General features: G+C 46.4%; 1 protein-coding gene across 1 annotated transcript; it reads left to right on the top strand.

The window, feature by feature from the left end:
- The first annotated feature begins 38,827 nt into the window (after positions 1-38,827).
- On the top strand, positions 38,828-48,678 carry LOC148443273 (alpha/beta hydrolase domain-containing protein 17C-like). Its single transcript, XM_088463041.1, has 3 exons — positions 38,828-39,318; positions 47,005-47,184; positions 48,459-48,678. Exons 1-3 carry the CDS (start codon positions 38,828-38,830, stop codon positions 48,676-48,678), a joined length of 891 nt encoding a protein of 296 aa, XP_088319167.1.
- Positions 48,679-72,089: the final 23,411 nt, after the last annotated feature.

Here is a 72,089-nt window from a genome sequence, read left to right as displayed (position 1 = left end):
GGGACTTAAATGGCGATGGGCGTGTTGGTGTCGAACGCAGTTCCACTGGCACCGCCGCAGACATTCTGAGCAACCATAAGGTTGCTCTAATGTCTGATGGTGCAGTTGATGTTCGATTGATGGTGCGTCTTCATGTGCGCATCGGCGTTTTGTGGCCGGTGGGTGTCTCAATAAGATGCCTACTGACCGCGGCATTAGCATCAAGATGCTGTAGTGGCTGCTACTGTAGATCCATCCACCTCTGAATCAGGCCAAGTATTGCTACACCCCCACCCCATCACCCAGATGGCAATAATATACCATAAATAATATTACTGCACCCCCACTACCCAGAAGGCAGTAATATCCCCCCATAATATTACTGCACCACCACCCAGATGCCAGTAATATACCCCCCATAATATATCTGCACTCCCGCCCCACCACCCAGATGGTAGTAATATACTCCCCATAATATTAATACACCCCCCATCCCCTTAACAGTACCCCCACAGATAACATTAATGCACCCCACCCCAAGACTGTATTAACATACATGATACAACTTCTCATCCACTGTACTTACCTCAGCAAGAAGATCATGTGTCCTTGTCTCAGCAGACTGTCACTGCAGAGCTCAGAGGAGGAGAGAGACAGGCTGCCCTACACAGACAGGAGACTCGAGGGAGAGAAGAGGACTGGGTGGTGGGTGGAGACGAAGGCTAAACACAGGGTAGAGTGGGGGAAAAGGGCGGGGCTTACCGGAGGCAAAGGGGCGGAGTCTCAGCCATGAGGCCTCAGAGGAGAAAGAGGCTTGCTTACTTCAGCGCACTCACAGCCCTGCAGTGCACATTGCATAGTTTACTGTATACAGGGGATAGAGTACTGCTCAACACAGAGCAGCAGCAGTGCTGGACCCGACCACAAAGTTTTCTACAGGTCCAGGAGGCCCCTTCTGAGAGGGGGGCCCGGGGCTACTTGCCCCCTTTGCCCCCCCCCATAATCCGGCTCTGTTGGTGGTGAAGTGTAGAAGCTGGATTATTGGCTGAGACAAGATCAGTTTAAAATTGAATCGCAGCGACACCATCTTGCGACTGGCCGCAAGACGCCATTTTGCGAATGGCCGCCTAAGCGCCATTTTTGATGAACTCACACTTTAGTACATGTGGCGATACTACTATTAGCATCATGCGATTGCATCTGTGACCATCGCCATAACTTACGGCGATTCACCAAAAGCCCATTTCATGACTTTACATAGTTTGGGTGCTCTGGATAAAGTGTATATTATTTATAATTCCCCATAAGGATATATTTCAGAAATGGCTTTACAGTATGTCAAAATTGGATTGCATTAGCAACAACAGAGCAAATGGCCACGTGACAACTAGCCTGTGTAGACAAGCTTCCTGGATATAAAGTGTGCTCTCACTCCAGGTGGTCCTGCTCGAATACACACCTTACTTTAGAAGGCTTCCTGCAATAAAATACCTTCAAAGCCAAGAGTGTTATCTTAGGTTTGGGTCTTGTAGCTGTGCTAATTTGCATTTACACAAGAGCCTGGGAGAACAAAGGACTTTACTTTTGAGCCTGGGAAGGGTGGCCGCTGCTGAGAGAGGGGGGTGTGTGGAACTATAAGGCTCAGCATTCCACACTGCTAGGTGTTCACTTAGTTTAAGTGAGATTTAAGTGCACCATTTCTCATACACACATTAATACGCACAATTGCGCTGGTAACTAATCGCATATTAGCGAATGCATAAGATCCTGTATGAAAACGCTGTTTGTTAGCTTCATGCGCACGCATCTGCCCCAAGTTAACTAGCGTCTTTACATCACACCCCGCATACTTACACATTACATATTCACATAAGAGGTTTAATAAGCTTTAAGGTATAAGATTTAAGTTTGTTCAGTTAGTATAAATGCTGTGAAATAAAGATTATTTGGTAATTAAGGTTTTATACATGATAAGTAAGCAGTTTTTGGTATTGTGCTGATGCGTACTCTTTCAACAGAATTCCGGTATTATCGGTGTGGAGATCGCATCATGCATTCCCAACTTATGGACCGCAGAGACTTCAAGCAACAAAATGTATATTATATGAACAACTGTTAGGATGTTGCATGGGGCGGGAAACCAGAGACCCTCAGTTGTTGGAGGCTGGGTTGTGTCTATTTGAATCAGCCTGTTAAATGCTCTGTAACAGATGCATCCCCCTTGAGGACCAATGGTATCAGCAACAAACTTCTCTATTGTGTTGTCTATTTCTGGGGGGTATAAATATGTGTGCTCCAACACTGGGTCTTAGTCTTCTTGCTGAATGCTGACTGACTAGGGGTTTCTTGCTGATGCCTAACATCTGGACCAGAGAGCGCTGCGTATGTATAATTGTACTTGGGTCTGTATAATCTCTTTGCGCTTAGATTATATGAGGATCATAGCGTGTAACTGCTGTACTTTACTTGAATAATACTTTGTGCTTTGGAACCACAGATTCTAGGTCTGAAGTCTTTATTTACTGTATGACTGCGTACGCAAAATAGCGTCATCCTTAGAGGTTTATAGGTAGGATATTAGAAGGTATAGGCAGGGGTATATAGAGGTTCTAATTCAGTATCGTTAGTTGGGGGCTCATAGTGAAGTCACTTACATACTCACACGGCACATACTGTTATCGATATCTCAGCAAAGGGTGGAGTGGCCACATGCAGGGTTTACCTGCAACCGCTTTGTGCTGAAAGATCGCTATCCGTTTTCGTGTGAGCCATGGAAGCTGACTTGAATCCAGGGACAAGAGAGGAAAAAGTTTGTTTTCCTTTGTTGATAGAACCTAACGCTTAAAGGGGTGCCGCAGTATTGAACACACGGCTGATTCGCAGTTTTGCGCACAGTAAAGATGCACTTTTGCATACGCAGCTAAAAAGTTGTCATACGGTTGTGTGATAGTTGCATTATTGTGTATGCGACTGGTCGCACCATAGCGTGTACGTACTTCCGGTTGTGCTTCCACGGTGTTTAAACAAAGCCGCTGAGGTTTACATTTTTCAATTGTTATCAATATCTGGGTTAACGTGTATTTTTCTGCGCAGGAAAAAGTGTGTAACAGTGAGTATTTGTTGGTAGGGGTAACTTGTTCCCTACAGTTAGAGGTACCATATGACCTTTAAGGGCTAAGTGCTAGTCGCTCGGTAAGCAGCTTACCGTTCTATACACAGTAGCAGGTGTACATGTTGTCTTAGTTGCAGAGAAGGTGTGGAAGTTGCCTATTTAAATCTTATCCAGGTGTGGAAGTTGCCTTTCTAAATCTTATCCGGGTGTGGAAGTTGCCTTTTTCAAATCTTATCCAGGTGTGTGGGCGCATCCTGTTAATATCGTCCACAGGTAAGTGAAAGTATCTTGATTGTCTTTCACCAGTTTAAATCTTTATTGAAAAGTGTAGGATTTGTCTCAAAATGGGAGCCGCGCAAACAATAGAGATGTTAGACAATGATGTGCTGCTAATGGAGGCGCTGATCGGATCGGCTCGTCGTATTATGCATACTAAGTACGGTACTTATGCAATAAGGTATTGTGATGTATGGTTTAAAATGACTAAGAGTGTTAGACCGTTTCCCAGAATTGGTAGTTTTGATAAGGATGTATTAGATAATGTCCGGGATCACATCAGTTTGATGCGCTCCCGAGAGAAAAAGGGAAAATATTATGAATGTTTAAAATTGTGGCAGCATGAAGGGAATGCGTGGCTCAAAAATGTGCAAGCGACGCAAACTAGCGTTGCGAGCGCATTGCCAGAGAATTAGGGGTGAGCGGGTTCGGATTTCTGAAATCCGAACCCCCCCGAGCCCCCCCGATCCGAGTCCGATCCGAGTCAGGCTCGACTTTTCCCGCCTGACTCGGATCTGAAATCGAGGCAAAACGTCATCATCCCGCCTTCCGAGTCTCGCGGGTTTTGGATCCTATATAAGGTACCCGCGTCGGCGCCATTTTCTCACTCGGCTGTGGACAGTGAAGAGGGAGGGTGGGAGTTAGGGCTGTGTAGTGTAGTGTAGTGCTGCTGTTGTCCACTACTTCAAAGTCCATAGGGGCTGGCTGTGTTGTGCTGTGCTGCTGTTGTTAATAGGGGCTGTGTCCACTACTTCAAAGTCCATAGGGGCTGGCTGGACTGTGTTGTGCAGTCAGTTCTCCATAGGGGCTGTGTCCACTCCAAAGTCCTGTGCAGTGTCCCAGTCCTAAAGGAGTGCTGTAGTGTTGTCCAGGGGGTGCTCTGTCCATCAGGGGTGCTCCCCCCAAGTGCTAAAAAAATAATATATTTTCTGTGTTTGTGAATTGTGTGCGCAGTAGCCGCACGTGCATCAACAAAGTAGTGCCAAGGGTGCGCCTGTGTCATAAGTAAAGGGCCGGCTGGCTTGACCGTTAAGGGTGCTGTAACCCCCGAAAGTACACTCCAGTCCAAACCAAAAAAAAAATTATTTTCTGTGTTTGTGAATTGTGTGCGCAGTAGCCGCACGTGCATCAACAAAGTAGTGCCAAGCGTGCGCCTGTGTCATAAGTAAAGGGCCGGCTGGCTTGACCGTTAAGGGTGCTGTAACCCCCGAAAGTACACTCCAGTCCAAACCTAAAAAAAAATTATTTTCTGTGTTTGTGAATTGTGTGCGCAGTAGCCGCACGTGCATCAACAAAGTAGTGCCAAGCGTGCGCCTGTGTCATAAGTAAAGGGCCGGCTGGCTTGACCGTTAAAGGGTGCTGTAACCCCCAAAGTACACTCCAGTCCAAACCAAAAAAAAAATTATTTTCTGTGTTTGTGAATTGTGTGCGCAGTAGCCGCACGTGCATCAACAAAGTAGTGCCAAACGTGCGCCTGTGTCATAAGTAAAGGGCCGGCTGGCTTGACCGTTAAGGGTGCTGTAACCCCCGAAAGTACACTCCAGTCCAAACCTAAAAAAAAATTATTTTCTGTGTTTGTGAATTGTGTGCGCAGTAGCCGCACGTGCATCAACAAAGTAGTGCCAAGCGTGCGCCTGTGTCATAAGTAAAGGGCCGGCTGGCTTGACCGTTAAGGGTGCTGTAACCCCCGAAAGTACACTCCAGTCCAAACCAAAAAAAAAATTATTTTCTGTGTTTGTGAATTGTGTGCGCAGTAGCCGCACGTGCATCAACAAAGTAGTGCCAAGCGTGCGCCTGTGTCATAAGTAAAGGGCCGGCTGGCTTGACCGTTAAAGGGTGCTGTAACCCCCAAAGTACACTCCAGTCCAAACCAAAAAAAAAATTATTTTCTGTGTTTGTGAATTGTGTGCGCAGTAGCCGCACGTGCATCAACAAAGTAGTGCCAAACGTGCGCCTGTGTCATAAGTAAAGGGCCGGCTGGCTTGACCGTTAAGGGTGCTGTAACCCCCGAAAGTACACTCCAGTCCAAACCAAAAAAAAAATTATTTTCTGTGTTTGTGAATTGTGTGCGCAGTAGCCGCACGTGCATCAACAAAGTAGTGCCAAGCGTGCGCCTGTGTCATAAGTAAAGGGCCGGCTGGCTTGACCGTTAAGGGTGCTGTAACCCCCGAAAGTACACTCCAGTCCAAACCAAAAAAAAAATTATTTTCTGTGTTTGTGAATTGTGTGCGCAGTAGCCGCACGTGCATCAACAAAGTAGTGCCAAGCGTGCGCCTGTGTCATAAGTAAAGGGCCGGCTGGCTTGACCGTTAAGGGTGCTGTAACCCCCGAAAGTACACTCCAGTCCAAACCTAAAAAAAAATTATTTTCTGTGTTTGTGAATTGTGTGCGCAGTAGCCGCACGTGCATCAACAAAGTAGTGCCAAGCGTGCGCCTGTGTCATAAGTAAAGGGCCGGCTGGCTTGACCGTTAAAGGGTGCTGTAACCCCCAAAGTACACTCCAGTCCAAACCAAAAAAAATAATTATTTTCTGTGTTTGTGAATTGTGTGCGCAGTAGCCGCACGTGCATCAACAAAGTAGTGCCAAACGTGCGCCTGTGTCATAAGTAAAGGGCCGGCTGGCTTGACCGTTAAGGGTGCTGTAACCCCCGAAAGTACACTCCAGTCCAAACCTAAAAAAAAATTATTTTCTGTGTTTGTGAATTGTGTGCGCAGTAGCCGCACGTGCATCAACAAAGTAGTGCCAAGCGTGCGCCTGTGTCATAAGTAAAGGGCCGGCTGGCTTGACCGTTAAGGGTGCTGTAACCCCCGAAAGTACACTCCAGTCCAAACCAAAAAAAAAATTATTTTCTGTGTTTGTGAATTGTGTGCACTGTGGCTGCACGTGCATCAACAAAGGAGCAGCGCCAAGCGTGCGCCTGTGTCCCATAAGTAAAGAGCCGGCTGGCTCATTTCTTAAAGGGTGGTGTAACCCACAAAGTGCACTACTCTCCAGCAAAAATAAAATAATATTTTCTGTGTTTGTGTGCGCTTTAGCCGCACGTATATATATCAATATAACATAAATGGAGGACCAAACTTTCTCCGATAAAAATAAAATAGGGAAAGATCAAGAACCTCTTCCTCCTAGTGCTGTTGCTGCTGCTGGGAGTTGTTCATCATCCCAGAGAGGAAGTAGGAACATCACTACTTTTACTAAACAATTGACCCTCCAACAGTCCCTAGCGATGAGGATGAAGTACGACAGCAGTCATCCTGAAGCAAAACGTATAACTGAGGCCTTGACTGCTATGTTGGTGTTAGACGTGCGTCCGGTATCCGACATTAGTGCAGTGGGATTTAGACAATTGATGGAGGTAGTGTGTCCTCGGTTCCAAATCCCGTCTAGATTCCACCTGCATCCTCAAAGCAGCAGCGACAAGCGTGCGTCTGTCTGTTAAAGGGTGGTGACACCCTCAAAGTGTGCTACACAAACAATTAAAATATTGTTCTTTTTTTTTCTGTCTTTGTGAATTGTGTGGGCTGTAGCCGCACCTGCATCCTTAAAGCAGCAGCGACAAGCGTGCGTCTGTCTGTTAAAGGGTGGTGACACCCTCAAAGTGTGCTACACAAACAATTAAAATATTGTTCTTTTTTCTGTCTTTGTGAATTGTGTGGGCTGTAGCCGCACCTGCATCCTTAAAGCAGCAGCAACAAGCGTGCGTCTGTCTGTTAAAGGGTGGTGACACCCTCAAAGTGTTCTACACAAACAATTAAAATATTGTTCTTTTTTTTTCGGTCTTTGTGAAATGTGTGGGCTGTAGCCGCACCTGCATCCTTAAAGCAGCAGCGACAAGCGTGCGTCTGTCTGTTAAAGGGTGGTGTAACTCTCAAAGTGTTCCAAAAAATAAAAAACTATTTTTTTAATGTGTTTGTGACTTGTGTGCGATGTAGCCACACTTGCATCCTCAAAGCAGCAGCGACAAGCGTGCGTCTGTCTGTTAAAGGGTGGTGACACCCTCAAAGTGTGCTACAGAAACAATTAAAATATTGTTCTTTTTTTTTCTGTCTATGTGAATTGTGTGGGCTGTAGCCGCACCTGCATCCTTAAAGCAGCAGCGACAAGCGTGCGTCTGTCTGTTAAAGGGTGGTGACACCTCAAAGTGTTCTACACAAACAATTAAAATATTGTTCTTTTTTTTCGGTCTTTGTGAAATGTGTGGGCTGTAGCCGCACCTGCATCCTTAAAGCAGCAGCGACAAGCGTGCGTCTGTCTGTTAAAGGGTGGTGACACCTCAAAGTGTTCTACACAAACAATTAAAATATTCTTCTTCTTTTTTCTGTCTTTGTGAATTGTGTGGGCTGTAGCCGCACTTGCATCCTCAAAGCAGCAGCGACAAGCGTGCGTCTGTCTGTTAAAGGGTGGTGTAACCCTCAAAGTGTGCTCCACAAACAATAAAAATATTCTTTTTTTTTTTCTGTCTTTGTGAATTGTGTGGGCTGTAGCCGCACTTGAATCCTCAAAGCAGCAGCGACAAGCGTGCGTCTGTCTGTTAAAGGATTACATCGGTGACAGCATCCAAGTAGGCATGTCAGACAGTCCGTACCTGTACTGGCAGGAAAAAGAAGCAATTTGGAGGTCCCTGTACAAACTGGCTCTATTTTACCTGAGTTGCCCCCCCTCCAGTGTGTACTCCGAAAGAGTGTTTAGTGCAGCCGGGAACCTTGTCAGCGAAAGGCGTAGGAGGTTGCTTCCACAAAATGTGGAGAAGATGATGTTCATAAAATGAATTATCAACTCTTCCAGGGAGACCAGCCTCCAGAACGTACAGAGGGACCTGTGGTTCCAGCAGGGACGAATTAATACTCTGTGAGGATGAGGATGTACACACTGAAGAGGGTGAGGAATCGGTGGATGAGGAGGATGAGGATGACATCTTGCCTCCGTAGAGCCAGTTTGTGCAGGGACACATTAATTGCCAGCTTGTTTTGTGGGGGCCCAAACGAACCAATCATTTCAGCCACAGTTGTGTGGCAGACCCTGGCGCTGAAATGATTGATTTGTTAAAGTGTGCATGTCCTGTTTATACAACATAAGGGTGGGTGGGAGGGCCCAAGGACAATTCCATCTTGCACTTCTTTTTTTTCTTTGCATTATGTACAGTTTGGGGCCTAGTTTTTCTAACTGCCATCCTGTCTGCCACTGCAGTGTCACTCCTAGATGGGTCACGTGTTTGTGCCGCCCACTCGTGTCGCTTAGCATAGTCATCCAGCTACCTCGGTGCAACCTTTTGGACATGAAAACACTATTGTGAGGTGTGAGGTGTTCAGAATAGACTGGAAATGAGTGGAAATTAAGGTTATTGAGGTTAATAATAGCATAGGAGCAGAGAAACCAACAAATTCTGTGATTTTAGCTGTTTTTATGCTTTTTAAAAAAAAAATACAGATCCAAAACACAAAACCCAGAACCCAAAACACGGAAGGGTGGTTTTGGCAAAACCAATCCAGATCCAAAACACGAAGAAAGATCCAGATCCAAAACCAAAACACAAAACACGAAAAGTGGCCGGTGCACACCCCTATATATAACACATTACTTGACAGCAGACTCTGCTGTACCTGTGATATAACAGGGCACTGTAACTCTTGCCACCATTATTTATATAACAGGACAGCATGATAATATGGCACATCAGTCTGCTCCTCCTGTAGCACAACAATAATATCATTAGCTGCTGCTGCCACATAGCATTGTCTCCTCTGCTTCTTCCTCGCAAGAGACTCAGGCCCCCATTTACTAACGAGTTTTATCACCAAAACGAGTGATACATTTCACTGTGTATGATAAATGGGGCTCCAGCCAATCAGCTCCCAACTGTCATTTTTGTAACAGTTGACAGTTGGGAGCTGATTGGCTGGAGCTCCATTTATCATACACAGTGACATTTATCACTCGTTTTGGTGATAAAACTCGTTAGTAAATGAGGCCCTCAGGATGGCCATTTCTTGAAGCTAATCTACCTGATAGGAGCACATAGCTCAGTAACCATGCCTGCTGACTTCACTTACTAGGTCAGGTGACTGCTGCAGTTAAATGTTGCTGTGCAGGAGGGGTAGGGATGGCCATCGGTGTGGTTCCCATCGATTGCAAAATATCAAGTAGTCATCGATGGTTACCAACAATGCAATAGATGACCAACGATAGTTTCACCAACCAATGGTTATCCCTGTTTTTTGACTGACTGGCTCATGGGCCAATCAGAACCTGGGAGCGGGGCTTTGCAGGTGTCGGGGGTGGAGCTATGCTCCATATCCCAGCACTTTGTAAATAATAAAACCCAGAAACCATTTGGTTATGCTTAGATGGAGGGAAACAATCTGGTTCTCCCTTATCGATGGCAAAAGCATTTGACATCTGCCATAAATTATCGATCGCCATCCCTAAGGAGGGGAATGGGTATGTGACAGCTGTTGTGCAGGGGGGTTTGTGAGAGGTTTATAATATACAGGGCTGGACATGTGTAACAGCTGCTCTGCATGGGGGATGTGTGTGACAGGCTGATGTGCATGGCAGGATGTGTGACAGCTGTTGAGCATTGGGGGATGTGAATTACAGGCTGATGTGCATGGGGGGATGTGTGTGACGGGATGGGTACGAAATGCCAGTGCTAGTGATCCTAACGGTCAAAATCCCGATGCAGACATCCTGACAGGGTTAGGATATAGACACCTTTTGCTCAGTATCCTAACCCACCCCCTCTCCCTACCCTAATCCTCCCCTCTGCCTAACCCTTATCTTCCCCCAGTGCCTAACCCTAACCTCTCCTCACCCTAACACTCCCCCCCCAGTGCCTAACCCTCCGCCTAGTGCCTAATCCTAACCCTCTCCCCAACACCGCTACTTACCTTCTGTATCCTGGCGGTCGGGATTCCGTCGCTGGGATTCTGACAGGTGGTAGGATACATACAGTATCCAGTGTGTGAAAGGCTGATGGCGGGGATGTGTGCGACAGGCTGATATGCAGGGGAGTGGGATTTGTGTGACAGGCTGTTGCGCATGGGGGGATATTTGTAACAGGCTGATATGCGGGGGGCCATGTGTGTGACAGGCTGATGTGCAGAGCCGCTGTGAGGGTGTAGGTGACAGCTGATATGCAGGGAGTGGGATGACAGGTAATTTATTACATCTCTTAAGCTGCGTACACACTAGGGGTATGCACCGGCCACTTTTCGTGTTTTGGTTTTGGATCTGGATCTTTCTTCGTGTTTTGGATCTGGATTGGTTTTGCCAAAACCACCCTTCCGTGTTTTGGGTTCTGGATTTTGTGTTTTGGATCTGTATTTTTTTTAAAAAAAGCATAAAAACAGCTAAAATCACAGAATTTGTGGGTTTTTCTGCTCCTATGCTATTATTAACCTCAATAACCTTAATTTCCACTCATTTCCAGTCTATTCTGAACACCTCACAATATTGTTTTTAGTCCAAAAGGTTGCACCGAGGTAGCTGGATGACTATGCTAAGCGACACGAGTGGGCGGCACAAACACGTGGCCCATCTAGGAGTGATACTGCAGTGGCAGACAGGATGGCAGTTTGAAAAACTAGGCCCCAAACAGTACATAATGCAAAGAAAAAAAAGAGGCGCAAGATGGAATTGTCCTTGGGCCCTCCCAAACAGGACATGAACACTTTAACAAACCAATCATTTCAGCACCAGGGTCTGCCACACCTGAATGATTGGTTCATTTGGGCCCCCACAAAAACAAACTGGCAATTAATCTGGCCCTGCACATACTGGCTCTACGGAGGCAAGATGTCGTCCTCATCCTCCTCATTCACCGATTCCTCACCCTCTTCAGTGTTGTGTACATCCTCATCCTCACAGAGTATTAATTCATCCCCGCTGGAATCCACCACCACAGGTCCCTCTGTACGTTCTTGAGGCTGGTCTCCCTGGAAGAGTTGATAATTAATTTTGATGAACATCATCTTCTCCACATTTTGTGGAAGCAACCTACGCCTTTTGCTGACAAGGTTCCCGGCTGCACTAAACACTCTTTCGGAGTGCACACTGGAGGGGGGGCAACTCAGGTAAAATAGAGCCAGTTTGTACAGGGGCCTCCAAATTGCCTCTTTTTCCTGCCAGTACAGGTACGGACTGTCTGACATCCCTACTTGGATGCTGTCACCAATGTAATCCTCCACCATTCTGTCAGTGGTGACAGTATCATATGCAGTGACAGTAGACATGTCAGAAATTGTTGGCACGTCCTTCAGTCCGGACCGGATGTCCAAACCGGCCCTTGACTTATGACATGGGCGCACGCTTGGCGCTGCTACTTTGTTGATGCACGTGTGGCTACAGCGCACACAAGTCACAAACACAGAAAAAAAATTGTTTTTGATTTTTTGGAGCACTTATTGGACACAGGGGCATGCTTGGCGCTGCTCCTTTGTTGATGCACGTGCAGCCACAGTGCACACAATTCACAAACACAGAAAATATTTTTTTATTTTGTTTGGAGTGCACTTTGGGGGTTACAGCACCCTTTAACGGTCAAGCCAGCCAGCCCTTTACTTATGACACAGGCGCACGCTTGGCGCTACTTTGTTGATGCACGTGCGGCTACTGCGCACACAATTCGCAAACACAGAAAAAATATTTATTTTTTTGCACTTGGGGGGAGCACCCCTGATGGACAGAGCACCCCCTGGACAACACTGCAGCACCCCTTTAGGATTGGGACACTGCACAGGACTTTGGAGTGGACACAGCCCATATGGACACCTGACTTCACAACACAGTCCAGCCAGCCCTTGTGGACTTTGGAGGAGTGGACACAGCCCCTATGGACAACAGCAGCACAGCACAACACAGCCAGCCCCTATGGACTTTGGAGGAGTGGACACAGCCCCTATGGACAACAGCAGCGCAGCACTGCACTACACTACACTACACAGCCCAGCCAGCCCTAACTCCCACCCTCCCTCTTCACTGTCCACAGCCGAGTGAGAAAATGGCGCCGACGCGGGTACCTTATATAGAATCCAAAACCCGCGAGACCCGGAAGGCGGGAAAAGTCGAGCCTGACTCGGATCGGCCTCGGATCGGGGGGGGGGTTCGGATTTCAGAAATCTGAACCCGCTCACCCCTAATATATATATATACAGTATATCTATATTATACACATACACATACAATTTCATTTGTTTTAACAAAGAGATAGCTCTTCTGCACATTTAATTTGGACTCCTAATAAAATAAATTTTTAGGACAGTCATTTGTTAGACAAATTTAAAGAGAAAATTTTCAAATTTTTTTTTATAAAGATTATTTTAAAAGAAATTGCTTTGTAATACTGTTCAATTAAAAAAAAAAAATAAAAGATTTTATGTAAGGTGTATATCTTTCTGTGGTTCTAACTTTTCTACATACAAGTATGAAAACATTAATTCACTAATCCACCAGATAGATACCAACAGCTCTATGGAGGTGTGCTACGCTAAATTTTATGATGCTCCCCTCCCCAAGAGGTAAATTGATAATCAGTCAGAGCTGGCTAGCTCTACAGTGGGTAATGTAATTTGTAAGTGGGTCATGCTTCCTATTTTTAAAATAATTTTTCTTATTGACAGCACTGATCCTGTGTCAAAGAGAATAGTGGTGCTTCTACATCAACGTCCTTCTATTGATGTACGTCACAGTTTCTCAAACTTGGTCCTCAGGACCCCAAACAGTGCATGTTTTCCAGGTATCCTCACAGAATCAAAAGTGAAATAATTAGCTCCACCTGTGGATCTTTTAAAATGTGTTAGTGAGTAATGAATACACCTGTGCACCTGCTGCCTGACCTGGAAAACATGACCTGTGTGGGGTCCGTGTTTGAGAACCACTGATGTAGGTAATAGAAGAGCACAGAGCCGGATTATGGGGGGGGCAAAGGGGGCAAGTAACCCCGGGCCCCCCTCTCAGAAGGGGCCTCCTGGACCTGTAGAAAACTTTGTGGTCGGGTCCAGTACTGCTGCTGCTCTGTGTTGAGCAGTACTCTATCCCCTGTATGCAGTAAACTATGCAGTGTGCACTGCAGGGCTGTGAGTGCGCTGCAGTAAGCAAGCCTCTTCTCTGAGGCCTCCCGGCTGAGACTCCGCCCCTTTGCCTCCGGTAAGCCCCGCCCTTTCCCCCCACTCTACCCTGTGTTTAGCCTTCGTCTCAACCCACCACCCAGTCCTCTTCTCTCCCTCGAGTCCCCTGTCTGTGTAGGGCAGCCTGTCTCTCTCCTCCTCCGTGCTCTGCAGTATCAGTCTGCTGAGACCAGGACACATGATCTTCTTGCTGAGGTAAGTACAGTGGATGAGAAGTTGTATCATGTATGTTAATACAGTCTAGGGGTTGGGTGCATTAATGTTATCTGTGGGGGTACTGTTAAGGGGATGGGGGGTGTATTAATATTATGGGGAGTATATTACTACCATCTGGGTGGTGGGGTGGGAGTGCAGATATATTATGGGGGGTATATTACTGGCATCTGGGTGGTGGAGCAGTAATATTATGGGAGGATATTCCTGCCTTCTGGGTGGTGGGGGTGCAGTAATATTATTTATGGTATATTATTGCCATCTGGGTGATGGGGTGGGGGTGTAGCAATACTTGGCCTGATTCAGAGGTGGATGGATCTGCAGTAGCAGCTGCGACGAAGTCGCAGCCACTACAGCATCTTGATGCTAATGCCGCGGTCGGTAGGCATCTTATTGAGACACCCACCGGCCACAAAACAAATCCGCCGATGCGCACATGAAGACGCACCATCAATCGAACATCAACTGCACCATCAGACATTAGAGCAACCTTATGGTTGCTCAGAATGTCTGCGGCGGTGCCAGTGGAACTGCATCTGACACCAACACGCCCATCGCCATTTAAGTCCCCATCCAGGAACACCTATTGAAATTGCATAGATCTCCGTGCAATTCCAATATGCGTCCCCCGTCGGTAACCATAGCTGCACCCACCTCAGAATCAGGCTCACTATGTGGGGTGAGGGGTATAGTAATACCATCTGGGAGCATCTGCGGCAGAACATACACACACACACACACACACACACATTATATGGTAACAAAATACATATTTTATATAGGGAGAGAGGGGCCTATTCATCAACACTAAAATAACGTTTTTAAGGACATTTTCCTTAAATAACGTTATTTTGGTATTCATGAACAGACTTAGCACAGGAGATATCACAGATTTCTACTTCAGGGTCCATAGGGTATCCACAGGATACCTTGGGTATAGGCGATGGCGGCAGACATCCAGGCACCACAGAGTTAAATTTTCAGCCTCCCAGGATGCACTGGGGTCCCTCTCCTATACCCCGCCCCCGAGCCTCAGGCCACTCAGTTTTCGTAGGTGCCTGGCCGGACCAGTCGCACCGTACAGAGGGGGGTCTTTTTAAGGCCCCTGAAGATTTCTTCGCAGCTGTGGCTGCACAACTAGATTGCTCCAGCATAGGACAGTCAGTATTGACGTCCATGCTGTCACTCCTACACCCCGCCGGTACCAGAACGCCGGTACCGATCCGGGGATGCTGGTAGGTAGCTGGGGTCACAGCTAGCGGTGATCCCTGGCTACCTGGACTGTGGCCGGATGCACGGGGGACAAGGTAAGCGGCGGGGTCCCGCGGTGGGCACCCGCTGGTAACACAGTCCTGTTTGGTCCCCAGGCAGGGGGCTCCCTGGGGACCGGCTGCGTGTGGGGCCAGGTACTGATCCTGCGCCTTCCACTAGACCACCAGGGACAGCGGGCCGCAGCATGTGCGGTACAGCGCGGCGTCCCAGGGGTTGATAGCACGCCAGGGGAGAACGCCTTCCCTGTCTCACAGCCGGCGTCTCCCCGCTGCACAGTGCCATTCCACAGCGGTCTGAGCGGGCTGTGTCAGCGCTCCTCCCCCGGGCCGGCCTCCTCTCTGCTCCTCGGCAGCCATTTTCTCACTACATGTGCTGGGGATGGCAAACGCTGCTGGAAGCTGATACAGATGCCATTGCGGTCCGGGTCCCCCGCATACCTCTCCTTCAATTAAGGTCAGTGTATGCAGCACTGTTTCCTACCAGGCTCTGGTCTGTGTAGTTGATCGCAGTGCTTGTAATGCAGGATGTTATCTGTGCATTGTATGTGACTTAAATGCTAGCGCTGTTGTACTTTCATTTCTGACTGTCAGCCTTTTCCTATCCCTGTTCTTCTGCTACAGCCCTTGCGGTGCGATGTCGCAGGGTGTTTATTACCTCACAGTAAACGTGGTTTTTCTGTGTGGGAGGTCACATATGCTCCGTTCACACTCCTCATGTCGGAAAGTGAACGAGGATATCCTCTTCCAGCTATAATGTACTGATATCATGTGCAGTTAGCGGAGGGATATGTAGACGCTGAGGGTTTATGGAGGGCATGTTGTATTATATATCACGCCCCATTTCTGTCACTGTGCCTGCACAAAAAAAGGGGACCGCCCTCGGCTGGCTAAGATGCTTACAGCTTTTGTGGGCAACGCCCCCTGCGTTTCCCCATAGGGGTTATCGCAGCCTGTGGTGGTCTCATCACATGCAGGGGTCCCTGGACAGTTGATGGTACCCCAGTGTATCCTGTTTTTCGCCCCCCCAGGTCTCGCAGGAGCCTGTGTGGGTGAATTTATTGTCCAAATGGTATAGCACCTGATGGACGTTTTACTGGGGGAGTCACCATTTCGGCCTTTTAAACGGCCTTTCGGGTCTCAGAAGGGTAAAGACATGACGTCTGATGACGGTGACATTATTGACTTTTTCAGACACGAGCCCCTTAGTGCAAAGAAGGCGTAGTCTGGGTCTAAAGTCTATATACCTGGCCTTCTACGGGCAGTCCGTGCGGCTTTGGTTATTACATATCCCCCGTGGCTAAATCCAAATATGCCTTCTTTAAGGATAAGGGTGTTGCCACTGTAATTCCTCTATCTGGTCAGGTGGATCATTTAGAGGAGGCGTGGAAAATCCGGGTAAGCGGTTCCAGCCTCAAAAACGGTTGACCTTTTGCATATCCCTTTTGCGGATAATTACATTTCCGAATGGGAGTTACCTTTACGGGTAGATTGTCATGTTACACGCCTAGTGAGGAGTGCTACGTTGCCCATGCCCTCCAGGTCCTCTTTGAAGGAGGTTCCAGATTGCAAGGTGCAAATATATCTAAAATCCAATATTCCCTTGCTGGAGGGGCTTCCAGGCCGGCTATGGCCGTGTGCTGGGGGGCCAGAGCCATGGAACACGGAGTAGGTAACTGGATCTTTGCACACTGACTCTCCAGCAGAGCAGGTGGATAGTGGCAAATTCTCAGAGACTTTGCCACGTTCATAATGAGACGGTCTTACATATAGCCTACTCCTTTCCAGAATCTCCTCGGCAGCAGTAGCGGCTTGCCGCTCTCTGTGGTTGCGCTCTTGGAACGCGGACGCAGATTTCATTTGGAATGCTTTGCCTTTTACGGGACAAGTCATGTTTGGCCCTCGTCTTGACGCAATTGTGGCCCTGCAGGCAGCAGCTACGTCTGCATGTCTGCCATCGGCTACAGTCCCATCAGGGTCTGGAACTTTGTCTTTTCAGCCCTGTGAGGCCAGGGTAAGTCTAAAATACAGCTTTCCAAGACAGTCAGTAGCCAGGAAATCTGCTCAGCCATAAGAACAGGCTTGGAGTACAAGACGTCCTACTCCCAAGTTGGACTATAAGCCTTCAGCCTCACGGGACGGGCCTCCTCTCGGGAGCTCCTCTCGGGAGCTTCTCCAGTTCGCCCAGTGCTGGTGTCTGACGCCACGGACACTGGGGTAAGAGAAGTATTTTCTTGAAGGTATGTCCTTTCCTCCCGGTAAAAGCCTCCCAGACGGTTTTTCGTTACAGGTCTTCTGTCAATTCAGGACAAGGCCCTGTAATTTTTGAGGGTGTTACACTCTATGCTCCAGGCAGGAGTTATAGTACCTATTCCGTTGCCCCAAAGGGGAACGAGGTATTACTCCATCCTCTTTCTGGTACAGACACCCAGGGTCTTACCAGGACATTCTCAACCTCGAATCCTTCAACAAATTCTTAAGGGTTCCTCGGTTCGGGAGGGGGACCCTGCATTCCATCATTCAATGGAGCCTGGGAATTTTGTGGTGTCGTTGGATATATTCAGGGTGACTACCTGAGTATCCCTCTTTTCTTAGCACACCAGTGTTTTCCTCAGGTTTGCAGTGGTCGATAAGCATTTCCAGTTTCTGGCATTGCCCCTTGGTCTGGCCTCCGCGCCTCACGGTTTACCAGGGTCATGGTAGTTATGGCAGCCCACCTGCGGATGCAGGGGGTCCGCTTGTTACCCTATCTGAGTGACCTCCTGTTGTTACCACGGTCTCCAGAGATACTTCAATGCCATATGCAACGGACAATATCTGTGTTGCTACGTTAGGGCTGACTGATAAACTGGAAATGGTCCTCTCTGATTCTTCACAGAGGATGCTCCATATCCCAACATCTGAGGATCTTTGTGATTGAGGAAAAGATCTCTGCATTACAGGCAAAGGTACGCAGTTGCCTGCAGAGTCGCCGAGTGTCTATTCACTTGGCAATGTGGTTCCTGGGTTCCAGGATGTCGCTGTTCGACATGGTGGAGAGTACCCAGCTTCACTCTAAAGAACTTGATCCTCTCCGGATGGGATGGGTTGCCCCATAGGATAAAGTCAATAGGCTTTCCCCGGAGGTTTGTCTCTCTCTGGCCTGGTGGCTGCAGAAAGCTCACCTAAACAAGGGGCACCCCCTTTGGGATTGCGGACAGGGTCCTTCTGACGACGGACGCCAGTATCCGTGGCTGGGAAGCAGTGACGGGTCCACACTTGTTCCAGGGCAGGTGGACACCAGTAGTTTTTGCGCTTCCCATAAACATCTGAGAACTCTGAGCAGTATTCAGGGTTCTCCAGCATGCAGGACAGGTCCTTCACGGAAATACCGTGCAGGTACAGTCTGACAACGCCATCATGATGGCTTATGTAAACCACCTAGGAGGTTCCCGAAGTCAGGCGACACTAACAGTGGTGTCCCGAATTCTGGCTTGGGTGGAAGGCTATATCCCTGCCGTCATCGGCAGTGTTCATTCAGGAATCCTCAGATGGAAAGCAGGCTTTCTCAGCTGTCAAGACGTGCATTCAGGGAAATGTCCTCTTTATCAGGAGGTGTTCAATCTTCTGGTGAACAAGTGGAGCCTTTCAGAGATGAGACTCTTCTGATAGACGTAGGTTGGTCCAGTGGACCTTCCAAGTTGTGTACCTCATCCCTCCGTTATCCCTTCTTCCTCCAGTAATAGCAAGAAGGAGGCACGCTCCTGCTGATAGCTCCAGCGTAGGCCAGATGGCACTATTACTCAGATCTTCGGAGCCTCTCAGTTAACACTCCGAAGCTGTTGCCTCTACGCCCGGACCTGTTGTCTCAGGATCCTGGCTGATACCCAGACCTGGGTTGTCTGTCCTTGACGGTGTGGCGGTGGAGACTGCCCTCTTAAGGTCTAGGAGTTTTTCCAGCTCTATAGTTAGCAGGGGCTCTGTCCATGCTAAGAGCTCGGAAGTTTTTATCTGCAAGAATTTACCATTAGGTATGGTATACTTTCTTTCAGGTGTCGCCCTAGAGGCTAGGCTCCTCGGGTATTCCGGATATCCAGAGGTTGGCTTTCCTACAGGTGGGCTTAGATAACGGTCTTCACCTTGCTTACCTCAAGGTGCAGGTTTCTGCCTTGTTAGTATGGTTTCAGTGTAGGATTGCTACTCTTCCTGATGTCCGCACCTTTGTGCAGGGTGTACGTTATATTCAGCATCCCTTTGTTCCACCTGTGGCTCCTTGGGATTTGGCTGTGGTCCTTAGGGCTCTCTGAGGACCGCCTTTTGATTCACTGGGCTCAGTGGATTTCAAATGGCTTACGGCTAGGACTGTATTCCTTCTGGCTCTTAATTTGGCCAGTAGGATCTCAGAATGGGAGGCTCTGTCATGTAGACCTCCCTTTTTCTCATCTTTCCTAGGAACAGGGCAGTGCTTGCCTTTACTTCCCCAGTCCTGTCTGCTGGTGAGGCCTATTTGGCTGTGGTACGGGCGCTAAGAATTTAAGTTGACCGTACCAGTCCATTTGGGAAATCAGACTCTCGGTTTTGTCCTTTCTGGTTTCCATAAAAAGGGTTGGTCTGCCACTGCGCTAACTTTGGCAGGATGGATTCACAGGTCTTCCTGTTCCATCCTCTATTAAAACTCTTCCACTAGCTCTGTGGGTCCTTCGCGGGCAGCTCGACGTGGCGCCTCAGCGGTGATTGGCAGCCACGTGGTCATCTGTCCATATTTTTGTAAGGTATTATGCTTTTGATACCTTCGCCTCTCAGGATGCTTCCTTTCGGCGGCGGATTCTCCTTACAGCACAGGAGCGTCCCCACCCTTAAAGGATACTGCTTTGGGACATCCCCAAGGTATCCTGTGGATACCCTATGGACCCTGAAGTAGAAAATATGAGATATGGTAAGAACTTACCCTTGTTATCTCTATTTCTACGAAGTCCATAGGGTTCCACAAGACTCCCGCCCTGTTGCACCTGTACTGCAGATGGGCTTTGATCTGGTCACCGGTTTCTCCATCTCCTTCTGGTGAGAATGTGATTCTTGTGTGTTCCAGACTGTCTTCTCTCTCTTTTTTGCTCCTGCTCCGGCCTATGGCTTGTTATGAAACTGAGTGGCCTGAGGCTCGGGGGCGGGGTATAGGAGAGGGACCCCAGTGCATCCTGGGAGGCTGAAAATTTAACTCTGTGGTGCCTGGATGTCTGCCGCCATCGCCTTTACCCAAGGTATCCTGTGGAACCCTATGGACTTCGTAGAAATAGAGATAACAAGGGTAAGTTCTTACCATATCTCATATTATCTCCTTGCTAAGTTCCCCTGCGTTAATTTCCACACAAATTGTGGTATTCATGAAATTCCGAAAATTATGAATTTTCGCAATTTGATGCTATTACTATTCGCCACTGTGAGGTGGTGAATAGCAGAATCGACTTACCTGTATCCGCGTGTGCAGGTCCCCCGACGAGTCCCTCCGGCGCTCTGCTCCGTCCTCAGGCTCTGGAGGTTTTTTTTTTTTTCTAATCTGTCATGTGGTCTGCTGGGAAACCACATGACAGACCAGCAGGACGGAGCCGGAGGCTGCTGCGCAGACAGATAAGTCAGGGTGGGGGGGGGTCGGGGGGTACACAAACTTAACGCATCTGTAGGCAGTGCTGCGCATGCGCTGGTTTTACAGATGTAACAGCGCATGCGCAGCACTGTTTCCAGATGCGATAAGGTAGTGTAGGCAGGGAAAAGTATCTATTTCCCGAAAAGCTGTCATCGCAAAAATGACAGCTTTTCGGAATAGATACTTATGGAGAGGTGGAATGATGAATTCCACCTATAATTTGGTAGAACTCCATGCGAGTTCTAAACCTAATTATCTCTAGAGAATTTTTAGGTTTAATGAATAGGCCCCAGAGTGAGAGAGAGAGAATTCATCTGCCTACCTCTGTAATAGGGCCCCCTGTCTGATGTGCCCTGGGCCCCCCATAGCCTTAATCCAGCCCTGGAAGAGCATAGTTGCTGACTTTCTGGTAGGTAGGCGATGCAGGGGGCGTAGCGTGTCCAAATAGGTCTTGGTTGGGGCAGCCTTCAAATCTATCTAGATTAAAGGTTGGTGTTGCTGTAGTTGAACAGACATTGAAAACTGTGTGGCCTAATGTGTAAGGGGCATTACTACTGTGTGTGGCCTAATGTGTAAGGGGCATTACTACTGTGTGTTACCTAATGTGAAAGAGGCATTACTACTGTGTGTGGCCTAATGTGAAAGAGGCATTACTACTGTGTGTGGCCTAATGTGTAAGGGGCATTACTACTGTGTGTGGCCTAATGTGTAAGGGGCATTACTACTGTGTGTGGCCTAATGTGTAAGGGGCATTACTACTGTGTGTGGCTAATGTGAAAAAAGGCATTACTACTGTGTGTGGCTAATGTGTAAGGGGCATTACTACTGTGTGTGGCCTAATGTGAAAGAGGCATTACTACTGTGTGTGGCCTAATGTGTAAGAGGCATTACTACTGTGTGTGGTCTAATGTGTAAGGGGCATTACTACTGTGTGTGGCCTAATGTGTAAGGGGCATTACTACTGTGTGTGGTCTAATGTGTAAGGGGCATTACTACTGTGTGTGGTCTAATGTGTAAGAGGCATTACTACTGTGTGTGGCCTAATGTGTAAGGGGCATTACTACTGTGTGTGGCCTAATGTGAAAGAGGCATTACTACTGTGTGTGCCCTAATGTGAAAGAGGCATTACTACTGTGTGTGCCCTAATGTGAAAGAGGCATTATTACTGTGCGTGGCCTAATGTGAGAGGCATTACTACTGTGCGTGGCCTAATGTGAAAGAGGCATTACTACTGTGCGTGGCCTAATGTGAAAGAGGCATTACTACTGTGTGTGGCCTAATGTGAAAGCGGCATACTGTGTGTGGCCTAATGTGTAAGAGGCATTACTACTGTGTGTGGCATAATGTGTAAGGGGCATTACTACTGTGTGTGGCCTAATGTGAAAAAGGCATTACTACTGTGTGTGGCATAATGTGTAAGGGGCGTTACTACTGTGTGTGGCATAATGAGTGTGCAGCATAATGAGTAAGGGGCATTATTGTTTGTGGCAAAATGTTTTATAATGCACTACTACTGCATGGCATAATGGGGTCTATTCACTAAGCCTTGGCGAGAGACAATATAAAGAGAATTCCCAGACAATCAACTCCTGTCATTTTTTAAACATAGCCTGTAAACTGACAGGAGCTAATTGGCTGGGACTTATCTTTCTCCATTTTATCTCTCTCCAAGGCTTTGTGAATAGACTCTAATGTGTGATAAGGAACTACTACTGTGTGGTGTAACGTGAATAAGGGGCACTACTTTGCTATGTAATGTGACTGAGGTTGAACTGGCGGTACTATTGAGTGGTCACGTCCCTACGTCTCTTTGGCACGTACTCTCTACTTTACAATGTGTAGGGGAACACCAATGCTCATTATATACACAGGGGACCAAAATGGTGATTAAGGCTCTGCTTTAGTGTGCGCAGATGTGTCCTCCTCTTGGTTGAGCACCCCTGTCCTAAAAATTCTTACAGTGAACACTAACTACTCCTCTACAACTGCTAAGCTAAGGCTTGGTCAACAGAGGAAATGCCTTCTGTTTTCTTGGTGTGTGACCTAAATCAGTGTAGTGCCAACTTTACATAACAGAACAAACCAAATACCAAATTTCTGATTATGGCACATGTTTGAATCCCCTGCAGGATGAGCTCTATTGTGTGTATTTTAATACAGAAAATGAAGTACACTTGTATGTTGTTAATTATATCAAAGACTTTTCAAAACTGCGATAAGTCTTTGATATTGAATACAGTGTAAAACTAAAACCTGCGATAATGACGTCATAGCTCTGATATTAACGCAAAAACGATGTTATCGCTCACATATTGAATACCCCTGTATATGTGTAACACGTTTGTATTGTAGTCTGGTAAAGGCTGTGTTAACATTTAATAATGAAGTGAATTTGTAATAGTAGTATTCAATATGGGTCTGACTGAGATATACATACATACTTGGTTCCATGTGTTGTTCCTTTTGTGATATGGGCCTGGTACCATGTACTTGATTCATTGGAATGGTGAATTATTAATAGTGTGATTATGGCAATAAGACTGGCATGGGTTTGGTGTTATTTCAGTATTATGATAGAATTGTGTATTGTGAGTACTGGTATTTTGGCTACTATATAATAATTATTATCTGAATAAGTTTGTATAGTATCATGAATGTAACCATAGGCTGGTATCAGTGTTATATCATGGAAGTTTAATTAATAACAGCTTTGAATGGTACAAGTAATAATCGTGTATAAGATAGACACTGCAGTTTTTGTTAAAGATGGCTACCAGCACGTGGGTTAGACAATGGCTTTACATGTGATACTCCCCTCCCCCCCCATTGAAACGTGCTTGATTCATGGAAGTTGTCAATTAATAGTTTTGTTATTATAGTTGTAATTCTACTCAGTTTGTTGTTGTATAGTACAAATAGGTTATTGTAGTTATTATAAGTATGATCATTAATGGATATATGATTTACAGAGTTACAACATTATGTGAGTTTTCTTACATTCAAAATGGAGTTTGTGTTCGGAGACCATGCGGTTTGAACAATAGGACGGGCCCTAACAACACCCCCCAAACACACCCCCTCATCAGCCATCTTGGAAATGTGCTCACAGCAGACATCTCTCCCTCTCTCTCTCTCTCTCTCTCTCTCATTGTTTGAAGTTTAATCACTGTTTTTTTGCATATGTAATAACTGTATCGTGGGTCTGTATAATTTCTTTGCACTAAATTGTACTTAGATCACAGCGTGTATTATCTGTACTTTGGTTTAATAATACTTTGTGCTTTGGAAACACATGTTCAAGGTCTAAAGTCTTTATTTTACTGTATGACTGCGTATGCAAATAGCGTCAATTTTAGAGGTTTATAGGCAGGTTTTAGAAGGTATAGGTAGGAGCGTATAGAGTTTGAAATCCAGAATCCTTAAGGGTGTAGCACACAACGTTGTAGGAAATGTTCCGTTTCTTGGCAATTTCTCGCATGGAATAGCCTTCAATTCTAGGAAGAAGAATAGACTGTCAAGTTTCACATGAAAGTTCTCTTTTTCTGGCCATTTGGAGAGGATAATCGAACCCACAAATGTCGTGCTCCAGATACTCAACTAGAAAAAAGGGAGGCCAGTTTTATAGCTTCTCTAACGAGCAAACCCATTTTCAGCTGTGCTAACATAATTGTACAAGGGTTTTCTAATCATCCATTAGTCTTCTAACGCGCTTAGCAAACACAATACACCATTAGAACACAGGAGTGATGGTTGCTGGAAATGGGCCTCTATACACCTATGTAGATATTCCTTTAAAAACCAGAAGTTTGCAGCTAGTATAGTCATTTACCACATTAACAATGTATAGAGTGTATTTCTGATTAATTTAATGTTATCTTCATTGAAAAAAACAGTGCTTTTCTTTCAAAAATAAGGAAATTTCTAAATGACCCCAAACTTTTGAACGGTAGTGTATATGTGTAAGAGCAAAGACTAAGAAGAAGTAGGAGTCAGGAATAGTAAGTTGAGGATTCTACACCTGGGGCCAAATGCTGACGCCAAGGTGGGCCAGTATGCTTTAAATGCCAGGGTCTATTTTTAGTCCCTGTCTGGCCCTGGTGGCATTTTACGTATAAGTGCATTATTGTAAGGCATTTTGGACAAAGGACCTCATTCAGACCCGGTCGCAAGTGTTGAGCGTTCGCAACCGGGTCGATGTTTAGGCCCTGCGCACGTGCAGCGGTCGCACTGCGTGTGCGCAAGCCCCGGAGCGAGAGAGAAATTCTCTCGCTCCGGAGCTCACTACAAAAGGGCCGGCTGTCGATGTTGATCGACAGCTCAGCCCGTTTTGTAGGCGGGGCCGGGGGGTGGTTTCACAACGCCTGCCGTTTTGTAGGCGGCCGCACTGACATCAGCAGTGATGTCAGTGGGGAGCTTCCTGCTCGATCAGAGCAGGAAGCTCCCTGGGGCTTGCGGCTGCCGAGACCCAACCTTAGGGTCTCGTTGCAAGCCCCGATGGTCGCGATGGTCTTGACCATCGCGACCATCAACCTGGTCGGTCGCTAAAGCTGTGGGTGGTACTTAAAAATAGAAGTGGCCGTCCTCATTCAGAATGAGCGCTCGCTTCTTGCGAGCGCCTCTGAATGATGGCCAAAATGCCACATCGTAATGCACTTATATGTATAATGCCACACATTATATGTCCAGCGTTGGCATCTCATTCCACACAATACTGCACTAAACAACAACACGGCACACAAAAAAGATGCGATTCTAAAATACCTTTTGCATCACCAGTTTTTCTGACCTACTTGCATTTTATTTTCAATATATAAATGTGTTACCTATGAGACTGCAAGTGCGCTTTTTTACTTAAATCATGTGATTTTATACATTTATTTATTTAAACAAATAGCAAGTAGGTCAGATAAACTGGTGATGCAAAAGGTATTTTAGAATCACATCTTATGTTGTGTGCCTTGTTGTTGTTTAGTGCAGTATTGTGTGGAATAAGATGCCAAAGCTGGGCATATATAATGTGTGGCATTATATGTATAAATGCATTGTGAGCCATTTTGGGCAAAGGACAACCACCTTTGCCCAAAATTCCACACCGTAATGCACTTATATGTATAATGCCACACATTATATACCCAGCTTTGGCATCTTATTCCGCACAATACTGCACTATACAACGTCACACAAAATAAGATGTGATTCTAAAATACCTTTTGCATCACCAGTTTATCTGACCTACTTGCTATTTATTTTTAAATATATGACTGTGTTACCTATGAGACTACCAATGTATAAAATCTCATTATTTAAGTAAAAAAAAAACATTTGCAGTCTCATAGGTAACACATTCATATATTTAAAATAAATAGCAAGTAGGTCAGATAAACTTTTATTTTAGAATTACATCTTTTTTGGTGTGCCATGTTGTTTAATGCAGTATTGTGTGGAATAAGATGCCAACACTGGGCATATAATGTGTGGCATTATACGTATAAGTGCATTATTGTGAGGCATTTTGGGCGAACGACAACCACCTTTGTCCAAAATGCCACACCGTAATGCACTTATATGTATAATGCCACACATTATTTGCTCAACGTTGGCATCTTATTCCACACAATACTGCACTAAACAACAACATGTCACACAAAATAAGATGTGATTCTAAAATACCTTTTGCATCACCAGTTTATCTGACCTACTTGATATTTATTTTAAATATATGAATGTGTTACCTATGAGACTGCAAATGTAAAAAAATTAGAAATGTGCTCCGACCCTCGTGTTTTGGTTTTGGGTCTGGATCTCCCCTGGTCTTGATTCTGAATCTGGTTTTTCAATTTTTTTCCTTGGTGTTTTGTGTTTCGGTTTTGGATCTGGATTTTCTCTTAAAATATCATAAAAACCACTAAAATCACATAAAATGGGCCTGTTTTTGTTCCTACTGTATTATTAACCTCAATAACATTTATTTCCAGTCATTTCCAATCAAATTTGACCACCTCACAATATTATTTTTTTCATCTAGTTAAGGCCAAAAGGTTTCATCCAGCTAGCTAGCTGACTAAGCTAAGCGCCAGAGTGGGCGGCACTATCATGTGGCAGTTCAGCTTCCAATTTCCAACATACAGTGTGCTATACAGTGTCGGTTGGATACACCAATAATGCACTTACTGTGACAACAGTGTCGGCAGAGCGGGGTTGCTGACTGTGTCCTTAGTACATGGAATGGCAGTGCTGCTGTTCTGTCATTGTCCTCCGTGCACTGTACCGGCGGTGTCAGCAGAGCGGGGGTGCCAGTGGTGTCTTCAGTGTAGGTTTGCTGGCTGTGTCAGCAGTGCGGGGTTGCTGTCGGTGTCCTCAGTACATGAAATGGGAGACTTCCGGTGGGCGGGCCTCGTATGTGGTCGCATTTTATTAGGGCTCCTCAGATCTAACTCCCGTTAGACCCTTAGAGACAAGATTATCTGGGCGTCTTGGAGACCCTGCGGGGAGTGAGGTGCAGGCCATTTCACTCACCCGGCTATCACTTATCCCCGGAGTCAGCTCACGCTGTTGAGCGTTCAGCTTATCCGCCATCTTGTCGGCGAGGGTGCTCCTGCCTGGGAGTCGGAGAATCCCTTGGACTGTGCCTGTCCCCTGCAAGCGGGCTGATCGGAGACTGGATATGTAGTCCCCAGCTTGATTTCGGCCTTGGGGAATACTCCTCGTGAAATTAAAGCGGAGGAGAAACATACTGACGGCTGCGGTATCGAGCCCTGCGGCGTGGACTTACCTGGCTTGCCTGGATCGTGGGTGAGGAGGCTGAATCCTCCCTAAGTCCTACCTGACCTCGCAGACGGGGCCCGGAGGCTGGGATACTTTTACAGCCCCATTGAGCGGAGCGGCCTTCTCCTCCTGTCGGGGAGCTGCTGGCAGACGTAGAGACGCGGAGGTGATTTGTGAGACCTGCAGCCATCTTTAATCTCACCTGGTCCCCTTCAGTGGTGTTGGATCGCCTGAACTACAGGAGGTCTGCTGTCGGCTCTACCGCCGGAGGGTCAGTGTCTGCTGTGCCCGGTGTTCTGTGCGGAGGTTGTCCGGGTGAATGCTCTTGGGTCAAGAGTCCTACATAATTGAAATCTGCCTATTAGGCCTCACGACCTTGGCTGAGGTTGAGCTGACTGGCTGCACATGGTTACAGATATCCTGCCTACCCTGATCGGAGTGCTGCGCTGGGAAGGAGTAACATTGGAAACTGGATGAAACCTTCCTGGGTGATATTGTGTCAAGGGATTTCCTATTGAGTTCACTGGCCTTGGCTGCGGAATTCCCAACACCTATCTAAGCGGTGGAGGAGGGAGATTTCCTCTGGGACACATACAGGCGGACTTGTTACCCTTCTGTCACTTTGTCCTGACAAACTGCTAAAATACAGAAGTGTTTATTCTGTGGTTGTTGACTTCATGTCTCTCCCTTGTCTGTGACCTTTCTCCCCCCCTATACCCCTATTTTAATCCTTGTGTATCCACCCTCTCCTTCCTCAGTCTTGGGCCCACTTTTCCCTAAATCTGCCACTCCTATATCTCCTTCTTAATATCTATATAGTGGATCATACTTCCATAGCTTAGGAGGTTTATTTTATTGATTAATGTGATCTTACTGCCATCTAGTGGCGAATGTTGCAATTCATGTTATAATGTAGATTGTGTACTATCTTTATTTGTGAGATATTTCTCTATTCTCAAGATACATCATGTCATGATGTATGATTTTTGATTATATGTAGTAGTCCCTCTACAACCAATATATATACGTGTGTACGAGTAGATATAGGAATATATACGTTACTACTTTTTATTCCTACTGTTGCCGTTTTGGGTATGCAAAAATATTTTACAATGACCAGGAAGTCTGCGAAGGGTATTATCTCTCAGGCGAAGCCATCTGCTTCTACAGTGTCTTCCCCCTCTAACTCCCCTGGTCCTTCTATCACTCCCCCGTCGTCACCTATTTTGACCTTAGAGGAAGATACACAGCACTCAGTGCTTTTGGCCGCCCCTACTGCTACAGCAGCGGCTCAGGTGATGTTATTGGTCATTAAGCCCCTAATGGAACACCAATTCAAGGAATTCAGCTCCACTCTTGCGTCCATGACCTCACAAATAGAGTCTCATGAGAAGAGACGACGCAGTGGAACAATGCACAAGCGATGTGGAGGACACTGTGTCGGTTCTACAATCGTCTTCTACCTCACAGGGAGATATTATTAAGGCTCTCTTAGATAAGATAGATGATTTGGAGAATAGAAACCGAAGGAATAACCTCAGGTTTCTGGGAATTCTGGAAACGGTGAAAGGGTTCGCCTTAATTGAATATCTGCAAAATGATCTCAATAATGCCTTAGGTATAACCCAGATGTCTCCCCCCATGATTATTGAACGTGCACATCGATTGGGACCAGAGAGATCTACCAACGTTTCTAGACCCCGTCCTGTAATAGCTAAATATTTAAATTTCAGAGACAGGGAGCTAGTGCTTCGTTCCTATAGACAGGGCCGCCATCAGGGGGGGACTGCCGGGACTGGAGTCCCGGGCCCGGACCCTGGCTGAATGTGGGGGGGCCCACTTAGGCCCACCTGCTCCTACCATCTGCCGCAGTAAAGCCTGCAGCGCGCACTGTCCCTTTGACCAGTAGAAAGGGGGACGGCCGCTGCTAACGCCCGTCATCGCCGCTGACCCAGTCCCCAATGGAGGAAGCAGCCAGGACACCCGCCGGCCAAATGTTCAATAAAGTTTGTTTCTTCTGGATTGGTGCGCGTGACGTCATGCCGCGCCGCTGGAGGGAGAGTTCGGAGGAACCCCGGCGCAGGAGGAGCAGCGTCTCCTGAGGAAGAAGCGGAGAAGATGCCAGCGGGAACAACTCGGAGCCTTCTTCAAAGAAACAAGGTAAGTGGTAAAGCGGTGCACAGCGGGCAGGGCAGGGAGAAAAAAAAGCTGGGCAGACTGGCAGAGCACTAATAAAGGGGCAGAGTGAAGTGGGGAAAAATAATTGGGCAGAGCACTGGATTTAATGAGGGGTGGGGGGTTGGGGGGAGTAAATTTCTGAAAAAAAGCTGGGCACACAGGGCAGAGCACTGGATTTAATAACCGGGGAGGGGGGAGGAGTGAAGTGGGGAAAATGAGCTGGGCAGAGAACTGGATTTAATAACCAGGGGGGGAGTGAAGTGGGGAATAACAGCATGGCAGAGCACTGGACTTAATAATCAGGGATGGGGGAGTGAAGTGGGGAATAAAATGGCTGGGCAGAGCACTGGATTTAATAACGGGGAGGGGGAGGGGGGGGGGGCCCTGGCTATTTTGTCAGTCCTGGGCCCCACAGTTTGTGATGGCAGCCCTGCCTATAGACGACAGGGGTCTCTGGTTATTGAGGGCCACAGACTCTTGATATTCCAGGATTTCTCGGCCGCAGTGTCTCAAAAAAGAAAAGAATTCTCTCCACTTTGCAAAATACTCTTTGATAACCATATCCAATTTGCTCTGTTATTCCCTGCAAAACTGAAAGTTACTGTGGATGGAGTAGTCCATATGTATGATGATTTAGATAAGGCCAAAACATACGTGCATTCCCTGCCCATCAGATCTGCTAACTCAATGTGACCTAGTGCATGATACCCTGATATTTCTGTATCTTTACTTACAAAAGAGGGACACACATAGTGTACTGTTTTATTTCATACAAAATATGTTGTGGGAGGTTGGGTTCCCTCGGTTTTGGGTTCTGACTTTTCTTACTTTTGTTGTATTATTTTTATGTGCCATGGAAATATGTAATGTAATACATGTTTCCTTGTTTATTTGTTTGGAGGAAAATAGAAAATGGAGTTTGTCAGAGCAAAATGGTGTTCTAATGGTAATATATGGAATCTTTCTCATCTTGAATGGTTTGGGCGTGGCAGATGGCACCCCCCTTTTTGTTTTTCTAGTTTTGCCCTCCACTCGCTGGGATGGGGGGCGGACATGGTGGTTCATAGTATCTGCATGGGTTAATTTTATAGACTGGGGTTAGATAATATAAATGTCTTCAACTGCTAATTCTACTCTAGTTTCCACAATACATAATTCTATCTGTATGGTCTCCTGGAATGTGAGGGGATTGAACTCTCCAATTAAACGTAGACAAGTGGCTACACACCTTAAACAATTAGGATCGGATATAGCATTTTTGCAGGAGACACATTGGGCGCATTCGGATGATATGTGTCTGCGTAGCTCCTGGATCAAGGAATGTGTTTAGTCTTCCTTTGTCACTAAGAAAAGAGGTGTGGCTGTAGTGTTTCACAAACGCTGAGATTATTCTATAATTAGCTCTGAATGTGACCCGGAGGACCGATATATTTTACTGGATGTGCTTTTACGGGGTGAACCCTATACTCTCCTGAATATCTATGCCCCCAACTCTCCTAACTTGGAATTTTTTCAAACAATTTCTAATTTGCTTTTGGGTCGATCCACTCCGAACCTGCTGGTGGGGGGAGACTTTAATGGGGTAGCTGATGAGAGGCTTGATAGACTTGGATCATCAGCCTCTTTATCATCATCGGGACCAGGGGGTGTGGGGCTATTGCTTTTGCTTCACAATCTATGTGACGTGTGGCGACTTTTCAACCCCACTGACAGGACACACTCCTATCATTCTCGAGTACACAGATCATTCTCTCGAATTGATTACATATTAGTGGATGATCAAATGATTCCCTCTGTACGTTCTAGTGATATCCATAGCATAGTCATATTGGATCATGCTCCGGTTTCTTTAGATATCCAAACTAAGTTTTCTGAGGTGTCATGTACATTTTGGAGGTTCCCATCTTTTCTTAGCCAATCGGATAACTTTAAACAATATCTCCAGTCCAAATGGATGGACTTCGTTGATTACAACATAGAACATTGGGAGGACTCAGTTCTCTTTTGGGAAACTTCCAAGGCGGTAATTAGAGGTCATATATTGGCTTATCAGGCTGGGAGGAGGCGGGAATATCGGAGTAAATATGATGTATTACATGGTGCTATGCATACGGCTTATATTAAATATGAGGCTGACCCCTCTGATGACAATTTTGAGGTCTACAAACAACATCGTCAATTATTAGAGAGTTTTCTGTTGACCAATGCTCGGACTCAGATAGATAGATTAGGCAAAAAAACGTTATTATTGATGGGGCAATAGATCAGGACGCTTACTAGCTAATATGGTGAAGGTGCATAATACTCGACACACTATTAAAACAATACGACACCCTATTACATCTGCTCGTTTGATATCTACACCTGATATAGTATCCACATTTCAAGATTATTATAAGTCTTTATATACAGCTCCCCCAGAATTTCCTGAGTTACGTAGTGATCTGCTGAATGAGGCGGAGCTTCCGAAACTTAATTCAACCCAAAGGGATATTTTACTTCAAGATATGACAGAAACAGAGATTTCAGAGGTTATTTCTCACCTCCATATTAACAAATCTCCGGGCCCTGATGGCTTTGCAGGGGAATATTACAAGATGTTGCAACCCCAACTAGTTCCATTTCTTACTACCTTATTAAAGGGCATATTGGAAGGTCTATTACACTATCCAAACTTTAATGATGCATTTGCCATAGTCATGCCTAAGCCCTCTAAGAACCCGGAATTAGTTACATCCTATAGACCTATCACACTTCTGAACCAAGACTTCAAAATACTGACCAAAATTATGGCCAATCGTCTTCAATTATTTTTGCCTGAAATCCTAACACATCATCAATTGGGTTTCATAAGGGGTAGGTTTTCGGTAAAGGGGGTTAGAACGGCCCTGGCAGCTATAGTGTCTCATTCTAGCTCCCGATCCCATTTGGAAGAAATGCTTTTGAGCTTAGATGCTGAAAAGGCATTTGATACAGTGTCGTGGAGTCACTTGCTTAAAATTTTTGAACTACAAGATTTTGGTTGACCCTTTTCGAATTTATTTTGATTTTTATATCATGAACCGACCACTACGTTGATGATCAATGGCACCTGTAGCTCCTCCTTCACAATGATGACAGGATGCCCTTTGTCACCAGTGTTATTTAACATTGCTCTAGACCCACTGCTGCGTGTTCTCCAGTCTTGGCCAGATTTTAAAGGTATTCGGATGGGTTCTCAAGAACTTAAAGTCCAGGCTTTCGCTGATGATTTATTACTCTATATTTTGGATCCAGAACAAACTCTACCAAAAATTTTTGATAAAATGTCAGATTTTGCAAAGGTTTCGGGTTTTAATATTAATATTAAATCAGAGGCATTATTCTTGGTCCTATAGTAAAACCACACTGGGGGGATTTATATCCGGTAGTATTGGTCCCTATTTCACTTAGATATTTGGGAATTGAATTACCTCGAAATATAGGGGACTTATATGATCTTAACATGAAATCACTTATTCGGGAGGTGGTGGGGGACTTGTCTAAATGGCGACACCTCATGTTATCATACTTGGGCAGAATCCATTTACTGAAAATGATATCTTTACCGAAATTGTTATATCCCTTACAGATGTTGCCGATTTTGCTTTCCCAGGAGGATGAAAAATCCCTGTATAAAACATTTAGGGAATTTATTTGGAAGAACAAAAGACCTCGTATTGGCTTATTGAAACTCCAGCAAACTAGGGCCAATGGAGGGGTTAATTTACCTAACTTAAAATTATATAGTCATGCTGGAATCTTGAGATATATACAAGATTGGATACACAAGACTGACCTATTTACTGACTCACAGATGGACCAACTTTTTTTTACCTGACCAACACATATTGGCGTTCCTCCATTCCCATAAACAGGAGATTTCTGAGGATATTATTAATAATCCCTTACTGATGGTTACATGGAGAGTTTGGCAATACACTAGAAAACAACGAAATTTAAATTCTCACCATTCTCTTTTTCTCCCACTACTACTAAACCCCGAGTTTCAAAACGGGGAGGCTTCAGCGCCCTTCTCGTCATGGCCAGATAGGGGAATACCTTATGTCCGGGCATTGGTCGACATCGAGAACTGTAGACCCTATTCAGTGGCGAAAATGATGAATACATATAATTTAACTCATTCCCACTCTTTGGCAATGTACCAGGCGCAGCATTATGTGAGCTCTTTGATACGCGTTTTCTCTCCAGTAGATTGGTCCAACTCTTTGGACCTACTATTAAATAGACCTATGGGAGGCAGGGGAGTAATTTCCCTTCATTACAAAATTCTTCAGACCCCTTTAGATCATTCAAAAATCTCTACGGGATTATCTACTTGGTGTAGGGTCTTTCCCCATATCACTATAGAGGGTTTATTGCGCTCATTCCTCTATTCCCAATGAGTGCTTTCATCGAGCATGTATAAAGAGATGTTTTACAATATTTATCATAATGGGTATTTCTCTCCCCACCGCAGGTTCTTGATGGGATTGTCCGATAATAGTAGCTGTGCTAAATGTGGGGCTTCTGAAGCAACTTTCACTCATTGTATGTGGGAATGTCCCCTTATACGCACATTCTGGTCATCGGTTAATAGATTTGCATCTAGATGTCTGGTTAGTTACCTCCCACTGTCAGTGGAGTGGGCGATTTTGGGTATTTTACCACCACATGTTTCGGGTATGAGAGATAGTAAAAAATTATTAATGATTATATCTGCGGTGGCTCGTAAATGTATATTGCAGAGATGGACCCATGCAGATCCCCCGTCGGCTTCTTTATTTAGGGCTAAATTATTTTTTGCTTTTCAAATGGATTGGCTAGAGACTACACTACATAAGGAGGCTAAGACAGCAGAATTTTTTCAATTGTGGGAAGGCTTTATAGACTCCCTTACGGTGGAACTACGAAGTCAAATTCATTTATGCTTTAGACATACCTCTTGGTGTGAAACAAGAATTTTACAAGACGATCCGCCTATTGTGCTTCATGCCACAGGTTAAGAGGGAATCTGCCTCTAGTCGGATTTTGGATATTTTATTATCTTTGGGGGGTTTGTCTGCCGTGTCTAGATTATTTTAAAGAATATATGTTTTATTCTGGTTCTGCTCAACGAAGAAAATGATATACATATTATTGATCTTATACTATTTGTGTGTTATTGCCATTAATGAATCTTTCTTCTATGTATTACTTGCCAATACTATCAACAGATGTATTTTTGTTGTACTATTGCTCTGATGAATAAAATAAATTTAAAACTCAGTACATCGAATGGCAGTGTTGGCATGCTGGCAGTGTCCTCAGTGCAGGGTACAGGTGGTGTCAGCAGAGCGGGGGTGCCAGCGGTGTCCTCAGTGCAGGTTTGCTGACTGTGTCAGCGGTGCAGGGGTGTTCTCAATGCAAGGTGCCGGCGGTGTCGGCAGCATGAGGGAGCCAGTGGTGTCAGCAACGGGGCTGCCGGTGGTGGGGGTGCCGACAGCTGGTGTGTTGGCAGCAGAGGGCGACGGCCGCAGGAACCAGCACCATCTTCTTTTTTCCCTGCATTCAACGGGCTTAATGCTGATTGGCTGAGAGCCGTGACAGATGGCTCTGTCAACCAATCAGTGCTTTGCCCATTGAAGGCAAAGGAATTTTTAAAGATGGGCGCTCGAGGCAAAACCTCGAGATCGGACAGAGGATCGTGAGGTTTTGCCTCGATTAGGGATCCAGGGCAGAAGGAGAGATCCGAGGGGCGCCTCTGATCGCCCCGGATCTCCGAAGTTCGGGTGCCGAACCCGCTCATCTCTAAAAAAAAAAAAAAAAATCAAATAAAAAAAAATCACATGATTTAAGTAAAAAAATGCATTTGCAGTCTCATAGGTAACACATTCATATATTTAAAAATAAATAGCAAGTAGGTCAGATAAACTGGTGATGCAAAAGGTATTTTAGAATCACATCTTATTTTGTGTGACATGTTGTTGTTTAGTGCAGTATTGTGTGGAATAAGATGCCAACGCTGGTCATATAATATGTGGCATTATACATATAAGTGCATTACGGTGTGGCATTTTGGGCAAATGTGGTTGTCCTTCGCCCAAAGTGCCTCACAATAATGTACTTATACGTATAATTCCACACATTATATGCCCAGCATTGGCATCTTATTCCACACAATACTTCACTAAACAAAAACATGTCACACAAATAAGATGTGATTCTAAAATACACAAAGCTCTGCCCCTTTTTGGATGCACGCTCTTACGGCGCCCAAATATCCTAAATAGATAGATTAAAAAGTTGGGAGGTATGTCTGTCTGAGGAAGAGACCTGTTGGCAGGAACAAGGAGAAGCCATCGATATCTGTGCACTTGCCTCACTGATGCTGCCCCATTGTATTATCAGTCAGGCAGCACGTTGTCAGACAGCGGGAGCTGGCATAGCAGCAACGAGAGGATTGAGGCAACTTTACACAACTTATACACTGGATCCCAGACAAGTAACCTCAGGGACTGGGTTTTATTCCCAATATACCATGGCTATTTATACATAGGAAATATTGCACTACTTTTATATTGTATACTGAAAACAAAATACGGTATTGTGCATGACTTTGGCTCATTGGGCCAATAGATAGCACTTTCCTCTTTACCAACAGTACATTAATTGTCCCACATAAGTTCTGCCATAGTATGTGAGCTTCTACATGAGCAGCTTTGAATGTTATATGATGTATTTTGGCAATTTTCCAGTCTATATATTTAGTGGCCCTATTACATATTGTTTCTGTTGTATAATTCCTTTGTACCATGTCCTTTGCAGCATTGAGAAAATCGCCAAGGTGACCTGTCCTGTGCTCATCATACATGGCACTGATGACGAGATTGTGGGCTTCTCCCATGGACTGGTACTCTACGATCACTGCCCACAGGCTGTGTGGCCACTCTGGGTGGTAGGCGGAGGGCACAATGACTTAGAGGAGTACGGTCAATACCTAGAGAGACTCCAGCATTTTATCTCTGAGGAGCTGCCCAATATCTGAAGATCCCTCCGTCCTTCCCCAGTAATAACCAGCATCACAGGTACATGTGATTTCACTGATACACAACTGAAGGCTCTTACTGTAAGCCAGGGTTTCTCACCCCAGCCATCAAGTACCACCAACAGGTCATGTTTTGTGGATTTCTTTACTCTTGCACAGGTGAGAATCTATTTTGCTGGGTCATTAATTATCCAGCCTTCTTCTACACAGAGAATTCCTTAAAACATGACCTGTTGGGTAAACTTGAGGACTGAGGATCAAAACCACTGCTATAGAGTAATGCAGACGACACATTTACAGCCCTAATTCCCCGTTCTTCCTATCCGCAATCCATCGTTGGATTGGGGAAAAACAGCATGTGAAAAATCCCCGACCCCAATCATTTTTCAGTCGGGATCAGTGAATCGAGGATTTCTAACATGATAAATTTTCCCTAATTCCCCCACCCCGCTGTTGGGCAGAATGGGAAATTGGTGCGATACATTGCAGATGTATGGTCCCCATAACACTGACTTTTTCCTGTGTCATGTTAATATAAGAGAAAATAGCACCAACTTCTATGAGCTGCCTGTGTGAATAAGAGCATCATTTAATCCGTCCGTGAGTGCAGCACTCGGCTCCTGTCACTGAGGGGAAGTTGGCACTCTTGGTGTCACCCCTCGGCAGGCCCACCCTCCACACCCCCCTTGTGTCGCCACTGTGTATAGTCAGTGACAGGATGGCAGCGTTTTCTTTAGAAACTACTGGATGTGAACATGCTGCTGTATTTATGCCGTTCTGGCATAAAGTACAGCAAAGTGGATCTGACAACCTGTGTATGCATTGTCTGACTAACGCGCCTTTTACACTATATAGCTATAATAAAGGATGAGTGCTACAAGTGGGTGCTACTGCTATAGTTAATAAGCCATATAGATCATTCTAAGGCCCCCATTTACTAACGAGTTTTATCACCAAAACAAGTGATAAATGTCACTGTGTATGATAAATGGAGCTCCAGCCAATCAGCTCCCAACTGTCAAATGTTAGAAAAATGACAGTTTGGAGCTGATTGGCTGGATCCCCATTTATCATACACAGTGAAATGTATCACTCGTTTTGGTGATAAAACTCGTTAGTAAATGGGGGCCTAAATTTGCTAAGTAGTAAAGTTGAATTGGTGTAATACAAATGACACTGACTCAGTGCTGCGCTAACAGTTATATGGAACATTTAATTAGTATGCCATGTGCCACGATTAGCAACAGCATACCTCCCAACATGACCCTCTCCAAGAGGGACACAATGCTCTGGTCCTGGACTTCCCTGGTAAAATGTATGATTGGTGGAGGCTCCAGAGGTGCGGCTGCAGTAGAGTTCAAAATTCAAATAGGGGAGTCACACCAACTGCCAGTGAGTCCCAGCCAGTGATGTTGGGCAGCATGTGAAATGACAGTTGGTGAGGCTCCCCTATTTGAATTTTGAACTGCGCTGCAGCCCCGCCTCTTACCAGGGAAGTCCAGGACCAGAGCATTGTCTCCCTCCCTGGAGAGGGTCATGTTGGGAGGTATGCAACAGTGTATAATATTTGGAAGTGGGTGCAGGTGTGCGCCACCAGCGATTACATGCAATTAGGGTTCCAAGCGCCGATGGGAAAATGAGGGGCGCAGGGAAGCCATAGTCTTTACATGTATGACAATAATTATAGGGGTGTCATTTATTACATGGTTGCTACATTTATTCTACATATAAACATTATGTTCAACAGTTATAGAGGTGCCCAATACATATGTAATCTGGTAATATAACAATGATAGCTGTGTGCAGGGTGCTGAGGCAGCAGCCCTGTAGTGTCTGTGATGTCACCTCCATTGTAGTGTCTGTGATGTCACCTCCATTGACACATTACCTCATGTCCACTTGGATATCTCTCAGAGAGAGTAGTGGCTTTGCTGTGTGTGGAGTGGATTTTTTATTAGTGATCTTTGTATTAGTGTAGTTATTAGTGTTAAGTATTTTATTTTGACTTATATTTAGGATTAGTATTATAGTTAGGAGTAGGGTTCATAGTATTATTTATTAGTGATATTAGTTTTTATTGTAGTTATTAGTGTTAAGTATTTTATTTTGACTTACATTTAGGATTAGTATTATAGTTAGGATTAGGGTTATATTATCATTGGGAATAGTAGTATTAGATTAGTATTATATTATTATTACGATTAGCATATTAGGACAGGGACCCACCACCACTGCTCTGCCAGAGGATGAGGAGGATATTCTCAGCCCTTTGCGGCAGCATAACCGCCAGATTGGCCTTTCATCCCCCGAAGCCTACGTACACTCTGCGGGAGATTGAGGCCCCTCCATCCCAAGACCTGGCACAGGATGAGCAGGTGGACCCCACAGTTTGCCTACCTCCCCTATGCAGCCTGCACCTGTCAGAGAAGGCTAACTGGCAGTACTCTCAGCGGGAGCTGGATATGATCGATGTGTTCCGCTGCACCACCAAGCGGGGAAACAGCCTGGGCTGCATGTATGTCCGCTGTGCCCCTGGGCGCCGGTACACGCTGCTCTTTTCTCACATCAATGCCGCTGACCTAGGCCAGATGTGCAGCCGCTACATTGCCCTGGGCTCCAGCATAAAATGCAACATTTTCTCGCATGACTATTCTGGCTATGGTGTAAGCAGTGGCAAGCCGAGTGAGAAGAACATGTATGCGGACATAGAGGCTGCCTGGCACACCCTGAGGACCCGGTATGTATGGATGGGGTATATGGGTCTCCTCCAGCCCTCACACAGCCTCTGCCAAATGCACTGCCAGTGTTGTATGGGTGAGCAGTATGTGTGCGGGGGATATGCTACACTAGAGGCACATGTGTATAGTTACTACATGGAGTGAGTGTATATGCTGTGTATTGTGCATTTATACATTCCACTTACACATAAAATACTTATATAAATGTAATTGGTGTATTGGGGGTTGCTTATATAGAGACAGTGGGTATATTATAGGGGTGAGCGGGTTCGGATTTCTGAAATCCGAGCCCCCCGAGCCCCACCGATCCGAGTCCGATCCGAGTCAGGCTCGACTTTTCCCGCCTGACTCGGATCTGAAATCGAGGCAAAACGTCATCATCCCGCCTTCCGAGTCTCGCGGGTTTTGGATCCTATATAAGGTACCCGCGTCGGCGCCATTTTCTCACTCGGCTGTGGACAGTGAAGAGGGAGGGTGGGAGTTAGGGCTGTGTAGTGTAGTGTAGTGTAGTGCTGCTGTTGTCCACTACTTCAAAGTCCATAGGGGCTGGCTGTGTTGTGCTGTGCTGCTGTTGTTAATAGGGGCTGTGTCCACTACTTCAAAGTCCATAGGGGCTGGCTGGACTGTGTTGTGCAGTCAGTTCTCCATAGGGGCTGTGTCCACTCCAAAGTCCTGTGCAGTGTCCCAGTCCTAAAGGAGTGCTGTAGTGTTGTCCAGGGGGTGCTCTGTCCATCAGGGGTGCTCCCCCCAAGTGCTAAAAAAATTATATATTTTCTGTGTTTGTGAATTGTGTGCGCAGTAGCCGCACGTGCATCAACAAAGTAGTGCCAAGCGTGCGCCTGTGTCATAAGTAAAGGGCCGGCTGGCTTGACCGTTAAAGGGTGCTGTAACCCCCGAAAGTACACTCCAGTCCACACCAAAAAAAAATTATTTTCTGTGTTTGTGAATTGTGTGCGCAGTAGCCGCACGTGCATCAACAAAGTAGTGCCAAGCGTGCGCCTGTGTCATAAGTAAAGGGCCGGCTGGCTTGACCGTTAAGGGTGCTGTAACCCCCGAAAGTACACTCCAGTCCAAACCCCAAAAAAAATTATTTTCTGTGTTTGTGAATTGTGTGCGCAGTAGCCGCACGTGCATCAACAAAGTAGTGCCAAGCGTGCGCCTGTGTCATAAGTAAAGGGCCGGCTGGCTTGACCGTTAAGGGTGCTGTAACCCCCGAAAGTACACTCCAGTCCAAACCAAAAAAAAAATTATTTTCTGTGTTTGTGAATTGTGTGCGCAGTAGCCGCACGTGCATCAACAAAGTAGTGCCAAGCGTGCGCCTGTGTCATAAGTAAAGGGCCGGCTGGCTTGACCGTTAAAGGGTGCTGTAACCCCGAAAGTACACTCCAGTCCAAACCAAAAAAAAAATTATTTTCTGTGTTTGTGAATTGTGTGCGCAGTAGCCGCACGTGCATCAACAAAGTAGTGCCAAGCGTGCACCTGTGTCATAAGTAAAGGGCCGGCTGGCTTGACCGTTAAAGGGTGCTGTAACCCCGAAAGTACACTCCAGTCCAAACCAAAAAAAAAATTATTTTCTGTGTTTGTGAATTGTGTGCGCAGTAGCCGCACGTGCATCAACAAAGTAGTGCCAAGCGTGCACCTGTGTCATAAGTAAAGGGCCGGCTGGCTTGACCGTTAAGGGTGCTGTAACCCCCGAAAGTACACTCCAGTCCAAACCAAAAAAAGAATTATTTTCTGTGTTTGTGAATTGTGTGCGCAGTAGCCGCACGTGCATCAACAAAGTAGTGCCAAGCGTGCGCCTGTGTCATAAGTAAAGGGCCGGCTGGCTTGACCGTTAAAGGGTGCTGTAACCCCCAAAGTACACTCCAGTCCAAACCAAAAAAAAAATTATTTTCTGTGTTTGTGAATTGTGTGCGCAGTAGCCGCACGTGCATCAACAAAGTAGTGCCAAGCGTGCGCCTGTGTCATAAGTAAAGGGCCGGCTGGCTTGACCGTTAAAGGGTGCTGTAACCCCCAAAGTACACTCCAGTCCAAACCAAAAAAAAAATTATTTTCTGTGTTTAGCCGAACGTATATATCAAATCGATATAACATAAATGGAGGACCAAACTTTCTCCGATAAAAATAAAATAGAGAAAGATCAAGAACCACTTCCTCCTAGTGCTGAAGCTGCTGCCACTAGTCATGACATAGACGATAACATGCCATCAACGTCGTCTGCCAAGGCCGATGCCCAATGTCATAGTAGAGGGCACATACAATCCCAAATGGCAAAGTTCAGGAAAATGACCTTGAAAAAGACATTTAAATCAGCTGAAGAGAAACGTAAACTTGCCAATATGCCATTTACGACACGGAGTGGCAAGGAACGGCTAAGGTCGATCCCTAGTATGTTCATGACTAGTGGTTCAGCTTCACATGACAATGGAAGCCCTCCTCCCACTAAAAAAATCAAAAGAGTTAAGCTGGCAAAAGCACAGCTAAGAACTGTGCTTTCTAAGAAGATATCACAAATCCCCAAGGAGAGTCCAAGTGTGGTGGTGGTTGCGATGCCTGACCTTCCCAGCACTGGACGGGAAGAGGTGGCTCTTTCCACCATTTGCACGCCCCCTGCAAGTGCTGAGAGGAGCACCCACAGTCCACTTGCTGATATGCAAATTGAAGATGTCACTGTTGAAGTACAACAGGATGAGGATACTGGTGTAGCTGGCGCTGAGGAGGAAGTTGGCGAGGAGGATTCTGATGGTGATGTGGTTTGTTTAAATCAGGCTCCGGGGGAGACAGTTGTTGTCCGTGGGATGAAAAAGCCCATCACGGTCATGCCTGGGCAGAAGACCAAACATTCCACCTCTTTGGTCTGGCAATATTTCTATCCAAATCCGGACAACAACTGTCTTGCCATATGTACCATATGTAAAGGTGAAATAAGTAGGGGTAGGGACGTCAACCACCTAGGAACATCCTCCCTTATACGGCACCTGCAGCGCGTTCATAAAAAGTTACTGTCAAGTTCAGAAACTTTGGCTAAGACCGTAAGCAGTCCAGGGACACCTAAATCCCGTTGTCCTGTTGTATCCAAGCGCCTGCAAACCACACCGTCAACTCCCTCCTCGTCAATTTCCTCCTTAGTCAGGATCGGAAGTAGTCCTGCAGGCCATGTCACTGGCATGACTGACTCTCCTATCCGGGATTCCTCTGGAGGATCCTGCATTGCTACGCCTACTGCTGCCGCTGCTGCTGTTGCTGCTGCTGGGAGTCGTTCATCATCCCAGAGAGGAAGTAGGAACACCACTACTTTTACTAAACAATTGACCCTCCAACAGTCCTTAGCGAGGAGGATGAAGTACGACAGCAGTCATCCTGAAGCAAAACGTATAACTGAGGCCTTGACTGCTATGTTGGTGTTAGACGTGCGTCCGGTATCCGCCATTAGTGCAGTGGGATTTAGACAATTGATGGAGGTAGTGTGTCCCCGGTTCCAAATCCCGTCTAGATTCCACTTCACTAGGCAGGCGATACCGAGACTGTACAGAAACGTCAGAAAAAGTGTCCTCAGTGTCCTGAAAAATGCCGTTGTACACAATGTCCACTTAACCACGGACATGTGGATAAGTGGAACAGGGCAGACTAAGGACTATATGACTGTGACAGCCCACTGGGTAGATGTATCACCTTACGCAGCAACAGCAGCAGCGTCACCAGTAGCAGCATCTCAGAAACACCAGCTCGTTACAAGGCAGGCTACGCTGTGTATCACCGGTTTCAGTAAGAGGCACACCGCCGACAACCTCTTAGAGAAACTGAGGGAAATCATCGCCCAGTGGCTTACCCCACTTAGACTCTCCTGGGGATTTGTGATATCTGACAACGCCACCAATATTGTGCGGGCATTACATCTGGGCAAATTCCAGCACGTCCCATGTTTTGCTCACACAATAAACTTGGTGGTGCAGAATTTTCTGAAAAGCGACAGGGGCGTGCAGGAGACGCTTTGGGTGGCCCGAAAAATTTCTGGCCACTTTCGCCATTCAGCGACTGCGTGCCGAAGACTGGAGCGCCAGCAAACACTCTTGAACCTGCCCCGCCATCACCTGAAGCAAGAGGTTGTGACGCGGTGGAACTCAACCCTCTATATACTTCAGAGGATGGAGGAGCAGCAAAAGGCCATACAAGCCTATACATCCACCTATGACATAGGCAAAGGAGGGGGTATGCACCTGACTCAAGCGCAGTGGAGAATGATTTCCGTGTTGTGCAAGGTTCTCCAGCCCTTTGAACTTGCCACACGTGAAGTCAGTTCAGACACAGCCAGCTTGAGTCAGGTCATTCCCCTCATCAGGCTTTTGCAGAAGCAGCTGGAGAAAGTGAAGGAGGAGCTAAGATGGAGCGATTCCGCTCGGCATGTGGGACTTGTGGATGAAGCCCTTCATTCGCTTTGCCAGGATTCCAGGGTGGTCAATCTGTTGAAATCAGACCACTACATTTTGGCCACCGTGCTTGATCCTAGGTTTAAAGCCTATGTGGTGTCTCTCTTTCCGGCCGACACAAGCCTGCAGAGGTGCAAAGACCTGCTGGTGAACACACTGTCAGCTGAAGCGGAACGTGACACGTCAACGGCTCCTTCTTCATTTTCTCCCGCAACTGGGGCTGCCAGGAAAAAACTTAGGTATCCTAAGCAACCCGCTGGCGGTGATGCAGGGCAGGCAGGACCAAGTTTGGACATCTGGTCCGGACTGAAGGACCTGGCAACAATTTCTGACATGTCTACTGTCACTGCATATGATACTGTCACCATTGACAGAATGGTGGAGGATTACATCGGTGACAGCATCCAAGTAGGCATGTCAGACAGTCCATACCTGTACTGGCAGGAAAAAGAGGCAATTTGGAGGCCCCTGTACAAGCTGGCTCTATTTTACCTGAGTTGCCCCCCCTCCAGTGTGTACTCCGAAAGAGTGTTTAGTGCAGCCGGGAACCTTGTCAGCGAAAGGCGTAGGAGGTTGCTTCCACAGAATGTGGAGAAGATGATGTTCATCAAAATGAATTATCAGCTCTTCCAGGGAGACCAGCCTCCAGAAGGTACAGAGGGACCTGTGGTGGTGGATTCAAGTGGGGACGAGTTAATACTTTGTGAGGATGAGGATGTACACACTGAAGAGGGTGAGGAATCGGTGGATGAGGATGACATCTTGCCTCCGTAGAGCCAGTTTGTGCAGGGACACATTAATTGCCAGCTTGTTTTGTGGGGGCCCAAACGAACCAATCATTTCAGCCACAGTTGTGTGGCAGACCCTGGCGCTGAAATGATTGATTTGTTAAAGTGTGCATGTCCTGTTTATACAACATAAGGGTGGGTGGGAGGGCCCAAGGACAATTCCATCTTGCACTTCTTTTTTTTCTTTGCATTATGTACAGTTTGGGGCCTAGTTTTTCTAACTGCCATCCTGTCTGCCACTGCAGTGTCACTCCTAGATGGGTCACGTGTTTGTGCCGCCCACTTGTGTCGCTTAGCATAGTCATCCAGCTACCTCGGTGCAACCTTTTGGACATGAAAACACTATTGTGAGGTGTTCAGAATAGACTGGAAATGAGTGGAAATTAAGGTTATTGAGGTTAATAATAGCATAGGTAGCATAGGAGCAGAGAAACCAACAAATTCTGTGATTTTAGCTGTTTTTATGCTTTTTAAAAAAAAAATACAGATCCAAAACACAAAACCCAGAACCCAAAACACGGAAGGGTGGTTTTGGCAAAACCAATCCAGATCCAAAACACGAAGAAAGATCCAGATCCAAAACCAAAACACAAAACACGAAAAGTGGCCGGTGCACACCCCTAGTATATTATTGATGGCATTATAGTGTCTTAGCCAAGGGGTGTAACTACTATAGAAGCAGAGGGTGACATTTTCCTCTGCTCTCCTGCCTAATGTGAAGCGCTATATGTATTGTAAGAAAATGTTCCATCATTGGGCTCCCCCCTTCTATCTAGTATAGGCAATAAGCAGCCTCACAATTTATGTAGAACTACACATCCCAGCATGCCCTGCCACAGTTTTGCTATTTGGCCATGCCAAAACTGTTGCAATGCATGCTGGGATTTGTAGTTCAACAACAACTGGAGGGCCGCTTATTGCCCACCCATAATCTAGCAGCATAAAGGGGTTATGGCTCAAATCCCCAGGATGCCTGGATCCGGGCTGTGAGTGGGTTTTGTGCAGCCCTGGTACAAGGTAAATACAGTCGCAATAGGAAATCTATTGCCAGTAACACAATGTGTACAGGCCTGGAACTATACCACAAAATGTACTTTGCTACTTTTCCTGACTATTGTGATAAGATGTTGAGTTCACTTAGGGTTTGACACCATTTATAGGGTCTTCAGACAAATACACAGTACTGGTTTCCTCAGTGAGCAGACATTTATCATTATGTGAAAAATATGCCCAAAAGTAGCTGTGGCCGGGTTGTGGCTTCTGCCAAGCCCTGTATTACTGGGATGTTTTCCTCTCCTTGTCATATTATTTCACTAGTCATCAGTCTCACAATAATACTATAACTTCTTCCCACCTAATCCCAAGAAGACCCTGCCCCATTCTGTTTTCTGCCTCTGTATGTAAAACATGCTGCTGGCACCCAACGTTTGGGAGTTTTCCTCCCGATGTGAATGGACACACGCTGCCCCCAGCTCCTTAGATGTCCTTGCTGGCTGTAACTAGGTACATGTGTATTAAACTCCCCATCGCCTGATGAGTTTTCTCTCCTAACAGTGCAGGGTAAATCATCAATCATAATGAAATAATGACAGAGACTTGTATAAGGGGAGAGGAAGGTCAGCTTTATTTGATTTTAAACTAATTAAACAATTTAAATGTATACTGAACTAACTAATAAAAGAAGAAAGACAGACAAAGTATGGTGGCGCAGAAAGAACGGCCCCACAATGCAACATCACCAACTGTATACTCACATCCATCTTCTAAATGGGAGGCGGGCAGCCAGCCCATTACCACGCCCAAGGTATCCACCTCCCACCCCAATGACATGACGTGAGGCCCACCTGGTTAGGTGGTTGCCGCTGAGCCCATTAGAGTAAAAGCAGCCTAAGCCATGTATCGGAAGGGAGAACACCTCAAGCTCCAAAGACAGATGGCGACTGCTACCGTTCTTTCCCGCCAACAGTGGTTCCCAGCTAAGAACCGCACCGCCACCCTAATCTACAGCACCTTGACTTCTTCCAACTAACTCCTCAATAACTCCATTCCAATGCACCATCCATCCTTTAAAGAGGACATCACAGCCGACCAGAGAAATTTCTATAAAATGGCTGCCAAGCAGCTACTCTGAAATAGCACTGACCCATCCTCTGCCAATCCTATAGGCTAACCAAACCTAACTCCACCCCACAACACTACCTCACTAAACAACTAGACCCTTGTCCAGAGGCTGACACCCACAGGATCGGGTGTGTAATGAACTCCTTGCATATGAATGCACTCCGTCCTACAACCTATGTAGTCTTGTATTGTTCCACACATATACGGTGTATCACTTGCAGGTTCTTATTAGTGACCCATTCACTTATCTAGTTCATATATAAAGCCTTTATATAGTAGTATCTTGTAAGGAACTACATTAGAAGTGATGCAATTAGATTGTCCTACATTATCTGCTTTATCTGTACAGATATGGAGTCCCTGTAGAAAATATCATCCTATATGGGCAGAGTATTGGGACTGTAGCTGCAGTTGACCTGGCCACCCGCTACAAATGTGCAGCAGTAATATTACACTCCCTGCTCATGTCAGGGGTGCGAGTTGCCTTTCCCAACATCCGGAGGACCTACTGTTGGGATCCCTTCCCCAGGTAAGACAATGCTGTGTGTTTATCCTAAGCTGTGGGTTACCTCTGGAGTATAGTATGTGCTGGAAACAAGCACTGCAGGGGGCAGCTCACGTATAACTGGATCAGCCATGAAGTATGCTTTGTCAGACAGATACCAGCTGTGTAGGCCCAATCGGTTGTATGCACTGAAATATTCCTAGCCACTATCCAAGGATAAGTGCGACATCACATAGTATTAATCAGGATTTCCATTCTAGTGCAGTGAGAAATTTGTTTTCCATTTACAGGATAATTCTCTAGCTAAAACCTCATCCCCAGAGCTTACTTTCTGGGGGCTGTCACCCTGTTTCTCCTGCCAGTCACCTAACACCCTGCATCTACCCCTCTCGCTGCTGCATGCTTTTATTGGTGAGCAATGTGCTGCCTGTCCGTATCTCCCAACTGTCCCGCATCCATGGGACAGGCCCATTTTTCTGGGACTATCCTGCTGTCCTACCTGTGGGCTGCAGTGGGAGGGATGTTGGGGGGAGCAGAAATCGCTGCTCCAGGCAAGAAGAGGCAGAATAGATGCTGTGCATATGCACATGGCATCTATGCACTAATGTAGGGAGATCCTGGGGGTTGCCAAGCGTCTCGGAGAGTGCTGGGCACCCCCCCATAGTGACACCAGTGGGGGTGCAGCGAGGCTCTGCCCCATTTCATTGCAGTTCTGCCCCTTTTTGGATGCACGCTCCTACGGCGCCCCAAATATCCTAAATAGATAGACTTAAAATTTGGGAGGTATGTCTGTCTGAGGAAGAGACCTGTTGGCAGGAACAAGGAGAAGCCATCGATATCTGTGCTCTTGCCTCACTGATGCTGCCCCATTGTATTATCAGACAGGCAGCATGTTATCAGACAGCGGGAGCTGGCGTAGCAGCAACGTGAGGATTGAGGCAATTTTACACAACTTATACACTGGATCCCAGACAAGTAACCTCAGGGACTGGGTTTTATTCCCAATATACCATGGCTATTTATACATAGGAAATATTGGACTACTTTTATATTGTATACTGAAAACAAAATACGGTATCGTGCATGACTTTGGCTTATTAGGCCAATAGATAGCACTTTCCTCTTTACCAACAGTACATTAATTGTCCCACATAAGTTCTGCTATAGTATGTGATCTTCTACATGAGCAGCTTTGAATGTTATATGATGTATTTTGGCAATTTTCCAGTCTATATATTTAGTGGCCCTATTACATGTTGTTTCTGTTGTATAATTCCTTTGTACCATATCCTTTGCAGCATTGAGAAAATCGCCAAGGTGACCTGTACTGTGCTCATCATACACGGCACTGATGACGAGATTGTGGGCTTCTCCCATGGACTGGCACTCTATGAACGCTGCCCACAGGCTGTGCGGCCACTATGGGTGGTAGGCGGAGGGCACAATGACTTAGAGGAATACGAACAATACCTAGAGAGACTCCTGCATTTTATCTCTGAGGAGCTGCCCAATATCTGAAGATCCCTCCGTCCTTCCCCAGTAATAACCAGCATCAGAGGTACATGTGATTTCACTGATACACAACTGAAGGCTCTTACTGTAAGCCAGGGTTTCTCACCCCAGCCATCAAGTAGCACCAACAGGTCATGTTTTGTGGATTTCTTTAATCTTGCACAGGTGAGTTAATCAATTTTGCTGGGTCATTAATTATCCAGCCTTCTTCCACACAGAGAATTCCTTAAAACATGACCTGTTGGGTAAACTTGAGGACTGAGGATCAGAACCACTGCTATAGAGTAATGCAGACAACACATCTACAGCCCTAATTCCCCGTTCTTCCTATCCGCAATCCATCGTTTAATTGGGGAAAAACAGCATGTGAAAAATCCCCGACACCAATAATTTTTCAGTCGGGATGAGTGAATTGAGGATTTCTAACATGATAAATTTTCCCTATTTCCCCGACCCCACCGTTGGACAGAACGGGAAATTGGGGCGATACATTGCAGATGTATGGACCCCATAACACTGACTTTTTCCTGTGTTATGTTGATATAAGAGAAAATAGCACCAACTTCTATGAACTGCCTGCCTGTGGCTCCGTAGTGGTCTAAGGAGAGAGGACAAGTGACATAGGACTATGGGCAGGATGCAGCAATGGGAGAAATGCGAAATACGGGTTTGACCGCATTTGTCATATGCACCAAGCCTAGAAATGCGATGCCGTCCAGGGCTTGGATGCAGTGGGTAATAGATACTGTCTGTAGCCTATGGCCATGTGCCTTTGGATAAATCAATCTTGCAATTGGTGCCCAACTAGATTTACATTATTTTCCTTATGTGACTTACAATGGTGATACACACATGTCAACGTGGTGTTTTATGGCCACGTGCATAGTGTTATTGGTTCACAGAAAAGATTACACTTGGGTTTTGCTTTGCTAATAAATCATCTTTATGTTTTATTTTTTGTTAAGTGATATCTGCTAAAAGTATAAGAGAAATTGGGCAATGGCATATTAAACGTTTATAAAAACCTTTTATTCCATTCTGTTCAGAAATCTTGTGACAACCACCATCTAGTGGCGAGAACATCACCAACATGCTGAACCAGGGTGACATGATCAGGCAGCAGTCAGACCCCTCGGCTAAGGACTAGGCTGACCCAAGGCACGATCCAGCTAGAGAGTTACTGTGAATAGCAGACATCACGTCACACTGCTTTAGATGTGAGTATGTTCATATCTTTCTCCACCTAGAGGGCACTGTGTGGTATAATGCTAAACTGAGGGCTCTTTGTGGTATAATGCCTACTAAGGGCAGTCTGTGGTATAATGCCTACTGATGGCAATTAGAGGGATAATCTAAAACTGAGGGCCAAGGGTGGTAAAGTTTTACTGAAGGCCCAGGGAGGCATAATGTCTGCTGAGTGCCCATGGAGGCATAATGTGTACTGAGGGCCCATGGAGACATAATGTGTACTGAGGGCCCAGGGAGGTATAGAGTTTAGTGAGGGTCCAGTGTGGTATAATGTCTAGTGAGGACCCAGGGAGGTATAATGTGTAGTGAGGGTCCAGGGTGGTGTAATGTGTAATGAGGGCCCAGGGAGACATAATGTCTACTGAGGGCCCATGGAGATATAATGTGTACTGAGGGTCCAGTTAGGTATAATGTCTAGTGAGGGCCCAGTTAGGTATAATGTCTAGTGAGGGCCCAGTTAGGTATAATGTCTAGTGAGGGCCCATGGAGGTATAATGTCTAGAGAGGGTCCAGGGTGGTATAATGTGTAATGAGTGCCCAGAGTGGAATAATGTGTACTGAGGGCCCAGGGAGGTATAATGTCTAGTGAGGGCCCAGGTTGGAATAATGTGTAATGAGGGCCCAGGGAGACATAATGTCTACTGAGGGCCCAGGGAGGTATAGAGTTTAGTGAGGGAAGAGTGTGGTATAATGTCTACTGAGGGCCCAGTTAGGTATAATGTCTAGTGAGGGCCCAGGGAGGTATAATGTCTAGTGAGGGTCCAGGGTGGTATAATTTGTAATGAGTGCCCTGAGTGGAATAATGTGTACTGAGGGCCCAGGGAGACATAATGTCTACTGAGGGCCCAGGGAGGTATAATGTCTACTGAGGGCCCAGGGAGGTATAGAGTTTAGTGAGGGCCAAGGGATGTATAATGTCTAGTGAGGGCCCAGGTTGGAATAATGTGTACTGAGGGCCCAGGGAGACATAATGTCTACTGAGGGCCCAGGGAGGTATAATGTCTACTGAGAGCCCAGGTTGGTATAATGTGTAATGAGGGCCCAGGGAGGTATAATGTCTAGTGAGGGCCCAGAGTGGTTAATGTGTAATGAGGGCCCAGGGGGGTATATAATGTCTATTGGGGGCACATTGTGGCATAATGTGAACTATATGTTAATGTTTTCTTGTGTGCGTGCAGTAAAACTCATCTGTCAGGCCACCACATCTCCCTAATTTTTCAGAGTGCCCCATTAAAAGTAATAGTGTAGATGATCTTTAGGAAGGACCTTTGAGATGTGATTATTATAATCTGTTATTTGTCATTTTGTGAATCATCTTTATAAGAATAGTTAAAGAAATCTGGCATTATTATATTATAAGGTTATTAAAAAAAGTTTTATTCCATTTAGTTGTGAAACAGGATGGATCACATGCACCACTCCTGTGCCCACTACCAGCTGTGCCACGTAGCTGAGAGACCAACACCAGACGCTGAGTGACAGGACCAGCACAGCTCAGGCAGCAGTCAGGCCCCTCGGCTGAGGAATAGGGTGACCCTTGTAACCAAGGCACGCTCCGGCTGGAGAGTGACCATATATAGCTATAATGAGTATAGCAGTCATCAGTAACATCACACTGCTATTAGCAGTACCACACGCCAGCAACACCTTCATTACATCTTACTGGCTACAATAAAATCCCATGAAGCTGTAAGTGAGAGTTTTTTATTTGCTTTTCAGGAATACAGCAGCCCAGTCTCACAGGCAGCAACACGTTATTTCCCCTCACACAACAACATTTATCAGCCAACCTGGTGCAGATGGAAATTACACATTCCTCTGGCATCTAATCTTTACCATATATATCACGTAGTCTAATACACACTCTGAGCCTCATTCTAATCGCACACATCCGTGGTCACCTTTCTGTATGGCCGTGGCAGCCTGCTACTGCAAGTGTCCACCCGTCTATGCTGATTATCTGTCAGCATATTCTGCTAATTGTACCATTCTGCAATGGGTGAGTAATAGTTTAATAAGACTCTGCTACTTTCAGGAGGATAAACCATGGATTAAAGGATGAGTCAAAGTGGAGAATCCCTCTCTATAAGCTCATCCCTTCTATAATGTCTTTATAGCAGGACAGTGACCCATATATACAGATGTTTCCTCATCTAGCCTCCTTGCGCATTAAGCACAAAAGACGCTTGGCGCTAGGAAGTCACACGGCGCTCACCCGTTATGTGTAACGTGACTTGTAGCGCACAGAGGATAGATGTATGTGGACTAGGGGTGAGCGGGTTCGGATTTCTGAAATCCGAACCCCCCCGATCCGAGTCCGATCCGAGTCAGGCTCGACTTCTCCCGCCTGACTCGGATCTGAAATCGAGGCAAAACGTCATCATCCCGCCTTCCGAGTCTCGCGGGTTTTGGATCCTATATAAGGTACCCGCGTCGGCGCCATTTTCTCACTCGGCTGACAGTGAAGAGGGAGGGTGGGAGTTAGGGCTGTGTAGTGTAGTGTAGTGTAGTGCTGCTGTTGTCCACTACTTCAAAGTCCATAGGGGCTGGCTGTGTTGTGCTGTGCTGCTGTTGTTAATAGGGGCTGTGTCCACTACTTCAAAGTCCATAGGGGCTGGCTGGACTGTGTTGTGCAGTCAGTTCTCCATAGGGGCTGTGTCCACTCCAAAGTCCTGTGCAGTGTCCCAGACCTAAAGGGGTGCTGTAGTGTTGTCCAGGGGGTGCTCTGTCCATCAGGGGTGCTCCCCCCAAGTGCTAAAAAAATAATATATTTCCTGTGTTTGTGAATTGTGTGCGCAGTAGCCGCACGTGCATCAACAAAGTAGTGCCAAGCGTGCGCCTGTGTCATAAGTAAAGGGCCGGCTGGCTTGACCGTTAAAGGGTGCTGTAACCCCCAAAGTACACTCCAGTCCAAACCAAAAAAAAAATTATTTTCTGTGTTTGTGAATTGTGTGCGCAGTAGCCGCACGTGCATCAACAAAGTAGTGCCAAGCGTGCGCCTGTGTCATAAGTAAAGGGCCGGCTGGCTTGACCGTTAAGGGTGCTGTAACCCCCGAAAGTACACTCCAGTCCAAACCAAAAAAAAAATTATTTTCTGTGTTTGTGAATTGTGTGCGCAGTAGCCGCACGTGCATCAACAAAGTAGTGCCAAGCGTGTGCCTGTGTCATAAGTAAAGGGCCGGCTGGCTTGACCGTTAAAGGGTGCTGTAACCCCCGAAAGTACACTCCAGTCCAAACCAAAAAAAAATAATTTTCTGTGTTTGTGAATTGTGTGCGCAGTAGCCGCACGTGCATCAACAAAGTAGTGCCAAGCGTGCGCCTGTGTCATAAGTAAAGGGCCGGCTGGCTTGACCGTTAAGGGTGCTGTAACCCCCGAAAGTACACTCCAGTCCAAACCAAAAAAAAAATTATTTTCTGTGTTTGTGAATTGTGTGCGCAGTAGCCGCACGTGCATCAACAAAGTAGTGCCAAGCGTGCGCCTGTGTCATAAGTAAAGGGCCGGCTGGCTTGACCGTTAAAGGGTGCTGTAACCCCCAAAGTACACTCCAGTCCAAACCAAAAAAAAAATTATTTTCTGTGTTTGTGAATTGTGTGCGCAGTAGCCGCACGTGCATCAACAAAGTAGTGCCAAGCGTGCGCCTGTGTCATAAGTAAAGGGCCGGCTGGCTTGACCGTTAAGGGTGCTGTAACCCCCGAAAGTACACTCCAGTCCAAACCAAAAAAAAAATTATTTTCTGTGTTTGTGAATTGTGTGCGCAGTAGCCGCACGTGCATCAACAAAGTAGTGCCAAGCGTGCGCCTGTGTCATAAGTAAAGGGCCGGCTGGCTTGACCGTTAAGGGTGCTGTAACCCCCGAAAGTACACTCCAGTCCAAACCAAAAAAAAAATTATTTTCTGTGTTTGTGAATTGTGTGCGCAGTAGCCGCACGTGCATCAACAAAGTAGTGCCAAGCGTGCGCCTGTGTCATAAGTAAAGGGCCGGCTGGCTTGACCGTTAAAGGGTGCTGTAACCCCCAAAGTACACTCCAGTCCAAACCAAAAAAAATATTATTTTCTGTGTTTGTGAATTGTGTGCGCAGTAGCCGCACGTGCATCAACAAAGTAGTGCCAAGCGTGCGCCTGTGTCATAAGTAAAGGGCCGGCTGGCTTGACCGTTAAAGGGTGCTGTAACCCCCGAAAGTACACTCCAGTCCAAACCAAAAAAAAATTATTTTCTGTGTTTGTGAATTGTGAGCGCAGTAGCCGCACGTGCATCAACAAAGTAGTGCCAAGCGTGCGCCTGTGTCATAAGTAAAGGGCCGGCTGGCTTGACCGTTAAAGGGTGCTGTAACCCCCAAAGTACACTCCAGTCCAAACCAAAAAAAAAATTATTTTCTGTGTTTGTGAATTGTGTGCGCAGTAGCCGCACGTGCATCAACAAAGTAGTGCCAAGCGTGCGCCTGTGTCATAAGTAAAGGGCCGGCTGGCTTGACCGTTAAAGGGTGCTGTAACCCCCGAAAGTACACTCCAGTCCAAACCAAAAAAAAATTATTTTCTGTGTTTGTGAATTGTGTGCGCAGTAGCCGCACGTGCATCAACAAAGTAGTGCCAAGCGTGCGCCTGTGTCATAAGTAAAGGGCCGGCTGGCTTGACCGTTAAGGGTGCTGTAACCCCCGAAAGTACACTCCAGTCCAAACCAAAAAAAAAATTATTTTCTGTGTTTGTGAATTGTGTGCGCAGTAGCCGCACGTGCATCAACAAAGTAGTGCCAAGCGTGTGCCTGTGTCATAAGTAAAGGGCCGGCTGGCTTGACCGTTAAAGGGTGCTGTAACCCCCGAAAGTACACTCCAGTCCAAACCAAAAAAAAATAATTTTCTGTGTTTGTGAATTGTGTGCGCAGTAGCCGCACGTGCATCAACAAAGTAGTGCCAAGCGTGCGCCTGTGTCATAAGTAAAGGGCCGCCTGGCTTGACCGTTAAGGGTGCTGTAACCCCCGAAAGTACACTCCAGTCCAAACCAAAAAAAAAATTATTTTCTGTGTTTGTGAATTGTGTGCGCAGTAGCCGCACGTGCATCAACAAAGTAGTGCCAAGCGTGCGCCTGTGTCATAAGTAAAGGGCCGGCTGGCTTGACCGTTAAAGGGTGCTGTAACCCCCGAAAGTACACTCCAGTCCAAACCAAAAAAAAATTATTTTCTGTGTTTGTGAATTGTGTGCGCAGTAGCCGCACGTGCATCAACAAAGTAGTGCCAAGCGTGCGCCTGTGTCATAAGTAAAGGGCCGGCTGGCTTGACCGTTAAGGGTGCTGTAACCCCCGAAAGTACACTCCAGTCCAAACCAAAAAAAAAATTATTTTCTGTGTTTGTGAATTGTGTGCGCAGTAGCCGCACGTGCATCAACAAAGTAGTGCCAAGCGTGCGCCTGTGTCATAAGTAAAGGGCCGGCTGGCTTGACCGTTAAGGGTGCTGTAACCCCCGAAAGTACACTCCAGTCCAAACCAAAAAAAAAATTATTTTCTGTGTTTGTGAATTGTGTGCGCAGTAGCCGCACGTGCATCAACAAAGTAGTGCCAAGTGTGCGCCTGTGTCATAAGTAAAGGGCCGGCTGGCTTGACCGTTAAAGGGTGCTGTAACCCCCAAAGTACACTCCAGTCCAAACCAAAAAAAAAATTATTTTCTGTTTGTGAATTGTGTGCGCAGTAGCCGCACGTGCATCAACAAAGTAGTGCCAAGAGTGCGCCTGTGTCATAAGTAAAGGGCCGGCTGGCTTGACCGTTAAGGGTGCTGTAACCCCCGAGAGTACACTCCAGTCCAAACCAAAAAAAAAATTAATTTTCTGTGTTTGTGAATTGTGTGCGCAGTAGCCGCACGTGCATCAACAAAGTAGTGCCAAGCGTGCGCCTGTGTCATAAGTAAAGGGCCGGCTGGCTTGACCGTTAAAGGGTGCTGTAACCGCCGAAAGTACACTCCAGTCCAAACCAAAAAAAAATTATTTTCTGTGTTTGTGAATTGTGTGCGCAGTAGCCGCACGTGCATCAACAAAGTAGTGCCAAGCGTGCGCCTGTGTCATAAGTAAAGGGCCGGCTGGCTTGACCGTTAAGGGTGCTGTAACCCCCGAAAGTACACTCCAGTCCAAACCAAAAAAAAAATTATTTTCTGTGTTTGTGAATTGTGTGCGCAGTAGCCGCACGTGCATCAACAAAGTAGTGCCAAGCGTGTGCCTGTGTCATAAGTAAAGGGCCGGCTGGCTTGACCGTTAAAGGGTGCTGTAACCCCCAAAAGTACACTCCAGTCCAAACCAAAAAAAAATAATTTTCTGTGTTTGTGAATTGTGTGCGCAGTAGCCGCACGTGCATCAACAAAGTAGTGCCAAGCGTGCGCCTGTGTCATAAGTAAAGGGCCGGCTGGCTTGACCGTTAAGGGTGCTGTAACCCCCGAAAGTACACTCCAGTCCAAACCAAAAAAAAAATTATTTTCTGTGTTTGTGAATTGTGTGCGCAGTAGCCGCACGTGCATCAACAAAGTAGTGCCAAGCGTGCGCCTGTGTCATAAGTAAAGGGCCGGCTGGCTTGACCGTTAAAGGGTGCTGTAACCCCCAAAGTACACTCCAGTCCAAACCAAAAAAAAAATTATTTTCTGTGTTTGTGAATTGTGTGCGCAGTAGCCGCACGTGCATCAACAAAGTAGTGCCAAGCGTGCGCCTGTGTCATAAGTAAAGGGCCGGCTGGCTTGACCGTTAAGGGTGCTGTAACCCCCGAGAGTACACTCCAGTCCAAACCAAAAAAAAAAATTATTTTCTGTGTTTGTGAATTGTGTGCGCAGTAGCCGCACGTGCATCAACAAAGTAGTGCCAAGCGTGCGCCTGTGTCATAAGTAAAGGGCCGGCTGGCTTGACCGTTAAGGGTGCTGTAACCCCCGAGAGTACACTCCAGTCCAAACCAAAAAAAAAAATTATTTTCTGTGTTTGTGAATTGTGTGCGCAGTAGCCGCACGTGCATCAACAAAGTAGTGCCAAGCGTGCGCCTGTGTCATAAGTAAAGGGCCGGCTGGCTTGACCGTTAAGGGTGCTGTAACCCCCGAGAGTACACTCCAGTCCAAACCAAAAAAAAAAATTATTTTCTGTGTTTGTGAATTGTGTGCGCAGTAGCCGCACGTGCATCAACAAAGTAGTGCCAAGCGTGCACCTGTGTCATAAGTAAAGGGCCGGCTGGCTTGACCGTTAAAGGGTGCTGTAACCCACAAAGTACACTCCAGTCCAAACCAAAAAAAAAATTATTTTCTGTGTTTAGCCGCACGTATATATCAAATCGATATAACATAAATGGAGGACCAAACTTTCTCCGATAAAAATAAAATAGAGAAAGATCAAGAACCACTTCCTCCTAGTGCTGAAGCTGCTGCCACTAGTCATGACATAGACGATAACATGCCATCAACGTCGTCTGCCAAGGCCGATGCCCAATGTCATAGTAGAGGGCACATACAATCCCAAATGGCAAAGTTCAGGAAAATGACCTTGAAAAAGACATTTAAATCAGCTGAAGAGAAACGTAAACTTGCCAATATGCCATTTACGACACGGAGTGGCAAGGAACGGCTAAGGTCGATCCCTAGTATGTTCATGACTAGTGGTTCAGCTTCACATGACGATGGAAGCCCTCCTCCCACTAAAAAAATCAAAAGAGTTAAGCTGGCAAAAGCACAGCGAAGAACTGTGCTTTCTAAGAAGATATCACAAATCCCCAAGGAGAGTCCAAGTGTGGTGGTGGTTGCGATGCCTGACCTTCCCAGCACTGGACGGGAAGAGGTGGCTCTTTCCACCATTTGCACGCCCCCTGCAAGTGCTGAAAGGAGCACCCACAGTCCACTTGCTGATATGCAAATTGAAGATGTCACTGTTGAAGTACAACAGGATGAGGATACTGGTGTAGCTGGCGCTGAGGAGGAAGTTGGCGAGGAGGATTCTGATGGTGATGTGGTTTGTTTAAATCAGGCTCCAGGGGAGACAGTTGTTGTCCGTGGGATGAAAAAGCCCATCACGGTCATGCCTGGGCAGAAGACCAAACATTCCACCTCTTTGGTCTGGCAATATTTCTATCCAAATCCGGACAACAACTGTCTTGCCATATGTACCATATGTAAAGGTGAAATAAGTAGGGGTAGGGACGTCAACCACCTAGGAACATCCTCCCTTATACGGCACCTGCAGCGCGTTCATAAAAAGTTACTGTCAAGTTCAGAAACTTTGGCTAAGACCGTAAGCAGTCCAGGGACACCTAAATCCCGTTGTCCTGTTGTATCCAAGCGCCTGCAAACCACACCGTCAACTCCCTCCTCGTCAATTTCCTCCTTAGTCAGGATCGGAAGTAGTCCTGCAGGCCATGTCACTGGCATGACTGACTCTCCTATCCGGGATTCCTCTGGAGGATCCTGCATTGCTACGCCTACTGCTGCCGCTGCTGCTGTTGCTGCTGCTGGGAGTCGTTCATCATCCCAGAGAGGAAGTAGGAACACCACTACTTTTACTAAACAATTGACCCTCCAACAGTCCTTAGCGAGGAGGATGAAGTACGACAGCAGCCATCCTGAAGCAAAACGTATAACTGAGGCCTTGACTGCTATGTTGGTGTTAGACGTGCGTCCGGTATCCGCCATTAGTGCAGTGGGATTTAGACAATTGATGGAGGTAGTGTGTCCCCGGTTCCAAATCCCGTCTAGATTCCACTTCACTAGGCAGGCGATACCGAGACTGTACAGAAACGTCAGAAAAAGTGTCCTCAGTGTCCTGAAAAATGCCGTTGTACACAATGTCCACTTAACCACGGACATGTGGACAAGTGGAACAGGGCAGACTAAGGACTATATGACTGTGACAGCCCACTGGGTAGATGTATCACCTTACGCAGCAACAGCAGCAGCGTCACCAGTAGCAGCATCTCAGAAACGCCAGCTCGTTACAAGGCAGGCTACGCTGTGTATCACCGGTTTCAGTAAGAGGCACACCGCCGACAACCTCTTAGAGAAACTGAGGGAAATCATCGCCCAGTGGCTTACCCCACTTAGACTCTCCTGGGGATTTGTGATATCTGACAACGCCACCAATATTGTGCGGGCATTACATCTGGGCAAATTCCAGCACGTCCCATGTTTTGCTCACACAATAAATTTGGTGGTGCAGAATTTTCTGAAAAGCGACAGGGGCGTGCAGGAGACGCTTTGGGTGGCCCGAAAAATTTCTGGCCACTTTCGCCATTCAGCGACTGCGTGCCGAAGACTGGAGCGCCAGCAAACACTCTTGAACCTGCCCCGCCATCACCTGAAGCAAGAGGTTGTGACGCGGTGGAACTCAACCCTCTATATGCTTCAGAGGATGGAGGAGCAGCAAAAGGCCATACAAGCCTATACATCCACCTATGACATAGGCAAAGGAGGGGGTATGCACCTGACTCAAGCGCAGTGGAGAATGATTTCCGTGTTGTGCAAGGTTCTCCAGCCCTTCGAACTTGCCACACGTGAAGTCAGTTCAGACACAGCCAGCTTGAGTCAGGTCATTCCCCTCATCAGGCTTTTGCAGAAGCAGCTGGAGAAAGTGAAGGAGGAGCTAAGACGGAGCGATTCCGCTCGGCATGTGGGACTTGTGGATGAAGCCCTTCATTCGCTTTGCCAGGATTCCAGGGTGGTCAATCTGTTGAAATCAGACCACTACATTTTGGCCACCGTGCTTGATCCTAGGTTTAAAGCCTATGTGGTGTCTCTCTTTCCGGCCGACACAAGCCTGCAGAGGTGCAAAGACCTGCTGGTGAACACACTGTCAGCTGAAGCGGAACGTGACACGTCAACGGCTCCTTCTTCATTTTCTCCCGCAACTGGGGCTGCCAGGAAAAAACTTAGGTATCCTAAGCAACCCGCTGGCGGTGATGCAGGGCAGGCAGGACCAAGTTTGGACATCTGGTCCGGACTGAAGGACCTGGCAACAATTTCTGACATGTCTACTGTCACTGCATAAGTTACTGTCACCATTGACAGAATGGTGGAGGATTACATCGGTGACAGCATCCAAGTAGGCATGTCAGACAGTCCATACCTGTACTGGCAGGAAAAAGAGGCAATTTGGAGGCCCCTGTACAAGCTGGCTCTATTTTACCTGAGTTGCCCCCCCTCCAGTGTGTACTCCGAAAGAGTGTTTAGTGCAGCCGGGAACCTTGTCAGCGAAAGGCGTAGGAGGTTGCTTCCACAGAATGTGGAGAAGATGATGTTCATCAAAATGAATTATCAGCTCTTCCAGGGAGACCAGCCTCCAGAAGGTACAGAGGGACCTGTGGTGGTGGATTCAAGTGGGGACGAGTTAATACTTTGTGAGGATGAGGATGTACACACTGAAGAGGGTGAGGAATCGGTGGATGAGGAGGATGAGGATGACATCTTGCCTCCGTAGAGCCAGTTTGTGCAGGGACACATTAATTGCCAGCTTGTTTTGTGGGGGCCCAAACGAACCAATCATTTCAGCCACAGTTGTGTGGCAGACCCTGGCGCTGAAATGATTGATTTGTTAAAGTGTGCATGTCCTGTTTATACAACATAAGGGTGGGTGGGAGGGCCCAAGGACAATTCCATCTTGCACTTCTTTTTTTTCTTTGCATTATGTACAGTTTGGGGCCTAGTTTTTCTAACTGCCATCCTGTCTGCCACTGCAGTGTCACTCCTAGATGGGTCACGTATTTGTGCCGCCCACTCGTGTCGCTTAGCATAGTCATCCAGCTACCTCGGTGCAACCTTTTGGACATGAAAACACTATTGTGAGGTGTGAGGTGTTCAGAATAGACTGGAAATGAGTGGAAATTAAGGTTATTGAGGTTAATAATAGCATAGGAGCAGAGAAACCAACAAATTCTGTGATTTTAGCTGTTTTTATGCTTTTTAAAAAAAAAATACAGATCCAAAACACAAAACCCAGAACCCAAAACACGGAAGGGTGGTTTTGGCAAAACCAATCCAGATCCAAAACACGAAGAAAGATCCAGATCCAAAACCAAAACACAAAACACGAAAAGTGGCCGGTGCACACCCCTAATATTTACATATATGTATAACAGCCAGAGTCACAGAGGTAGGTTGTAGCTGCAAAGCACAGAAGAGATCACATAAGGAATGACAGCATTGTCTCACAGCCATACACATATATAAGTGTGTTAGCATTATATATTATATATGTATGGGCATAAGTATGTATACATATATGTATAACAGCCAGAGTCACAGAGGTAGGTTGTAGCTGCAGAGCACAGGAGAGATCACATAAGGAATGGCAGCATTGTCTCACAGCCATACACATATATAAGTGTGTGTGCATTATCTATTATATAAAAGTGAAAATTTGTCCTTCTGTCCTTCTATCCTTCTTTCTTTCTATACAAATCCACAGTTTACAAATTAAGATTGTGAAATTTTACATATGAGCGTATTAAAACACGGCGGAGGCAACTAAGAAAATGTAAATCGAAATTAATTACTTTTAATTTTTTATTAATTAAAAACCACAATTTTGGCTGTATGCTCATTGAGGGGAATTCAGGGCCTGAACGCTCGCAAGCGGGTCTATGAGACTGCCAATGTATAAAATCACATGATTTAAGTAAAAAACCACATTTGCAGTCTCATAGGTTACACAGTCATATATTTAAAAATAAATAGCAAGTAGGTAAGATAAACTGGTGAATGCAAAAGGTATTTTAGAATCACATCTTATTTTGTGTGACATGTTGTTATTTAGTGCAGTATTGTGTGGAATAAGATGCCAAAGCTGGGCATATAATGTGTGGCATTATACATAGAAGTGCATTACAGTGTGGCATTTTTTGCAAAGGTGGTTGTCCTTTGCCCAAAATGCCTCACAATAATACACTTCTTGAGCCAAGGGGTTTTCAGAGTCAGTGATAAAGACAATGATAAGGGCGCGGAAGCCTTCTTCAGTCCGCATTTTCTATAGGGTTTGGCACGTGTTTTTTCAGTGGTGTAAACTGAGGGAATATGATCCTAGTGTGTTTAGGGTCTCCCGAGTGCTATCTTTACTCCAGTCAGGTTTAGAGCGGGGTCTTCGTCTGGCCTCCCTGAGAGTGCAAGCTTATGCGCTTGGGGTTTGGTTTCAGCGTAGGATTGCTCCGCTACCTGATATAGGACATTTCCTCACGGTGTTTTGAGGGTGCAGCCACCTTTTTTTCACTCGTTAGCACCGTGGGATTTATCATTGGTTCTTAAGGCATTACAGGCTCCCCCTTTTGAACCCGTTGAAATCAGTAGATCTCAAGTGGATGACAGCAAAGACAATTTTTCTTTTGGCCATCGCTTCTGCTCGTAGGGTGTCTGACTTGGCAGCTTTGTTGGTTTGCTCTCCTTTCCTAGTTATTCATCAGGATAGAGCGGTGCTGCCTACCAGAGCAGGATATCTTCCTAAGGTGGTATCACGATTTCATATAAATGAAGAGATTGTGGTCCCAGCTTTTCAGGCCTCAGGATTGTCCGTACGTGAGGCTTCCCTGGATGTTGTACGTGCTCTGCGTATTTATGTGGATCGCACCAGCAACTTGAGAAAGTCTGATTCTCTATTTGTTGTGTATGGCTGCCATAAACGGGGTTGGCCAGCCAATAAACAGACCTTAGCAAAATGGCTTTGTATGACTATATCACAGGTATACACTCAGGCTGGTCGTAGTGTGCCAGATTCGGTCAAGGCACACTCTACGCGGTCTGTGGGTCCTTCGTGGACAGCCCGCTGGGGTGCCTTTGCGGAACAATTGTGCAAGGCAGCCACTTGGTCGTCTGTCCACACGTCTGTCCACACTTTTATTAAACACTATGCTTTTGACACCTTTGCCCCTCAGGATGCCTCCTTCGGGCGCAGGGTCTTCCTTTCTTCCGAGACACAGGAGCGTCCCCGCCCTTAGGGGTATTGCTTGGGTATATCCCCAACGTAATGGCTGTGGACCCCATGGACCCTGAAGAAGAAAATAAAAGTTATGGTATAACATACCTTTGTTAACTCTTTTTCTTCTTCGGGGTCCATGGGTTCCACAGCCATTATGTTGGGGTATGAATCCCGGTCACCAAACAGTTAACGCAAACGAGTTCTCTGCTCCCAGGATGCACCGGGGTTCCTCCTCACATACCCCACCCCCTGCCACAGGTAGCCAGTTCTTCCTGTTTGGTGTGTTCACCACATAGACAGTGGGACTGCAGACAAGTAAAAAAAAAAAAAAGGAAGGAGAGTTTTACTCTCTATCTCAGCGGGTGGTCTGAGCTGTCCTGGAAGCAGCCTCGCGCCTGATCGTACCTGCCACGCGCTGCAACTACCTCCTCTGGCGCCGCACCGCTAGCCTTGGCAGGTCCTTGGCAGGGGATTCGGCAGGGGCCCGCAGGCCCTGAAACGCAACCGGATCAAGGGATTGGCAGGTAAGCAGGTGGTTGCGGTGGCCGCTGACACAGGGACCACGTGGCGGTTCGGCCTCCGGCAGGAGGCATACAGCTTGTCTCCTAGTCTAGACCGCCAGGATATGATGTTCCTGACCAGCCGGGGCTTGTGGCGGCGGCCAGGTCAGTTTACCGGGCAGGTCCAAGCAGCATAGGGGAGGTACGCTTCCCCGGCAGCCCCTCCCCCAATCCACACTCTAGTTCAGTCCTCTGGTGCAGTGATTGGGGATTGCTCCTCCTAGCCTCCATATAGGGCAGCCAGAGTGTATGTCAGTTGCTCTCTGAACGCTGCTCCTACAGGACGCTGGGCAGTCTCCCTGTATACCTTGCCTACTGCTGGTTTAGGTGTTTACAGGGCTCTATCCTACCTAAACTTAGGCTGATTGTGGTAGTGAGAGCTTATATGCATATGGCTCGCAGAGTATTTATGCATGACATGTGATTGTTGTTTATGGATACTGTTTCTTCTGTAAAAGAACTGTAATTCCTGTATACTGTCACTGTCTCTCCCCTTCACTTGCTACAGGTGTGTGGGTTGAGAGTAGAAAGCATCACATAGACACTCAGAACCAGTGGCATAGTGTTATGTCTAAGGAGTCTGAGGGTCAGGTGGCGGGAGCCCCGTTGCTGATGCAAGGCAGGATTGTCCCCACAGGACTTTCTACAAAATGGACTTTGTGGGAACTGTTTCAGACAGCCACCACACCAATTAAGTTTGCCTGTTTCAGGCCCTGATCCCCCTTGGGCGTCATTTTCTCATGTTATGACTCAGGTGGCGGAACAGCTGGCTGCCCCAGTACCACTCGTTTGGGGTTTGCCTCAGCAGATGCATCCTATGCCCACGATGTGGCCGCCTTGGATGGACCCTGGTGCTGGTAAGGTTATGGCATCATCCTCGGGGGTGTTTCAGCCTCAGGCTGTCAAGCCAAAGCAGCCTAAATCTAGGCGCCATGTATCGCCTCATATGGGTGAGTACTCCAGTGCCTCCGAGGAGGAGGAACAGGCACAGGACTCTTCACAGGAGTCTAGCTTCGAGGAGGGTGATGATCATTTCCTAGTAGCCGATGTCCCCTTTCTGATAAGGGTGTTAAATATCGAGGAAGGGGATCATCCGCATAGGAAAGCCCCCCTGTTTAAGCACCAGAAAGTGGTTAAGTCAGAATTAATAAAGTCTGAGCATTTATCAGAACTTATGGAGGAAGCCTGGGTCCGTCTGGATAAGATAAGCCATTTCCAGCAGAGGACTGTGCCAAGTGGGAGAATCCACCGTCAGTTGATGCACATGTGGCACAGCTGATTAAACATACCACTCTGCTAATCCCAGCAGTTTCGCTGAAGGAAACCACGGATAGGAGACTGGAGACTTTTCTCAAATCAATTTTTTCGCTGGCAGGAACGGCCACCCGCCCAGCTATGGCCACTGCCTGGGTAGCAAGAGCTATTGAGGAGTGGGCCAAAACTCTAACGGAGTCTTTACCAGATGTCTCTAAGGAGCAACAGGATATGATCTCCTTTATTACAGAAGGGGCCTCTTATTTGGGAGATGCCACCTTGGATGCAAGGATCCTTTCCTCTAAGGTTTCAGCAGAGTCCGTGGTGGCACGTAGGATCCTCTGGTTGAAGGATTGTAAGGCAGATGCCGGGTCCAAAAAGGCCCTAGAATTCCTTCCATTCACAGGAGGTGTTCTCTTTGGTCCAGAATTGGACAAAATTGTATCCTCCATGGCAGCCTCAAAGACGACAGGTTTGCCATCAGCAACCTCGTCTAAATTGAGGAGGGCGTCCTTTCAGGAGTTTCGGCCGCAGGGCAAGGCCAAAGGTCAGCCCTCAGCGAGATTTCCACCAAAAAAGGCAGGACCCAGGAAGCCCTGGCAGAACAAACGTCCAGGATCTAGGGTCCAGGATAAACCAGTGGCCTGATGGGACGTGCCTGCCCTGGGGGAACCCAGGGTGGGGGGCTGACTACTTCGGTTCTCAGAGCCCTGGCACCTCACGACGGAGGATGCCTGGGTTCAAGAAGTTGTTTCCCGAGGGTATGCCCTGACGTTTTGGAGGACTCCTCCACAAAGGTTCTTTTGTGTAAACCCGCAGGTGGGTTCAGAAAGAGCTTTGGCCCTTCAGAAGGCTATTCTTGCCTTGCTAGCATCGGACGTAGTGATTCCGGTGCCAGAGAATCAGTTCCGAGAGGGGTTTTACTCCAATCTGTTCTTGGTTCAGAAACCGAATGGGTCATACCAGCCTATTCTGAATCTGAGAGAGCTCAACAAATTTGTTCGAGCCCCCAGGTTCAGGATGGAAACATTGCGATCGATTGTGTTGGCAATGGAACAGGGGGACTATATGGTATCCCTAGATATACAGGATGCCTACCTTCACATCCCAATCACACAGGCTCATCAAAAATGTCTTCGTTTTGCGGTAGGGGAGGAACATTTTCAGTTCCAGGCCCTCGGGTATTCACCAAGGTGATGGCAGTGATGATGGAATCCCTCAGATGCCAAGGCGTCTTGATTTTGCCTTACTTGGACGACCTCCTGTTGCTGGGGCAGTCCCCACAGCAGGTACAGGATCATTTGAGGCTGACAGTATCATGTCTGTGCAATCACGGCTGGATCATAAACTGGCAAAAGTCGTCACCCTGTCCGGTACAACAGATGTGTCATTTGGGAGCGAGATTGGACTCCGTGGTGCAGAAAATATATCTGCCAGAGGAGAAGATCCTTGCCCTACAATCACGAATATGCAGGTTGCTTCGCAACAGGCAGATAACCGTTTTAGTAGCCATGCAGGTCCTGGGGTCGATGGTGGCCACCTTCAGGATGGTGGAATACGCTCAATTGCACTCCAGACCACTGCAGCAATTAGTTCTGTCTCGCTGGAACAAGGATCAACACTCGATCAGGTCTCAGCTGCTGCGTCTCTCTCCAGAGGTACGGTTGTCCCTGACCTGGTGGTTGCAGACAAAGCATCTCAGGCAGGGTCGCCCCTTTTGGGTGCTGGATTGGACATTAGTCAAAACCGATGCCAGTCTTCAAGGTTGGGGGGCGATGATGGGGTCACACACTTTCCAAGGAAAGTGGTCAGTGGCGGAAAGCCGGCTACCGATAAACATCCTGGAACTAAGAGCTATATTCAAAGCTTTAGTGCAGGCTCAGGAAATCTTAAAGGGCAGGTCGGTGCAGATGCAGTCGGACAATCGCACCGCAGTCGCCTACCTAAATCATCAAGGGGGCACAAGGAGTCGGGCTGCCTTGGCAGAGGTATCAAAGATCCTGGTATGGGCAGAGACTCATCTGCCCACGATATCTGCCGTGTTCATTCCAGGAATCCTGAATTGGGAGGCCGATTTTCTCAGTCGGCAAGAGATAAATGCAGGAGAATGGGCCCTATATCCACAGGTTTTTCGGAACCTTGTGGACAGGTGGGGTCTACCAGAAATAGATCTGATGGCATCAAGAAGGAACAACAAGGTTCCCAGGTACAGATCCTGGACAAGAGATCCGAGAGCCGAGTTTGTAGAAGCACTGACAGTAAAGTGGCGTTACAAGCTGGTATATCTGTTTCCCCCGTTTGCTCTTCTGCCCAGAGTTGTCAGAAAGATCAAACAAGAGGGCAGTACCGTCATATTAATAGCTCCGGCATGGCCGAGACGGCACTGGTTCACAGATCTACGGTCTCTCTCCATAGACACTCCATGGCCTCTGCCATTGAGACCGGATCTGTTGCTACAGGGTCCCTGCTGGTACCCGGATCTTCATCGGCTATCGCTGATGGCATGGCTCTTGAGGCCTCCGTCTTGAGGAAGGAGTTTTCCGAGTCTGTTATACGGACGATGCTGAAGGCACGGAAACCATCCTCAGCCCGTATATACTATAGGGGTTGGCATACTTTATTTCAGTGGTGTGAACTGAAAGGATATGATCCACAGAAATTCCTGATATCCAGAGTGTTGGATTTTCTTCAAAGCGGTCTGGAAAAAGGGCTCCGCCTGGCCTCTTTAAGGGTACAAGTGTCAGCTCTTTCAGTCTGGTTCCAACATAAAATTGCTCTGAGACCAGATATAAAGACCTTTTTTCAGGGGTGTTGAGAATTCAGCCTCCCTTCGTTTCCCCAGTTGTTCCGTGGGACTTGACTCTAGTTCTGAAGGTTATACAGGCTCCTCCGTTTGAGCCTTTAAATTCAATAGACATCAAGTGGCTAACAGCAAAGACGGTATTCCTCCTTGCTATGGCATTTGCACGTAGAGTGTCGGATTTAGCTGCGCTTTCCTTCCGGGAGCCGTTCTTGGTATTTCATCAAGATAGAGCAGAGCTGCGTACTAGGGAGGGTTACCTTCCAAAAGTGGTGTCTAAATTTCATATTAATGAAGAAATAGTAGTTCCAGCATTTCAGGGCACAAGTCTCTCACAAGGTGAGGCTTCCCTGGATGTGGTCCGTGCGTTGAGAATTTATGTTAAACGCACGAGCAAATGGAGGAAGTCCGATTCACTTTTTGTGCTTTATGGTTGTCATAAGCGTGGCTGGCCAGCCAGTAAACAGACACTGGCCAGGTGGATTCGCATGGCAATTTCATTGGCTTATACACAGGCTGGTATGCGGGTGCCGGATTCAGTGACGGTACATTCTACTAGGGCGGTAGGTCCATCATGGGCGGCCCGCCGGGGTGCTTCTGCTGAGCAATTATGCATGCAGCCACATGGTCTTCCATCCATACCTTTGTCAAATTTTATTCCTTTGACACCTTTGCCTCTCAGGATGCCTCCTTCGGGCGTAGGATTCTCCTCTCTTCCGAGAGCCAGGAGCGTCCCCGCCCGTAGGGTTAGTGCTTTGGGATATCCCCAACATAATGGCTGTGGACCCCATGGACCCCGAAGAAGAAAATAAGAGTTATGGTATGACATACCTTTGTTAACTCTTTTTCTTCGAGGTCCATGGGGTCCACAGGACACCCACCCAGACGCACCTGTAGTTTTGGGGGAGGTTTTTTCCGTAGTTGTTCTTTTGAGAGTCTGGACTCGTGAGTATGGGTTTTTCTTTCTTATCCTTTGTTTGTCTCTGCCTGCTTGAGCTTGGTAACGAACTGGCTACCTGAGGCAGGGGGTGGGGTATGTGAGGAGGAACCCTGGTGCATCCTAGGAGCAGAGAACTCGTTTGCGTTAACTGTTTGGTGACCGGGATTCATACCCCAATGTAATGGCTGTGGACCCCATGGACCTCGAAGAAAAAGAGGTAACAGAGGTATGTCATACCATAACTCTTATTTTCTTCGAGGTCCATGGGACACCCAGCCTAACGCACCTGGTGCGATTGGGTAATTGTTGGTATCTCTGGGTATTTCCCTCTTTGGTGAGAGATTGGTCTAGAGCACATATGTCCTTCCTTCTTATCTGTTTTGCCTTCTCTTGGTGGGCTTTATAACAAACTGACGCCCTGTGACCAGGGGCAGGGTATATGGGGGAGGACCTGGTGCATCCTGGGAGCCGAGAGCTTGAATTAACTGTTTGGTGCCTGGATGAATCCATATACCCCAACGTAATGGCTGTGGACCCCATGGACCTCGAAGAAAAAGAATTAACAAAGGTATGTTATACCACAACTCTTATTTTGGCTACACTTCATAGGTTATGTATATTTTACAGTCTTCCTGTGTGAAAAGTTAACTCTACCAAACTTTAGTTCTTCATATAGTGGTTTTTTTTTTTGACATTAACACTGTCTATGGTGAACATGCCGAGCCATTAGTAATATTTGCTTGTTAAGTGTAAGACAGATTAGATACTTGGAGACAGATGCACTCTTTTAACCATTATCCCATCATTAATTTTTCAATTATAAAAAAACAGGCAGTTTCACTGAATCATTCAAGACATACGCTCTAATCTGTAAGTCCGGTAGTTGCCTAATAGCTTGTGTGGGAGGATATCGAACAAATGACAATCTGAGAAGAAATGAAGTAGTGTGGTGTTATGATTAGGTCGGCGGGTTCCTGTATGAGGAAATGATACATTTGCAGACTTTCTGGTAAGAGCCACTTGTAACTTGCGATGGCCTAAACAGTTGATTTTTTTTCATTATATTATTTTATGCAAGTCACATAAGTAAAATAAAGATGTATATGTAGTTACAGGTGTATAAGAAAACGTGGTTTAGTTCAGAGTTTCCAAACTCTGTCATTACAGTCCAGGTTTTAAGGATATCCACGCTTGAACACTGTTGATTTAATTAATACCTCAGTCAATTTCATTTAACTATCTGGACTCAAGCATGGATATCCTTAAAACCTGGACTGTAATGGCGGAGTGAGAGCCACTGCAATATAACATTGAGATTTAATAAAAACTTGGTGTTTTTGTGAAGCCCTGTCAACAGTAATATCAGATGTTACTTCTCCATTTTTACAAGGGTTATACGCTGATGGCTACAATAAGACCATCTGCAAAGTATGAGTAGGAATCACACTGTCTAAGCTGGATAATTGGCTGAGACAAGATCAGTTTAAAAATTGGATCGCAGCGACGCCATCTTGCGACTGGCCGCAAGACGACATCTTGGAAATGAGATTGCAAGACGCCATTTTGCGAATGGCCATCTAAGCGCCATTTTAGATAAACTCACACTTTAGTACATGTGGCGATATTACTATTAGCATCATGCGATTGCATCTTACACCATTTCTCATACACACATTAATATGCACAATAGAGCTGTTAACTAGTCGCATATTAGCGAATGCATAAGATTCTGTATGAAAACGCCAAATATTAGCTTCATGCACACGCATCAGCTCTAAGTTAATTAGCGTCTTTACATCAAACCCTACATACTCATTACATATTCACATACAAGGTTCCATAATCTTTAAGGTATAAGATTCAAGTATGCACATTTCTTATAATTGCTAGGAAATAAAGATTATTTCGTAACTAAGGTTTTATACGTGATAAGTAAGCCATGTTTGGTATTGTACTGATGCGCACTCTCTCAACAGTATTCCGGTATAATCGATGGAGAGATCGCAACATGCATTCTCAATATATGGACCGCAGAGACTTCAAGCAACAAAATGTACATTATTAAACAACCATAGGTGTGGAAGTTGCCTTCTTAAATCTTATCCGGGTGTGTGGAGTAGCCTTCTTCAAATCTTCACAGGTGTGTGGGCGCTGCCGTTTAAATCGTCCACAGGTAAGTGAAAGTATCTTGACTGTCTTTCACCAGTTTAAATCTTTATTGAAAAATGTAGGAGTTGTCTCAGAATGGGAGCCATGCAAACAATAGAGATGTTAGACAATGATGTGCTACTAATGGAAGCGCCGTTTGGATTGGCCCGTCGTATTATGCATACTAAGTACAGTACTTATGCAATAAGGTATTGTGATGTATGGTTTAAAATGACGATGAAGAGTGTTAGACCGTTTCCCAGAATTGGTAGTTTTCATAAAGATGTATTAGATAATGTCCGGGATCACATCAGTCTGATGCGCTCCCGAGAGAAAAAGGTCAAATATTATGAATGTTTAAAGTTGTGGCAGCATGAAGGGGATGCGTGGCTTAAAAATGCGCAAGCGACGCAAACTAGCGTTGCGAGCGCATTGCCAGAGAATACATCCGCGACACTGAATTGCAATGCGGCGAGCCGCAAAATGGCGCGCACGTGCAGCAAGGTAGCATTGCGGAAGGTGTTGCCAGCAGTTCACGCGCACAACCCCCACCTTATTTGGATGGAGGTGCAAGTACAGTTATCAAAAATACCCATAAAAATGTAACAAGCAATTTGTACCCTCTCTTAAGCAACTATAAAGAAAATGTCCATGATGTGGATGATGAGCCTATTGTAATGTCTACCATTTCCCATGCTGTACAAATGATAGATACTACGCCACGACAATCACGAGTGGTGCCGCCATTTCCATCGGTAACAGCAAGGGAAGTGCTAACACCCTCTGCACTCGTAGAGGAAGTTGTTAATACCATACGTAGCAGCAACAGATTAAACCCACAGCCAGGTAACAAGGTCAAAGGTAGCAGCGCTAGTGGTCTGCATCTCATTCGGACAATAACTGTTCCGAATGGAAATGCAGATGCGAACGGTGTAGTGCCCACGAGGGAAGTGGTAATGCATTGTCCTTGGACAAGAGCAGAACTAAATTCCATCATAAATTATTTCCCCGATCCCAAAAAGGAACTAGCCAAATGTCAGAGATTTTTGAGAAATTTGGGTAGTTCTCATGAACCAACTAATAAAGATTGGCGTGTGGTGTTAAGGGCCTGTCTACCACGCAATACCGACGTGACAAAATTTATCACGGATTGTGTATTGGATGGTGACGTTCCCTTAACGGACCAAATAAACCAAGGTAACATTTCCCGCATTGTAACTCAATTGGGTATATACAGTCAGGTGCATAAATATTGGGACATTGACAGAATTTTCATATTTTGGCCTCTATTCACCACCACAATGGCTTTGAAATTAAAAAAACTGCTTTAACTGCAGACTTTCAGATTTAATTTGAGGGTAATTACATCCAAATCAGGTGAACGGTGTAGGAATTACAACAGTTTCTATATGTGCCTCCCACTTTTTAAGGGGTCAAAAGTAATGGGACTATAAACTCAAAAGCTACTTCATGGACAGATGTGGGCTATTCCCTCGTTATTTCATTATCAATTAAGCAGGTAAAAGGTCTGGAGTTGATTCTAGGTGTGACATTTGCATTTGGAATCA

This window comes from Taudactylus pleione, unplaced genomic scaffold (assembly GCF_031769625.1).
Source record: "Taudactylus pleione unplaced genomic scaffold, aTauple2 ptg001314l, whole genome shotgun sequence".
NCBI lineage: Eukaryota > Metazoa > Chordata > Amphibia > Anura > Myobatrachidae > Taudactylus > Taudactylus pleione.
This window is presented reverse-complemented; position numbering and strand designations above follow the sequence as displayed.

Excerpts from the sequence above, each read along its gene's own strand:
- LOC148443273 (XM_088463041.1), top strand. The coding sequence starts at position 38,828 with ATGAGGAGGATATTCTCAGCCCTTTGCGGCAGCATAACCGCCAGATTG. Across the intron at positions 39,319-47,004 it reads TGGCACACCCTGAGGACCCG|ATATGGAGTCCCTGTAGAAA; the intron begins GTATGTATGGAT and ends TTATCTGTACAG. Across the intron at positions 47,185-48,458 it reads TGTTGGGATCCCTTCCCCAG|CATTGAGAAAATCGCCAAGG; the intron begins GTAAGACAATGC and ends TATCCTTTGCAG.